This window comes from Marmota monax, unplaced genomic scaffold (genome assembly GCF_021218885.2).
Source record: "Marmota monax isolate L192 unplaced genomic scaffold, Marmota_monax_Labrador192_F-V1.1 WCK01_AAM20220418_F8-fsc00714, whole genome shotgun sequence".
NCBI lineage: Eukaryota > Metazoa > Chordata > Mammalia > Rodentia > Sciuridae > Marmota > Marmota monax.
The window spans coordinates 56,994-129,082 of record NW_026694034.1 but is presented as its reverse complement, the minus strand read 5'-3'; the positions used below and the strand labels follow the sequence as shown (position 1 = coordinate 129,082).

Sequence of the window (72,089 nt, the reverse complement as noted above, 5' to 3'; positions counted from 1 at the left end):
ATTGACAGTATGAAGCTTACTTTTGAGTCGAGCATTGGAACCAATTCTGGGAGCCTCTCTTTCGGAATTAGTTTGTCTTGATGCAGCAAACTGATCTTGAACAGCAAACTGATCCACCTCTGGGGCCGGCTCTCCAGGTGAAACCCTGCCCAAGAATGGAAGCAAACTGTCAGTTAACTTCCGTGGTGAGTCCAACATCTGGGAGCGAGCAGAGGACCCCAGGTCATCAAAGACTCCCGGGTCTGCCGGGGGTGTAAGCGCATGGGGCGATAAGGGTGGGAGTTCAGAGGAGAGCAGAGACCAGGGCTTGATAGGCCCTGGGTGCTCAGCGGTCAGCTGGAGAGGGTCCTGGGGCGACTCCAGAGGCTGAGCTGCCTGGACCAGCAGCCACAATGGTTGCCACGTGAGGAGAAGCCCTGGTGCCCAGAGGCGCAGCAGGGACATGACGTGCGGAGGCTTCGGGGCACAGCGACCCAGGCCAATGGGGCGCGGGGCGCGCCTGTGGGAGCCTAACCGTTATGGCAGCCCCTTGAGGCGCGCGCCTGGGAAACCTCAGTGGCCCCGCCCCACCCTTTATTCATGACACCTTGATTATGACACCTTTATTAGGCTCAACCTTTATTAGGCTCGCTCAGACCGGGAGCCTTTTCCCACAATCAGCCAACCCAAGCTTCCCTTCCCCAAGCAGGGGCCACAATCGACCCCCACAGGCCCCCTCCCCTACATCGAAGCAGGATCTGGGCCCTAGATGTGGGTGGCACCAGGACTCTAGCAGCCCATTGGGTGGGGGGCGGCAGAGATTCCCAAGGAAGTCACAGGACTGAGCCTCTGGGGATATTCAGTAGTGCTAGTCCAGTTCTGGCGGCCTGAATTCTTCCTCTTCCAGGCTGAAATCCCAGAGATATTCTTCCTCCCCTTGGCTATACTGCTTCCAAGAGAAGCAAGTGACCTGTAAAACGAGGGCCAGTTAGGTTAACAGGCAGACTACACATTAAGGTTATTTATTCCAAAATGTTGCCATTTGCTCTAAACTCTCTATCCTATTTCATGTTTGATAATTAATTCATCACTCTGTTAGGCTGGGGCTACCATTGAAATCAGTGATGACTCCGAAATTTCTGTAGGAGGGGTTTTAGGCAGTGGGCAATTCAGTCTGAGAAAGGGGTGTGAATCCGTGTGGACAGCCCTTTACACTGGCATGGGAAAACATCTCCTTCCCACCTTGGCTCAGGTAGGCGTGACAACACCACTTTTTTAAAGGTGACTTTTTTTTTTTTTTTTTTTTTTTTTAAGAGAGAGGAGAGAGGAGAGAGAGTGAGTGAGGAGAGAATTTTTTATTTAATATTTATTTTTTAGTTTTTGGCGGACACAACATCTTTGTTTGTATGTGGTGCTGAGGATCGAACCCGGGCCGCACGCATACCAGGCGAGCGCGCTACCGCTTGAGCCACATCCCCAGCCCCTAAAGGTGACTCTTGTGCACATATCTAGAGAAGGCAGGATGTTAAAGCCTGCAACTTAAATAGTTTTCTTGAAACACTACTAAGACTAGAACCCAAATGACTTTTTTTTCAGAGCCCTTATAGTAATCTGTTTTATTACTTATTACCTGACACAACCCTAGTGCATAAAGATGTGTCATCTTCTTATTCCCAGTGCCTTGCATATGGCTGAGCACATAGTAATGGTTTTCAAAGTCACCTCCTTAAGGGGTGGATCTGCTCTTATAATGGGATTTCTACAGTCAGTGTGGATTTACTTCCTTTCACATTTCACAGGAAGTGAGACTTCTTAAACTTAAGTTTCCTTAACTGGTTTTATTTAAATTGAACTAAAACTTTTACATGGAAATAACTTAAAATACTGTTTCAGAATGCAACCCACTTCCTCTGCCTTTTCAAAATAAAACACCCCACATTTTTGAAGAGAATCATATAATTGAAAATCTCCAAATTAATCCCCCCGCCCCCCGCATAAAACATATTTTTGTGCCTCCCCCAAATATCTTATACATAGTAAATAATGCCTAATCTAGAAATTACTTTGGCAACTTACTCCCTAGTTAAGGGCTTTCATATAATTGATTTACAGAAAGGTTCTTCAGCAAAATATTCTACTTGAGTATAGGGAGATGTTGAGATTTAGGTAACACACCACATTTTGGAGGCATAATAGTTCTCAAAGCTACAACACAATCAAACCTAAGGCTGTAGTTACTCTGTTGCCAAATCTCTGTGATCCTACTTGAGGGAAAATCTAAAAAGACAAGCAGCCCACTTTCTCTAACTCTGGAAAGGGAGCCTAGCTCCTCTTTTGAGTCTGTAACTACAGTAGTCCCTTGAGAGGTCTCAATTCTACTCTCTAAACTTCAAACAATGGGTCAGGAAGTCCATAAATCCCCTATAATCAAAAGCAGTTTTAGAGTTTCATTTTTCTAAGACTGATACATGATGAAATGCTGAAGTCTTTCAATAACACTGGTTTCTTTTCTTTTCTTTATGGTACCAGGGCGCTCAACCACTGAGCCATATTCCCAGCCCTTTTTTTAAAAAAAATATTTTTAGCTGTCAGTGAATCTTTATTTACTTATATGTGGTGCTGAGAAACAAACCCAGTGCCTCACACATGCTAGGAAAGTGGTCTACCACTGAGCTATAACACCAGGCCACCTAGCCCTTTTTTTAAAAAAAATTCTTTTCTTTTGAGACAGCGTCTTGCTGAGTTGCTTAAGGCCTTGCTAAGTTGCTGAGGCTGGTTTTGAAATCGTGATCCTCCTGCCTCAGCCTCCCAAGCTGCTGGGATTACACGCATGAACCCCGCACCCAGCCCACTGGTTGTTTTCAATCATGGCTACACTGACTATGGAACCCCTGAGCTTTCATCTTCACAAGGAAATAGCTAACACTTAGGAGGTATTTACATTCTCGGAGAAGGTTGTTAATGCAGCTGAACCATTATTAATCATTTTAGTGGCCTGTAACATTCATAGAGGTATGTGTAGTCTCACCTCTAATATGGGTTTGTAACTTGGTGAGTGCAGTTCATCTAAACTGCTTTTTAAGTCATATTCTCAAGCAGGAGCTTCATGATGGGTAGACAAATAATTTATTTTTCCATATTTTTATTGGTGCAAAATAAAATTTCTTTGCTCTCGGGCTGGGGATGTGGCTCAAGCGGTAGCGCACTCGCCTGGCATACGTGCGGCCCGGGTTCGATCCTCAGCACCACATACAACCAAAGATGTTGTGCCCGCCGATAACTAAAAAATAAATATTAAAAAAAAATTCTCTCTTTACTGTCTGTCTCTCACTCTCTCTTTAAAAAAAAAAAAATCTTTGGGATAATAAGCATCCCATCACCTCTGGTTCAGTTCTCCCTTTGGTCCTCAGCTTCCTCATTTCTAAAGTGGGAATCACAAACAGTTTTGAATGGAAAACTGGCATGGAAATTTGGATAGAATGAGGTAAGCATGTAAAGTACAACCAACTTTGGCGCTTCAGGATCTGTAGAATCCTTTGACTGGATGGGTAACAGGGCCAGTAAACCAAGCCTCTGCTCAGTAAAGGGATTCCCTGACTCTTAGAACTCTCTAAGGACGTGCCCAGGCTGTGGGTAGGAAGAGAAGTCCTTTGAGTACAGCCTGGTCTCCTCTCTCGTCCCTCCCACCCTGGGACCCAGGCCAAACCTTCACAGTCCACGTGGCAATAGTTTTCTGAGTGACTCTGATAATTGTTGCACCAGTAGTGGCTGTTGATCTGGAAGATGCCATAGTCAGTGCTGCCATCTGCATTTTCATTTATCTTTGAGACGTTGAACTTGCTTTCCACAAAAGCCAGGCAAATCCCTTATGATGGGGAGAAGAGAATCAGGATTTAGGGAGGACCTAGCTGAGTGCGAGAGAGATGGCATAGAAAGGAGGATAAGGATTCAGAGGAAAGGAACAAGATCTGGGAGGCTAGATGGAACTGGAGGGCTGGAAATGATCATGGGCATCTCATCTTATTCTTTGGTCCCTCCAGCCACCAATCAATATAACCAGCCATTCATTACCCTACCATCCACCCATGCTTTCTGATTTCTTGAGTATCTACTGTGTGTCAGGAAATATGCAAAGCCTAACAAGGGAAATTAACTGGGTCAACTATAGATGTTGCTTTCAAGGAAATTTTAGTATAAGAATGATAATATGTACCTTAAAAACCACAAAGCAATGTAAAAAAGAGAAAGTGTTGCAAGACAGTTGCACAAATTCCAGACCAAAAGGGAGATGTCCCTGCCACACAGAGACATGAAACCTTTGCACCAGCCATTTCCTGTGTCTGGAATTGTCTTCCTCTGGCATTTGGTTGATCAGATTTTCCATTTCATTAAGCACTGCTCAATGTCACTTCCTCAGAGAGTCTTTCCTTAAGTTCTCCATCCAGAACAGTCAGTGTCACCTGTCACACACCCTACTACTTTATTCTTCTTCATGCATTTATCGCTACCAGATGTAATACTGTGGTGTGTGTGTGTGTGTGTGTGTGTGTGTGTGTGTGTAGGGAAGCGGATTTGTTTGTATCCCTAGACTCTGAAACAGTTCTTGATATATAATAAGTGTTCAATTAATAATTTTTGCAGGAGTGTGAAATGCTGGGAAAAGCTTCCTGGCTTTGAAAAGAAGAACAGGAGACAAAGAAAGATGGCTAAAAAGCATGGCACTTACAGTCATTCAAGGAGTAACCCTCATATACTGATGTGGATGTTAAATACCCCCTTTACTCTTAGTAGAGCTGGAATTTGAACCATCGTCTCTTTGGTCCTGATTCCACCACATATTGATCCCTCAGCACCAGGAGACCTCCCTGTGCTCCAGTGGGGTAGCCGACATACCCCAGGGTCTGTTACCCACTGGGCCGGCAGGGAGCAGTTGGAGATGGCACTAGGGGGTTGTGATTCTCCAGGTGCCTTTGGCAAGACTCCTCAGTTGACCTGAAACCGACGATTGTGAAGCAGGGCAATTTCCAGGGTCAGATGCTGTTGAGAGCCACAGCCAAAGGGGCCCCAGCAAACTTCCAGCTGCCAGCAAACTTCCAGCTGCTGGCTGATGATTGGCTCACAGCGGCCCCAGCAACATCTAGCCGATTGGCTCCTCTGCGGTGATGCTCATTGGGCTGTTCCCCTGCCCTTTCAGACCACGGAGCTGCTCATTGGGGGACTTTTTTGGCTCCGCCCACGTGACCCAGCCAATCGGCCTCAAGAGCAGGAGGATTGTGGGAGGTGGAGAGAAGCTTGTGTGGGAGAGGGAGGCTTGTGGAAAGCCGGTGGTGGCAGTTGAGGCTCTGAGGGTTTTTCCTGAGAGGCTGTTTTGTTTGGCATGTGTGGTTCTAAAAATAAAGTTAGTTTCTTTTGACAAGTGGCTCCTGATTGTGCCCAGCCAGACTGCAGCATTTGGTGGCTCGCACGGGGAGCGACTGAGGGTAAGTGAAACTGCTCGCCCCTGAGGGCAGGGCGAGAGGATGGGTAGCCATTTTAAGATTCCTCTTTTATTTTGCTTCACTTTTGTTTTAAGTTGCCTGTCCCTGGAGATGAGTGAGACGGAAGAAAAACCGCTCACATCTGAGGAAAAACTATTTACGTCTGAGGAACAGATAAGGAGAAAGGACGGATGCACATGTCAGGAGGATAGAAAGGCTATAATGACTTTTTGTTGTTCCCTTTTTATTTCATTCTGTCTCGGTTTTGTTTGGCGTTATCTTGTTGGGTTGTATTATAGTAGAAATACGGGATCAGAAATTAGTAAAAAACAAACTGAAAGAGTGTTAAGTAAATTGTTAGAGGAAGGAGGCATCTCAGTAAAATCAAGAACAATCAGGGCATACGTTGATACAATACAAAAATGTAGCCCATGGCTTTTTAAGGAGGAGTTGTTAAATATATCACAATGGAACCATCATGGTGAAGATTTAAAAAGAGTAGAAAAGAAAAGCCCAGGGACTCTGCCAGTTGGCACATTGCCATTGTGGACATTCGTATCTTGTTTGCTTAGTCCAAAGCCTTCAGTTCAGACAATGGTAGAGGAAGGAGAAGACATAATGATTCAAGTAAAGGGAAGGTCTCTCAAGTTAGTCAGACAGAGGAAAAGATTCAAGTAAAAGAGAAGGCCTCTCAAGCTAGTCAGACAGAGGAAAAGATTCAAGTAAAAGAGAAGGCCTCTCAAGCTAGTCAGACAGAGAAAGAAAGTGTAAAACAGAAAAAGCCATCAGGGGGAAAGTTACAACAGGAGACTGCTACTAACACCTTTCTATCACCAGAGGGTGTAAGTGTCCAATCAACAGCACCACCTCTACAGGAGACTGCTACTAACACCTTTCTATCAGCAGAGGACGTAAGTGTCCAACTAACAAGGCCACCTCCATATGCTGGGAGGTCCCCAACCCCCGCAGTTGATAGTTGGGATCCTGAGACAAGATCTCAAATATTAACGTGCCCTGTATTTGAGGCAGGAGGGCAGCGAGTTTACCAAGTTTTAAATTTCAAAACAGTGAAGCAGCTAAAAGAGGCTGTAACAACCTATGGTCCTCAAGCACCCTTCACTGTAAGCATGGTCGAATCCATTAACAACTTGAACATGACGCCAGCAGATTGGGCTAATATGTGTAAAGCTGTGCTAAATGGAGGACAATACCTGTTATGGAAGGTTGCCAATGAGGAATTTTGCAAGGAGACGGCTGGGCGAAATGCAGCAGCCGGTTATCCTCAGAGAAATCTAGATATGTTGTTAGGAAAGGGACCTTATGAGGATCAGCAGCAACAAATTGCATATGGTCCGTCCACCAAAAATTCAAATACGAGTAGATCAACTCAAATCACTTAATGACTTTCAAAAGTTATTAGGAGACATAAATTGGATAAGGCCTTATTTAGGTATACCAACAGGAGAGTTGGGACCTTTATTTGATATCCTAAAAGGTCCATCAGATCCAAATTCACCCCGAATGTTAACGCCTGAAGCAAGAAAGGCATTAAAAATCATTGAAACATATATGGAAAATATGCATTTGGATAGAATTGATATAAGTTTGCCTTTATTATTTATTGTACTACCAACAAAAAATATTCCTACAGGAGTATTTTGGCAAGAAGGTCCATTATTATGGATACATTTATCTTATTCTCCTAACACTATTCTTACTAGGTATCCTGAGGCTGTAGGACAATTAATACTCAAAGGAATAAAAGCAGCAAAGGGAGTGTTTGGAATTTCTCCCAATAAAATTATTACTCCATATACTATGAATCAAATTGATGAGTTAGCTAATGAGTTAAATACTTGGGCAATAATCATGTGCAAATCTAATGTTTCATTTGATAACCACTTACCATCTAATCCTTTATTGTCTTTTTGGTCATTGCATCCTGTAATTTTTCCAAAAATGACAAGAAAAACACCTATCATGAATGCTCCAAATATATTCACTGATGGGTCAAATAATGGTACAGCAGCAGTAGTTACCCCTGATCAAACTTTTACATTTTTAGTACCCAAACAATCAGCTCAAAAGGTAGAGCTTAATGCAGTTTTACAAGCTTTTGTGATGTTTAAAGATTCTGTATTTAATTTATTTTCTGATAGTCAGTATGTAGTTAATGCTATAGTATCTCTTGAAGATGCTGGTAGGATTTCCCCTTCTTCTACTGTTTTCTCTTTGCTTTCCACTATACAAAGTCTAATCTGGGACAGAAAAGATCCATTCTTTATAGGACATATCAGGGCACATACAGGATTGCCTGGAGCCCTTAGTTTGGGCAATGATTTAGCAGATAAAACTACACATGACATACATATTTTCTCTACACTAGAAGAAGCTATAAATTTTCATAAAAAGTTCCATGTCAATGCTAATACTTTACAAAAGCGTTTTAAAATAACTAAGGAACAAGCTAGACAAATAATAAAACAATGTCAAAATTGTGTGACCTTTTTACCACAAGTTAATCTTGGAGTCAATCCTAGAGGATTGATACCTAACCATATTTGGCAGATGGACGTCACACACTTGCCAGAATTTGGAAAATTAAAATATTTGCATGTTACAGTTGATACTTCTTCTGGATTTTTGATGGGCTCCCTTCATGCCGGAGAAAAAACTAAAGATGTTATAGCTCATTGCTTACAAAATTTTGCCACTGTGGGTGTTCCAAAACAGTTAAAAACAGATAATGCCCCTGGTTATACTTCTACCTCTTTTAAACAATTTTGCTCAACATTTGGCATTACTCATATAACAGGAATCCCATACAATCCACAGGGACAAGGCATAGTTGAAAGAGCTCATCAAACTATTAAAATGTACTTATTAAAGCAAAAAGAAGGAATTGGGAAGGGGTATATATTCCCCAAAGATAAACTTAAAATAACCCTTTTTACTCTAAACTTTTTAAATTTGGATTCATCAGGACTTAGTGCTGCGGAAAGGCATATGTGTCCAAAAAATGTACATAAGCCCAAGGTACTTTGGAAGGATATTCTAACAGGACAATGGAAAGGTCCTGACCCAGTAATTGTCTGGAGTCGGGGGTCTGTTTGTGTGTTTCCACAGGGAGAACAGCAGCCGATTTGGATTCCAGAGAGATTAACCAAGGTCCTGACCCAGTGATTGTCTGGAGTCGGGGGTCTGATTATGTGTTTCCACAGGGAGAACAGCAGCCGATTTGGATTCCAGAAAGATTAACTAAAGCGATTTCTACAGACCAAAAAGAAGATGATTTGGCTCAAATCCATAACAACTGATATCCAAAACTCCAGTTTGGCTGTTCTTACATCTGCAACAGAACCAGGATGCTTTTTTTCAATATCTATTTTATTATTGCCCTTTGCCATATCATGAAGTTCTATTTTGTTTTTTGAGCTCATACAGACCTAGGTTAATGTTTTGCTGATCAGTTCTATTTTTTGACTATAGAGTTTTTAAACATTGCAATGGAGATTTCACCTGTAAAAAGTTATAAGGCCTTTACTATAATGTTATGTGTTGTATGTATTATATTATGTGTGCACACTTGTGTTTTGTGTTATATGTTTGAATGTACGTATGTCCATATATCATATAAGATGAGCGCTCATGATAAAATGGATCCAAATATTTTTTTTCACGTGATTTATATGGTTTAATTTAAATTGGGTAAACAACTGTTGAGGATTGTTTTAATATGTGAACACAAAAGAAGGTTAACAGATCTGTTTGTTTACTTTCACCTTTCCTTTTCATTATATTTAATCATTCTCTTAAAGACAATGTAAATTGTTAAGAAAATTGTTTTCTTTTAGTGCCTTCTGTAATGTTACATAATTTTTTCTTTAGCCATTATTGCCAGAATTCCTATCTTCATCCCAGTGCCGGTGAAGACAATGTAAATTGTTAAGAAAATTGTTTTCTTTTAGTGCCTTCTGGAATGTTACATAATTTTTTCTTTAGCCATTATTGCCAGAATTCCTATCTTCATCCCAGTGCTGGTGAAGTCAAAGATAAAACCAATCTACAGCTTCTACAATAGCCATCACTGAACTGCTTGCAGAACTTGCCTGGACACATTGTGAGCTCACCTGTATGCATTGTGAACTATCTGTTGGTACAGCGAATTGTGGTAGTGCTGGAGTATTTTTGCTGATGGTGTCACCGGTGGTACAATTTTTCAAAGGAGCCCTCAATTGGCTTAATGTCATGGCATTTTGCATCCTCCTCTACTAGTGATGGTCTAAAATTTGGGGGCCAACAGAGGTGAGGCAAAGAACCTCACCCCCCCACAGGTGCAAAGGCCTATCCACAAGTATGGCTGTATGCTGGACCGGTAGTCAGTGACGGGTATGATCCGATTGCAGTGGTACCAACCTAAGACAGGAGGCTGACGCCTAGAGGTCAGTTCATCCCATGACGGGTAAGGACCATATGTTGAATTGGACTGCCTAACAGGCACGGTCCCTAAGCCACATGCTTGTTGTTTAAACAGAGAGGGGGAGATGTTGAGAGCCACAGCCAAAGGGGCCCCAGCAAACTTCCAGCTGCCAGCAAACTTCCAGCTGCTGGCTGATGATTGGCTCACAGCGGCCCCAGCAACATCTAGCTGATTGGCTCCTCGGCCCCAGCAACATCTAGCCGATTGGCTCCTCTGCGGTGATGCTCATTGGGCTGTTTCCCTGCCCTTTCAGACCACGGAGCTGCTCATTGGGGGACTTTTTTGGCTCTGCCCACGTGACCCAGCCAATCGGCCTCAAGAGCAGGAGGATTGTGGGAGGTGGAGAGAAGCTTGTGTGGGAGAGGGAGGCTTGTGGAAAGCCGGTGGTGGCAGTTGAGGCTCTGAGGGTTTTTCCTGAGAGGCTGTTTTGTTTGGCGTGTGTGGTTCTAAAAATAAAGTTAGTTTCTTTTGACAAGTGGCTCCTGATTGTGCCCTGATTGTGCTGATGCAATGAGTTTGTTGGGATGAACCCAACTACCATGTGTAACAATAAAGCTCTAACAAAATAATTTTATTAAAAAAGATTAAAAAGAGAAAGAATAAATCGAATACATGGCATGGAACTAAAAACTTGAAGAACAAGCATTCATAAGCATAAATATTAACTATTTTGAAAATCATTTTTCTTAAAATCTCTCTCCTACACAAAGAGATAGAATCACTTAAAAGACTTTTACACTTTGGGGGACAGTGAAGACATTTTAAATGATGGGGAAAGCACTATCAGAGACCTAGTACCTTGACCTTCCTCCTGCATGAATCACTGCACTTGGTGCATGGAAATATAGATATCAAGGATTAAACAAGCAACCAGAGTGTCCATAATTCCCTTCTTGATACCAAAAAGGAGGGAGTAAGGGAAATATTAAATAAAAGTAAGCTTTACATGAAATGCTAAAGGAAATTGTAAATAAGGAAACGGTCTGATGGTGGGTATCTTACTTAAACTTCTTGCAAGTCCAGTGAGATTGTGGATCCCAGTCTGAATGAATGCTCAGCACCCCCTAGTGTCTGTGCAATTCATCAAATGATTTTCATCAAAAGCAAGTATTAAGCCTTGTTTTAGAACTGAATGTAGGTAGAATTTACCTCCACCCATGGAAAATTATTTGAGGGTACACCCCCTTGTTACCATACCACTAGAAGACTTCAGCAGAAGTAATGGTGAATAGTGAAGGCAACAAATGTAAGGTCAATGAGATTTAAAGGAGCTTCCTTCAACTCAGAACTTCTGCCAAAGTCCTCTGCTTCTATAAAGATTAAATTTGTACCCATTTTAGCAACTTTGAACACTAGAACCCTAATCACATGTCAACCAATGCAAAAAAAAAGTTACCTAAATAAAAAATCTGATTAAATGAGAACTATGTCTATTTATCTAATCAAACATTGGTGTTGCATTTCCCCTCAAATCATTTACTTGTGAATATTACTCTATTCAGTCATTGACAAATATTTATCAAGCTCTTAGTATGCTCCAGGAATTACTATACCTGTATCAGTAAATGAAACCTTTTTAAATAGTCCCTACTTTCACTGAACTTACATTTTAGAGGACAAGGAAAACAACACACTTAATTAAAATCACATAGTTTGCCAGATCACAGATATACTAAGAAAAAGGGAGATACAAACTGTTATGAGACTTTTATTGTTTTCTTTCTAAAACAAGTTTAAACAATAAAACTAGGAAGAAGAGCAATGAGAAGAGATTTTGAAGAAAAAGTTCAAAAAGCACAGAAATGAGTCATGCATATAATGATGAAAGATCTGTCTGGTCAGAGGCAATGGCAGGTGCAAAGTGGACCTGGGGCCATAGGACAGAGCAAGAAGACCAGTTAGAAATCTGTAACAGTCAGAGATCATAGCAACTTGCACAAGGATGGTCTCAGCAAGATGGTAAAAATGGATCAGATTCCAAATAAATGTGGCTGTGAGAAAAAAAAAAAAAAACGGTTTTGGCCAAAGTAACAAAGAATGGAGCTGCCATTAACTGAGAGTGGGGAGACTGCAAGAGAATCTGTTTTGGGGGGAAACATCAGGAACTCAGTTTTAGCCTTGTTAAGAGTGGAAACGTCTATTGAGATCCCATACTTGAAAACTCCCGTAAAAATAAAAATTACTATTATCTTTATATGTTGCACTTGTGATCCAAGAACAGTGACAGTTAAGGGAACAGGACAGTGCCATGGGGAGGAGGAAATAACTTCCACAAATTTCCAGACAAGTGCCAGGCCCTGATAAGCAGTACTGGTTCAGCACCATGGACAGCACCTCACAAAGCAGTAAGAACTGAATACAGAAAGGGAAAAAAAAAGATGTTGGCAATATCACATCCATGAGTAAGATAGTCAAACATACGCTACATCAATGTTAATGCATACCTCTGGGGTTTTGTAGGTATTTTATTAGTTACATCCATCAAATCATTATTATATCAAACTGAATGAGCTCTGTGAATCTTTTTCTGTGGGCAATCAACATTTCCCCTCTTTTTCTTTCTCAACTCCATCTTCAAACTTATTTTTTTTCCTCTATAAACACATACTTCAGAAAATCTACTTATATATTTTCAAATGTTGCCCTCTTTAGTCATTTTTCATACTTCAATTCAAATGTTCACTTTTACATTTTGCTTGTAAAGAAAAAAGTGCTTCTTGTCAACTAATCTAAAATATCACATCAACCACAATAGACCTAAGAATGGTGCAATAAACTTGCCCATCAGCAGAGTCTGGCTAAGTTCTGAGTGATTACATTTCTCTGACTAATGATTTGATTGGTCCAAATTTCTCAATGACGCACATTCCCAGGACAGTTGAGTTTGGTAATGAAACCAAAGTTTTGAGATGAAACTTGATTCACTTTGTCAGCTGGAGGCCTCTGCAGCCAGGAAGTGTTGCAGCTCTTAATGGTAGGCCATGCCCACCAGTGTTGCAGCAGACCCCAGCAGTTCACTGCCGATTTCTTCTTCTTTCTGGGTTCTTGTCTTGTGAATTGGAAGAATGAAATCCACAGACCAGGATGGATGAGTGTAAGAGTAGAATATGTTGAACAGAAACAGGAACAGAACTCACGCAGTATTACAGGGCACTTGTGAGTGTGCTAGTCTAGGGGTTTATGTAACCCTTGGGTCACTGTGATGGGGCCAAACTTATGCTAATTAGAACCCTGATTCACATTCAGGTTTGCTTTACTTTCATTTTCTCCCTGCTTCATGAAGTGGGAGGTTGAAGTCAGTGAATTGCACAAGCTCAGGGGGTGTCTGGAGCTGCAGTGTGCTTCTGCAGCAGGCATCCCCACTGTGTGCAAGCTGGCCTGCTGCTGGGTGATAGATAGGCTGGCCCGCAGTGCCTCAGGCCTGTCATGCCCACAAGGTATGGCTCTGTGTGGCCATGGGCAGTGCTTGCCACCCACACTCAACCCACCCAGGCCAGAACGCCACTGTTGCCCTGCTCCACAGTTTGGGTACCACTCTTGGCAGGGACCAGTGGGCTGCCTGCGTAGTTTGGCAGCTGGAGAGCCATGTCAGTAATGACTTCTATAATAAATTAATTTTGTACAATTTAAAATTTTAATTAAAAAACAATAGCTGAACAGTATCACTTAAATGTTCTAAGGAAACATCTGAAAATGTCCAGTCCACAGTGCTCTTTTTACAGAGTCAGCTGTGTCTTAGCTATCCTAAAATATCTACTCTGCTCCTTAGATACACCTCAGGCAGCATGGTGCCACTTTGGAAATCCAAATGGACTCTCTGCTCATTGACCTGATCCTCACTTAATATCTTTTATGCTCAGCTTACACATCAAGAATTGAAAATATCTATATTTCAGAGTAGTAGAGGGATCAAATGAGATCAAGTACATTGAGAGTCTAGCATAGCCAGGCCCACAGCAGATCCTCAATAAATATTAGCTCTCCAGATAATTAAAAATGATTGGTTAAGAAGTAGATTGTAGGGCTGGGGTTGTGACTCAGTGGTAGAGCACTTGCCTAGCATGTGTGAGTCACTAGGTTCAATTCTCAGCACCACATATAAAGAAATAAAATAAAGTCCATTGACAACGATAGCAAAGCAAACTACTGATTTTCCTTTCTAAACCAACAATAGCCACCATCTGATTCATTAAGTAAAAGAGGTGAGATTCTGTGTATAAACATGTAGACAGTTGAGACATAGTCCTTCCTATGTTACTAAATGATACCAATGAAATTATTGGGATGATAATCAAGTAAAAGGTCATTTATGATGAGAAGTAAACATGAGAAAACATGTATCTTTTTATGAAAATGTTTTTTTATTTATTTTAATTGGATATATATGACAGAAGAATGCATTTTGATTCATTGTACACAATGACAACACAACTTCACATTTCTCTGGTTGTACACAATGTAGTGTCACACCATATGTGCCATCATACGTGTACATAGGGTAATGATGTCCATCTCATTCCACCATCTTTCCTACAAAACATCTTATAAAAAACATTCACTTTCACATAATTTTTTATTAGAAATCTATGGGTAATTTGTGCAAAAATGCTTTCCTCCTTCTTGATATATTAAAAATTCTTTTGAAAATGAAGATCAATTAAGTATGTTTCAAAATTAAATCAGAACACCCAGTTTTCATATTTCTAATATAACTCCTTTTTCTCTGAATTCATTTTATCTATCAATACTCAAAACAAAATATCTGGCATGGGAGTTTCTATGACAACTTAGTTTTCTGGTTTGTGATGCCATTTATCCTATGAAGTAAACATTGAGAGCTTTGGAACTTCATTGATAAGATCTTCCTCACTAGCTGCCAATGTTGCTTTATGCATCACACATGTAAATGTTTTGGACAGCCTATTCATCCCATCTGTGACAAACTGGCATTACCCAGAGTCACATTTCTGTGGAACACAATACTCTCTAAACCAGCCAATGTGACATTGTACTCTCAGTACAGAAGTCATTTTGCAACAATATGAGGAAAATATTTAGGGGAAAAAAATCTGTAAATACACAAATTTAAATAGAAAGAATGTTTGGCTCGAGTTTTTACATTTTTAAAAATGTTGTGATGCTGATTTTTATTACTTTCTCACATTCCTATTGAATTTCAGCAACTTGGAAAGTTAGGAGGAAATATTTGAAAGCTTCAGTCATTCGATAAACATTTATTACACCCTTACCCTGTCGTACAGGGGTCTCCCTTTTTAAAATGAGGAGTTTGAGACTTCAGGGTATAAGTCACGTGATTAATTGAGTAGTATTAAGTAAAAAATCAGATCTTCCTGCTCCTAATCTAGAACTCTGAACACAGTACACTCTCTTCCAGAGCTTCAAAAACTCTCAATTATGAAAAATAAACTCAGGAATTGCCTCCAGTTAATTTTTATATGGATGCCATTTTTCAATTATGCCTCTGCCTACTCAAGACCCCGAAAAATTCTCAGGCAACATTAAAAGAGATTATCTTCATAAATGATTTTTATAGCATTTTTTATTTTTATTATATAACTGGTTGACTACTGTGTGAAAAATCCAATTATCTTAACTATATGTGAACAATTCTGATACAGTATATGTTTATGTGAACTATAATTGCCTGCCATTTCATCAAATACACACTGTGCATGTATAATAGTTCATTCTCTAAGTAGATTTTGTTGTAGTAACTACCTGTAGATTCATCACAAACTATAGGACATAGCTTTTTCACATTTAAAAGGTAGTTGGAGATTGTAGAGTTTAAGTTATTTAGCAATTTTTTTTAAATTAGTATAAGGAATTTATGAGGGAAAAAGGTAATCTGTTGATTATACAAAAGAACCAGTTTTAAACATCATTTAATGTAAAATTGTTTTAAAATACCTGGCTTGTAATTATATCTAGAGAAAGACTGAAAAACTTTTATCAATTTCCCAAAATTCCATCCTGTATGCAAAAGTGAAAGATAGCAGCAATGCATACTCCAACTATCTTCAATGCAAAGACAAGAGGAATAACAGGAGGTATGGGAAAGGAGAAGGAAATTTAGCATTTAAGTGACATGAGGAGTGACCTTTTTCCTTCAAATGAAATGACAAATATTTTATCCATCTTTTTCTGTCTCTTAATAATCCATTCATAGATGACTTCCTAAATTTGGTACAGAATTTGAGTTGGCTTGCCTTAGAATTTCTCATGTATGTAAGTATTAGGTAAATTAATTTTAAACTATAAAACAAATAATTTGGCTACTCATTTGCCAATAAAGTACAGTTTCAAAATTGGCATTCCTATGCCATTTGGGGGGGGGGGGTACCAGGATTGAACGACCACTGAGCCACAGTCACTGGGTTGCTTAGCATCTCACTTTGCTAAGGCTGGCATTGAACTCGCGACCCTCCCATCTCAGCCTCCCGAGTGGCTGGGATAACAGACATTTGCTACCATGCCCAGCTGGCATTTCTAGACTTTTAAAAAACTGTTTCCATAATACAGGAAGTGACACAGATAACATGGAGCCCAAGTGGAACTGTAGCACGAAGCAATCTCTGCAATATTATCTATTGCCCATAAATACTTTTTTTCAAAAACACACTTGAATGAAAAGATTGAGATTGGATTTCATTAGCAAATGCATTGTCTTAAATAATGCAGAAAGAGAAGGAACTGACAATATAAAGCAATTCAAAATGTAGCAAAATATCTGAAAAAAATAGAACCAAATTAATGGAAATATATCAAATTTTTCAACATCAAAGAAAAGAAGTGTGATACATAACTCCAATTGACTACAAAGGAAGTATGATTAAGACAATAATCCCAAAGATAAGGGGAATATCTATCAACATGTTGACTGGCCCCTTCTGGAAGTTCAGCTTTCCTCCACCACCTGACCTTCTGCCTCACCCTACCAGGTTCTAAGCTATGGCTCATCAGATTTATGACTTATTTTTGTTCCTACTCCTAGTAGCTGGGGTAATGCCAAGATAGTGCTCTCTCTTCTCCATTCTCTTCCCTCATTGTTTTGGACTCCTTTGGAAGAAATTTTCTCTGTCTCACTCTGTGTGCATTCATTTTCTCGAATGTGGTTTTCTCTGACCCATCCTCTCTCACACATGCTACAGTCCAAAAACTGCTATCTCCCTTGAGAAGACCTGAGAAGAGCGACTGCTAAGTGTAAAAGCAAATGTTCTCTATCCCTTGTACACTGATAAGTGTGGCCTGATTCAAACTAAAGTAATTAGATCCAACACTCAGGTTGGGACATTGTGGAAAGAATTGTAGAAAATACTTCCACTTGCTGACGAGCCAAACCAAGCCAGCCTTGCTCAATTCTCTTTGCAATTCAGCCTAGCTGATTTTGCACAGGCAGAAGCAAAAGCCATTACTGGTGACAAAGGAGTCACCATGTTTGCCTTGCTTAAGGTTTAGGTTAAGCTGCTCCAAAGACTAGAGTTGTTTCTTGCTATTTTTGTTTTCCATTGTTTTATTCTTACCATGGAGTAAATAAAATAAGATCCTATTTGGTGAGTGTGGGCCAGGGTAGACGTTGTGGGCAAAAACAAAACTGTGCCAGAAGAGCTCATGGCATTCATGAGGGTGTGGGGGCAATGAGAACTTGGTGCTGGTTGAACTTGTCAATTAATACAGTGTCTTTGGGGAAGAGTAATTTGGGAATATCCATCAAAATTCAAAATATACCTAACTGCTGAGTAATCCATTCCATTTCTAAATGTCAATACTGTAGAAATGTGTATGACAAAGATATATGAATATGGATGTTAGCTAAATCATTGTTCATAACAGTGAAACACTAGGAATGGCTTTGTTTTTCAATATTGGAAGACTTACCTGAACCATCAATACACCTGTGATCTGGAGCACTATACTGCTGTTAAAAAGAACAAGATGGACCTACTTATCTTGACACATATCATTCTCTGGGCAAATTCACTGAAAAATCAATGTGGAAAGCTATATATGCCATTTATATTTATACTTTTTAAACTTCACATGGGAGACCCTGGTGCCATGTCTATTATTATTCTATGATTACCTGAAAGAATCCCAAGAAGGGTATTGGGTAGGGGGAGGGTCAAAGGGATACAGTGAGTCATTTAATTTTTATTCTTCCATTTCATATTGTTGTTGATATTAGATATATATTGTTTGTCTAAAAAAAGTATTAAATGTTTTGAACATACCTATTTAAAAGCTTTCTCTATCCGAAGAGCTGAAAGACAAAGCCTTTTACAATGCTGCAGCTACTGATACCTACTGTTCCAAATGAAGCTCATGCTATATATCACAGTTGTTTTATTAGTTCCTGGAAATTTGCTCCTAAGCTTTGATCACCCATTTGATGGCACATTAAGGTACCATATGGCAACTCATTAGACATGACTGCACTGCACAAACCATTTCTATAAATAAAGCAGTTGACAATTACCTTCAGGGTATCAACACATGAATTTGGGAGCTGATCAGAAATAACAGAAATGTCCCTTCAATTCTGACAACCATCAGCACTTTCTTCAAAAGTGTGCTGGCTGTGGCATAGCCAGATAGCATGCTAGGTAAATCAGTCTTGAGATTATTGACTGTAATAGTGACCCAATAAATCTGATATGAGAAATGATGCTCACTAAGCATGATGCAAATCACTGGACCTTGTGTGTGTGTTTAATGAGAAAGTCAACCCAGCACAATGAGGGTCAGTATGACAAAGCAGAAGGAAGGGACACATCCAACGTGTTATCATCTTCCTTATTGGCATGTGAAGAAATGATGAATACTACAACATTGCATTGCAAACCAGAGATGAACAGGCCCCATGGGACATTTTGGAATTAAAACCGATGATAGTCCATAATCTCAAGTGATAGCTTAAATTTTGCCTGTACACCAGTTCTATTTTGAGGGGGAAATGATTTAGCAGTAGAGAAATAACTGCACAAGTATTATTGACAGCTCGAAAACACTCAATTTCTTTTACCATAGTGAATGAGAGATAAGCTTGCTGACTCAACATTTTTCTCAATTATGAGGCATGTGTTTGCTTTTCCTTGAGATAGTGATGCCATAAATGTATTTCAGCACAGTAAAATAAATGTTTTGTAATCATCCACTGCTCATGCTCTGTCAATTCCCATGTGACATAATAATCATAGCAGGGAGAGGGGGCATTGGTTTTGAAAAAGTGATTTTCTTGGTGGGCTGTTTGAGGTGAACTCGTTTGGCAGTAAAACGAATCATGGAGGAGTAAGATTTTAACAGATTAAAGAATGAATTTCATCATAAATACCAAACAAAGCTGGAAAGAAGGGGTGGGAGAAGCAGGAAGGGGTGGGAAGAGGGGAGTATCAACATTAGAGTTTACAGTGGTCAGAAATTAGGCCAGGGCTGCCCACAGGGAAAGAAGCTGAGGTCTGGGATCAGGAGGGTGATTTTTGAGACCCTACATGCCAGACATCAGAGATGAAAAGATAAGACAAGGCCCCACCTTCTAAGATCTGGCATGAGCTCCAATTTGGGAGCTCCAAGGAGTTCATTCAAGCTGATTCCAGTGTGTATGAGGTGGAGTAGGCAGGAAAGAGAAGGAGAAATAGGGTGAACAGGCCCAAAAAGAAGAGGAACCACTCTAGCTTTTCTTTCTGAAGTCGCCTCACGTCTTGCATGTTTTCACCAGAGACTTTATAAAACATTTTAGATGACAAATTAAAAACTCATAATTCCAAAAATGTGATTGGTGTCTATGTGGTTGCTCTTGAAATCTGTTCTCAGGTTCTTTATGTCAACCTTTATTTCATAAAAATACGATGCAGACAAGCCACAGCCATTAGTTACCACCAAGAATTTCAAAATACATATTTCCAATATATTTTATAATTCTACTACATTATTGTTCGTTCTGAACTGTCACAAGCCATAAAATTTAGTACACCAAAAATATCATTTTTATATCACTGATGAATCTTACTTTAAATCAGAGAAATGTACACACATCTCTGAAAATCGTTCTTTCCTGAAATATGGTTTTCAACTAAATTATAGCATTTAAGCTCGCCAACATTAAATAGTTTTCCCCTTCCCTGTAAATACTGCTAAGACCTATCTGACAGTTAGCATTAAAAAGCTGTCATACTACTAAAGAATAAATAGTCTATGCTGGGTTTTCTACAATTATATTCTAATATTTGAGAATGCTGAGTCCGAAAAAAATACATAGTAGTAAACCTGGGCTATAATTATTCTTCTCTGCTTATGTTATATAATTCATTGAAAATTACTAGGACACCATTTAAAGATCTACTAGACACTTCAATTTACCTAATACCTTCAGTTTTATATTTTGGAGGAATTTAAAACTTTTAAAATATGATAATAAATATGAGCCTAAATATGAGAATGAAAGATACTTAGGGTGATAAATTCTATCATAGATTAACGAGCCCAGGGATTCTGTGTTGGCAATATTGAAATGTGTGGCTGAAAATTCTTCATTGTTGGGAACTGCATTGTAGGAGCTTAGTAGTAGTGTTGGCCTCTGTCCACTAAATGCCAGGAACATTCTCCAAATTGTGATAATCACAAAAAGTCTCCAGACATTGTCAAATGTCCCCTGAGAGAAAGAATCACCACTGGTTGAGAACTACTGGCCTGTAGATTTAGAAGCTAAATCCCAGAGAGATTCAGTAATTTACTCAGTGTCACAAACCTGGAGTAAGGCATCTCTGGGAATAGAACCAGATTCTCTAAATCTTAGACTAATTAATGTCTTTTCACTAATGCTTATTTCTCCTGTATTACCATATTAGGCAACTAAATGGTTGTTTTGATTATTTGTCTAGTGTATAACGATAAAGTTCATCAATCATCAACATTTTAAAGCCTTAAAAAGTTAATTAACTGTATTGGAACTACATGAATACTGCCCCATCTTCACTTTTTAGTTACGAGAGAGTAATCTCAGATTTGTAGGTTTGCTGAAAATTAGCTCAGGATGATTTAAGATGCCCAACCTTAGATGACAATATTTAAGCTCCCTCCACTTATATATCTACTACTTAAGCTGACCCAAATTTTTCAAGGTCTGACATGATGATACTTATATGTAGCCAAGACATAAATCTGTTACTCCTCCAACACATTAAAAATTTTAACATGATCTTTCTTAGTTCCTTGCCAAGTTTCTGCTCTCTAAATCCAACCTTTATAAGGGCCTGTTCTTAGGATAGAATCCTACACCTGAATGGTTGTTTTGAACTTTGCAGAATGCAAACCTCAGCACATGGCTGTTCAGTTAAACAGATGCCTGCTGAGTACCTAGCATGTTCACCTTGCCAAGTCCCGTGTGTGAAGATAAATGAGATGGCTCACCTTGAAAGACTTACAATCCAGGGCATCATACACAGTTAATTTTAAATAACTCTATAAAATGTTATCACTCTAGCAAAAATCAGGGGCAATGAGCCCAAACTGAAGTACCACGGATGGTTTCCTGAAGAAAGCTGCAGTTGAGTGAGTTTTGAGGAATGATACATTAGAGTGACAAGTGGAGAAAACAATGTAACAAGCATTTCAACAAAAGAAAAGCCAAAATCAAAGGCAAGAGAGAACCGTGGGAACTTGCAATTGGTTGCTCAATATTTCAAACTATGAGAAGAATGAAGAGATTGGAAATCTAAGGGGAGAGTTTTGAAAAAAGTATTCACTAATACATTCGTAGGTATAAATTACATGTTAAACATTAGGCTAAATTTTAACACACAGGTATTATGTAAAAGTATTAATTATATTATTGTGAAACCGACATGCAGTTATAAGGAAAGAATTGTGGTTTTGCATGTGAACCATGGCCACATGTTCTGAGTCCTGAGCCACAACACAGCCTCCTGCGAAGGAAACCCGGGAAATCACCCACTGCATTCTAAGGGAATAAACTTTCTTATCATAGTTGCATACAAGCCAATTATTTGCATCATAATCCACAAGGTCTTGATTTATTGTCATTGCCAACCTTCCAGAGGATGAGATATGAGAAACTAGAAATGCCCACCAGATGGTTCAGTGATACTCAAAACACAGAACTGATAGGAACAGGGCTATCGGTTAATATTGCCAAAGTAACTGGAGAGTAGATTACTTACACTGTGCTTATGAGGTCGGAAGCAGGAAGCTGAGACTTGCATTAAAGTGTAGGCAACCAACAAGAAAGAGAACCCTGAGAAGGAGATACAAAGAGATGCCCAATCGGGAATGCAAATTCTCTGTTATTGGAGAACACAAGGCACATGGTGAGACACCAATGCAATTGTAGCAGAGAAAAAGAATCATCCATAATTCTACCAACTAAAAAGAGAAAAGTGAACCCTGCTCAGAGTTAACTGGTAAAGTATTATTATCAGCACTATCTTATGTCCGCAGCTATTCCAAGCAGCATTATAACTCTCATTGAATGCATAAAATTGCAGGCTAATGAGCTTGAAACCAGCACAAGAAAAAAAAAGTAGCTTGTCACGGGACCTCCACTTAAGCTACAGTCCTCATTCCCTCCATAAAGCACAGAGATGCCCATAGCTCACAAATTCTCAGCTTAAGTTGGTCTGTTCCTTATTCTTAAAGCTTTCTGGTTTTTAAGAATTAGTCATGATTATTTTCAAACTTTTTAGGGGCTGGGGTTGTAGCTCAGTGGTAGATCACTTGCCTAGCATGTGTGAGGCACTGGGTTTGATTCTCAGCACCACATATGAATAAATAAAATAAAGGTACAACTAAAAAAATATTTTAAAAAACTTTTTAGACCATTTTTACTTATTATTTTAATTATGCAATATTAGTTAAATACCATGCAAACCAATGAAATGTGAGAATGAAAAGAAAGCTGACTTCCCTGTGAAAAATAAGTTGAAAGCTTTGGAAACACTTGAAAAGCCTGAGTCACACACACAGAAACAGTGCTGAAGGACAACCCTAGTCCTCAAGAGGGAACTTCTAAAGCCCCGGGATGAAGTCATGAAAAGCGAGATGACTTCTGCACTTGGGTTGTTTTCACAAGTGACTAAATCCTCACAGGTAAGGAACTACAGGCATGGCTCAGGCAGGAAAGAGAATGAAAAACACAAATGAATGGATCCTTACTTAAAAGCACAGTGATAAAAGATTAACCAGTCAGTTTAATTTGTGTTTCAGGTCAAAATAAGATGTTCAAGGAGTATACATATCATATTTTTTAAAGTATTCTCTTTTCCATTGACCAACAAAAGTGGTCCTCAGCTTTTAGAGTAGAAAGGCTTTAATTCTTCTGGCCACATTAGGACAGTTTGCAGTACCAAAATCAATGACCACTTCAGCAGACACAGATTATAGAATCCAACAATTGAACAACAAAGTTTCTTTTTGTCTCTCCTGGCTATAAAGTTTACCTATCCTTTAATAAGGAGATCTGGTAATTAAATTACAGCAAAACCCTCATTTCACATATACTTTAATTGGTTACATACATGGCTAATGTAGCTATTTAATAAACCTACTTATATCTTTATTATAATACTGTTTTGAGTGTTAGTTTCATTATAATACTATCTTGATTCTTCTCAAATCACGTCGAGATCTAGGCTCTAACTAGACTATTCTCAGGGATTATCCTCAATTGTGCCTGTTCAAACCAATTACATTCCTCATATACCACAGTTACAGCTAGAATGCCAACAATGTATCTGCCTATTTTAACATTATCAAGTAGGCAAGTTTTACAAGTGTACCCCAGATCCAAATAATAAAGTGCTTTTTACTTTTTAAAGCATATTTTAAAGGCCTTTATAGCATATTCATAAGAAACCACATTAATAACCAATCAAGCTACTCATCGGATATTTCCTAAGATTCACATAAAATAATAACCTAAAGGTAAATTGATAAGTAATTACTTACAAAGCTTTGCATTCAAGAACACTGTTCCTAAGTTATTTCCCACAAAGTAAATATCCAAGAATTTTTTTTTTGTCTCTGAAATCAGAAGTTCTAATCTCTAGATTTAAAGACTAAAATTTACTTGACACTGAGTTTCGAGGGCTAAGAACTGTGAATATATACCAAGGGAAGAAGTGATAATCCTCAATTCTAATAAGTTTACAATTGAAAGACTTAGGAAAGGTGAGCAGCATAATCTAAAAAAAGCCCCTAAAACTTGAAAATATATTTGCAAACTTCCTCACCATAGAAGATAATGATAATAGTTTAATGTGCTATATTCCCAATTCACCCCCTTTTACCAATAGCCAGAGTTTAGTAATACCTCTTTTCCTTTCTACCCAGTTTTTATACTTGACTCAACTACTAAATCTAACTTCTACTTGTTTCTAAAAATTCATTTAACTTAGGACTTTATTGCCACTAACCTATTTTAAATCTAGTCTAAAGACCTCATCTCTCAACCGAGTTACTCCCAGACCTCCTGACCAAGCCACCCATCTCCACTTCCTGCCTCCTACTGACACATTTCACCTTCCTTCAACCTCAGGGCCTTGGTGTATGCTGCTCCAATTGTCTGAAACACTGTGTTACCTACTCTGGACTAACGAATGCCAATTTATATTTCAGATCTTCATATAAATCCCGTTTGTCAGAGAGAGAGATTTTTCCTGACACTAAATTAAATCATTCTCTTATGCTACTTGCCTCTTATTATTAACAGCAATGATTATAGTTTGACATTCCTGTGTTTGCTTCATGTGTCTATCCCACTGCATACAGGTTCCATAACATCAGAGCTTATGCCATATTTATTCACTACTGCATGTCCACTAGTTAACAGTTTTCCTGGCATAGAATAGGCATGCTATATATTTTTAAATTTTTTTGTACTGGGAAATGAACCCAGGGGCACTTAACCACTGAGCCACATCCCAGCTCTTCCTATTTCTTATTTTGAGACAGAATCTCACTAAGTTACTTAGAGCCTTGCTATGTTTCTGAGACTGGATTCAAATTTGCAATCCTCCTACTTCAACCTCCCGAGTCTCTGGGAATACAGGTGTGAGCTACCACATTCAGCTTCAGTATATTTTTAGATAAATTAAGAATGAGCAAAATAATATTAAGCCATGTGATCAGTATTATATATTTTAAATACATAGTACTAAAGGAAAAAATATTAAAGAGGTTTTAAAATAAAATTTATTCTCATCAAAATCTCATAAAACTGTCCTGTTAACATCCATGGATACCATCTGCTCACCTGCAAGAGGTATTTCTGTGCACACATTGCATAAACAGATAAAAGTATCATTGCTTATTGAAGTCTATTTATTTATGTCAACTTTTCTATTTGTTCACAGTTTTGTGGGAGTAAATATTTAATTTGAAAAGATTTTCATGTTGACTGGTAAAAATACATACAAATTCACACACACAATGTTATTTGCTAAATAAAAAGCCTTATTTATTAACAACAATGCCTACAGTATTCTTTTTTTTTAAACTGGTAAATCTGAATTTTAGTCAGAATTATCACTGATACTCATTTTAATTACACTTTCAAAGTACATATCTGAGAACAGTAATATTAAAGTTTGTGACATATACAACCCAAATAAGAAAGTAAGTCACTGTAAAGTAAGTGAAATCCCATAGGTTTTGTGAAATATTGAAGGTTATATGCTAAATGCTGCGGTACCAGATCACTAGTTAAATCATCAATATTAATTGGCTACATAGTATTCCTATATTCATCTATTCATCAACTAATGTCAAAGATCAAAAATACTTTAAATGAAAATTCCAAGACTTTTCAAAGTCAGCGACTGTGCTTCTACAACAAATACTGTCCATTAAAAACTCGGAAAGCCCTGGGAAGTAACTTGCTACAAGGGTCATGGAGAGATTTATAATCAGCCTTGTTAGATGCCAAAGCTCTCTATATAACAGTATTTCCCCAATGGCCAAACTACAAATGGGTCACTTTTTTGTGTGATCTTTAAAAATTACATTCCTATGTATCCAGAAGAGCTAAAATAGAACTGGTAATCATTTACCTAATCTTCCTTCCATCTTCCTTCCTATTTTTCTCTATTTCTATCTTTATCTCTATCTCTCAACTTCATCCTCTCCAGTTATCTAGGCAGACTTTTGGGTGTTGTTGGATGCAACCCTTTTATTAAATGATCCCAGAGTATCCTCTTGATCCATTAAAAATCCTCACACAGCCCTCCCAGGCTAACCAGTAGCCACCTCTTTGCAGCCTTCTCTCTTTGCTCTCAGAAGCAGCTGCAGTTGGTCTCACACATTCAAGGTGTGGACATATATATACAAGTCAGCCTCTGCACACACAGGTTCCAGATCTGCAGATCAAACAACCTTGAATTTTTAAAAATATCTTTTTAAAAATTGTCTAAATTAAACATACACAGACTTTTTCATCGTTATTTCCTAAACAACACAATTATTTATGTATTAGTTACCCTGTATTAGGTATTACAAGTAATTCAGAGATTATTTTTTAAAAGTACAGGAGGCTATGTATAGGTTATATGCAAACACTATATCATTTTACTAAGGTACTCATCTCAGGCATCATCTGATTTTGGAATCTTCCAGGAGTCCTGGAACCAATCCCCAATGCACATCTATGGATGACTGTATATGATACTCCAGAACCTCAAGTCCCCCAATTCCAGAAAGCAGTGCATCCCAAACTCAATGAGGGGTCCTCTCACTTGGTTTAGAGTGAAGGATGAGCACCCTCCTCCAGCCCTACATGTACATCAGGATGCCAACTTCAACCTCAGACATGGGATGGGCAATAATTAATTCTGGAAAAAATTCATACCGTATTCTGAATGAGTATCTGATAATGGGGGAACTTATTATACCATTCTTGATGTTTAGGACCTCAGTCAAAACCAAGTAGACTGAATCCCATTTCAACACTGTTTTACATTTATAAAAATAAAAATGTATGAAGGACTAGAGAGGAATACCACCAGGATGCTTCTTTTTAAAGTAAAAAATATCATTCATACTTTGGTAAAATGATACAGTCTGGCTCTGCCCCTTCTTCTTTCCTCTGTCATTGCTGTTCTCTGTGCATTTTGTCATATGAGTTTAGAGCCCCTTAAAAATCAGAAAAACACAAGAATATTGATGTAAATTGGCAAGATAAATCGTACAGGGGTGATGAAAATGCTCCAAAATTAATTGGAATGATGACTTCACAATTTGGTAAATTTACTAAAAATTAACAAATAGTACACTTGAAATGGGCAAATTTTATGTAAAATATGCATGGATTTTTTTTTTGGAAGTTTGTCTTTCTATATTACATAATGTGCCACAAAAAAATCCTAGGAAATACTGAATATATTTTGTAAAGTTTTCTATTTTTTGACTGTGGAGTTTTTAAACATTGCAATGCAGATTTCACCCAGGTAAAGCTACAAGGCCTTTACTATTTTCTTATGTGTTGTACGTTTGTGTACACTCTTGTGTTTTGTGTTGTATGTCTGTATGTGCGTATGTCCATATTTCTTATATGAGGAGCGCTCATGAAAAAATGGATCCGAATTATTATTTTTTTTTATTCACGTGATTTAAATGGTTTAATTTAAATTAGGTAAACAGCTGTTAAGGATTGTTTTTAAAGGTGGTTAACAGATCTGTTTGTTTACTAATTTAAATTAGGTAAAAAGCTGTTAAGGATTGTTTCTAAAGTAGGTTAACAGATCTGTTTGTTTACTTTCACCTTTCCTTTTCATTATATTTAATAATTCTTTTCAGGATAATGTCTCTTTAGCATCATTGCCAGAATTCCTATCTCCATCCCAGTGCCGGTGAAGAACTCAACAAGTAATGCTCAATCAAAGAGTCAACTTACTTTGGGAGGAAACGATTTTGGGGAGGAAATGGACATATTGATAGATTCCTCTGCTTTGAACTGCTTGCAGAACTTGCCTGGACTATGTAACTATCGTTTGGTGCAGCGAATTGTGGTAATGCTGGCATATCTTTGCTGATGGTGTCACTAGTGATGCAATTTTTCCCAAGGAGCCGTCAATTGGCTTGGTGTCATGGCATTTCTGTATCCTCCTCCCTTCTGCTAGTGATGGTCTAAAATTTGGGGGCCAATGGCTTATGCTGGACCGGTAGTCAGTGACGGGTATGATCCAATTGCAGTGGTATCAACCTAAGACAGGAGGCTGACGCCTAAAGGTCAGTTTTCCGATGACGGGTAAGAACCATATGTTGAATTGGACAACCTACCAGGCACGGTCCATAAGCCACATTAACCTCACTCCCCCACTGGCACCAAGGCCAAATTTGGGGGCCAACAGAGGTGAGGCAAAGAACCTCACCCCCCACTGGTGCATAGACCTATCCACAAGTATGGCTGTATGCTGGACCGGTAGTCAGTGACGGGTATGATTCAATTGCAGTGGTATCAACCTAAGACAGGAGGCTGACGCCTAAAGGTCAGTTTTCCGATGACGGGTAAGAACCATATGTTGAATTGGACAACCTACCAGGCACGGTCCTTAAGCCACATTGCTTGTTGTTTAATTAATCAGAAGGGGGGAGATGCTGGGAGCCATTAGCCAAGTAGGTATGACAATTTCCTTGTCAGCGTACCCCATGTTGCAGTGACATTGAATGTACGTGACCTTGCTCAAGGACCAAGGCAGATTAGGGTGTTCCTGGTTTTAAGATAATCGCTCCTTCCTTGCAGTTGCTGGGACCAGCACCCTTGGACCTTCTTTAAGTTCTCTTTCAAACCTGACCCATCCAGATCCCACTGGTCCCATCTTCAAGATGTATTCAACATCCAAGTGTGTCCCCTAGTCAACAGCTGGTACCCCCATCCCACACATTTACTCCCTCATATCTCCCAGGGCCTTATTCAAATGTCCTCTCCTAATGAGACTTTCTCTGTCCATCCCACTTAAACTCACCCACTTTCTAAGTCACCATGCACTTTGCTTGAGTTTTCCTGGCTTGTTGCCTCCCATGGAACACTGGGAAGGCAACGGCAGGGATGTCTGTGGTCTTCACTATTCTCTCGAGCTCCCCATAATATACCCTGCACATAGTAATAGCTCAGTGAACACTGATTTCACGAATGAACCCCTTATCATGTCAATGCAAAGAAAAACATAGGTTCCTCTTAGCCTTATATGTTATGCCTAGCTGCTCTGTCACCTTGGGGGAGGTCTCTGAGCTTCTGAGACCTTCCAGTCACAGATCCATGACAACTCAAAGGCCACTGAGCCCTCTCTAGGGCTGGGCTGGCAAGTGCCCCTGATGGTCAACTGTTTGCAAAACTCAGCAATCTGCCGATGGCCCTGCTTCTGTCTCTTCACCTGAGTCACAAGGAAGCCAGGATCTATCAGAGGTCCACTCATGGAAAACCCTAAAACTTCCTTCATCTCTTAAACCAGAATCTTTTCCTCTTCCAGTTTGGAAAAAACCCAGAGGTGTTCAAAGCGAACATCTTGACCCAATTTCCTCCGGGCACGCTCTCCCCGGGATTCCTCCCTCCAGCACACCAGCTCCCCTGCCAGATCACGGAGGAGCCAGACTTCTCAGGAACCTGGTCCAATGCAGAACTCCAACAGCGAGCCCGGAACCCAACCCCAGGCTGCACCATCCTGCACATCTGGCTCCGTGCCTGTCACCCAGAGTCAGCCACAACAGTTCCTCACAGCAGATCCTCCGGGAGCAAATGAGGAACGCACCAATTGAGCAGGAAACCGGCTTTCCTTGAAGCGTCTCCAAAGTCTGTCAAGAAAAGAGGAATCTATAGTGCTTGAGTAATGGGAAACAAAGGCCACCTGCAGCTTTCACAGAACTTTTTCCAGACTTGAGAATTCTAAGAGGTTAAGGGGGGAGGTGGGGGGAGTCTCCAAAATGAACCAAGTCCAACTACATAAGGATTCATTTCCCATCTCCTTAAATAAGCACTGCCACATGGTTCTTATCTGCTGTAAAAAAAAAAAAACTAGACAGCCCCTGCAAGGGAGGGGGAAGCCACTGAGAACATTGGTTCCAAGCAGTGCTGGAACCTCTCTCTAGCCGGCTGTGCGTCCTGAGCTGGTAATTTAACCTCTCTGAGCCTTAAGTTTCTTCATCTGAGATATGAAATCCACCTTGCGGGCTGTTGAGAAGATTAAATGAGAATCCTATGACCAAGCCCTCTGTCATCATTACTGGATGAAATAAATGAAGTTGCTGTCACCACATACAGTCAAAGCGACTTGTGAACTCAGAAATCCAGGGGGGGCACCCTGAGCAAGCGTGTATGGAGAAATAAAAGTGGCTTGTCATCTTTGCCTTCAAGAGGCTTCACCTTGGGCTGGGGCAGCAGCAGGCACAGGGCTGCAGGAGACAGAACATTCACAAACCAATGTCCAAGAAAAGCACACACCTCTCCATCGGGAGCTCGCCCCTGCGTGTCCCTGTGGGTTTGATTCTGATATCTAAGTATCCATCATTCTGGTGACCTCCTGGGCCACAAAAGGCCTCAATGCTGTCTGTAAACTAAGACCCTAAATCAAACTGGATGGGAAGGCACCATCAGGGCCCTCCTGCACCCTCTTCGGGTCCAGCCACTGCTGGCTTCACCCTGTCACCCACCACCTAGTGTGGCTGACCACTGTCCTCTGCAGCTCATCCTGCCCTTTCGGAGGATGCATCCCATGACACGTCACCAGGTTCACCTCCAGCCTGGCATTAGCCCAGAATGTTCCACCATGTCCCCAGGCCCGCTGAAGAAAGAAGAAAGGGCAGTTCAAACGCAGTGACTGGCAACAGCAGAGAAGAGGAAGCGGGGAACCAGAAAGGGAGGGGAATCAAAGGGAAAAGGAGGAACAAAAACAGCTCTCCTCTGACATCGGACTTTCCCCGCTTACGTAGGAAGGACTGGACCTCGCACGCTGGGTTGGGCGCCTCGCAGGACCATCTGCAGGGCTGTCAGGAAGGCGCATGCGCACTAGGAAACGCGCGCCAACCGGGCTGCCTGAAATCTCACGGCTGGAGCTGCATGAGGCCGTCTGGCCGCCTTCTCAACTCTCCAGAGCTCCTTCCAGTGACAGCAAGGCAGGCCTTCAACACAAGACAGATGAGGGATAAAAAGAGCATGCAAAGCCGGGTGCCTGGCGCTCGCCTGTAACCCCCAGAGGCTCGGGAGGCTGAGGCAGGAGGATCGGGAGTTCATAGCCAGCCTCAGCAACTTAGTGAGGCCCTAAGCAACTCAGGGAGACTCTGTCTCTAGATAAAATATATATTTTTTAAAGGGCTGGTGGTGTGGCTTGGTGGTTACACACTCCTGGGTTCAATCCCTGGTACAAAAATAAAAACCCAAAAAACTAAGAGCAGTGCACAGTGATACTCAAAGGAGCCAGAACACAGTCACAACCCCAGAATCCAATGGACAGATAACCCAGCGAGGCAGATCCGTGACAATGGGACATCACTCGACCCAACCGTAACAAGAATCAAAGTCCTGATGCCTACTTCTATGTGAGGAACCTTGGAGACATCATATTAAAAGGAAGCCAGATACAAAAGACCAAGATGGTGGGTGACTCCGTTTCTATGGGGAGGCCAGAATAGGCAGATCCACAGAGACAGGAAACAGATCAGTGGCTGCCAATGGCCGAGAAGCAGGCAGAGAGGAGAGTGGGGAGTGACTGCTTCACCGGCTTGGGGTTTATTTGGGGGATGAGGAGAATCTTCTGGAACTGAGTAGTGGTCACGGTGGCAGAACAGTGAGGATATAACAAATGTCCCTGAATTGTATGCTTTAAAAATGGTGCATGGTATGGTGTGAACGGTGTGTGACTTTCACCTCAATTTTTTTTTTAAAGAGAGAGTGAGAGAGGAAGAGAGAGAGAGAGAGAGAATTTTTAATATTTATTTTTTAGTTTTCAGCAGACACAACATCTTTGTTTGTATGTGGTGCTGAGGGTCAAACCCGGGCTGCACGCATACCAGGCGAGTGCGCTACCACTTGAGCCACATCCCCAGCCCTCACCTCAATTTTTAAAAAAAAATACGTGTAGATGGGGGGGGGTAGAGAAAATTGGTCCTGGAGGGGGCAGAGAAATTGTGGGGTGGTCACCAATGATTCCCAGGCAAGTCATGAGTTTCCTAAAACCAGGGACCCCGGGGGCGCTTTGAGGTATAAAAGGAGACCCTCTCTCCTCTCAGTGAGAAGGTAACAGCATGACAGCTTCACCCTCATCAGGGGCTATAAAGAAGAACCAGCATCCACAGCCTAAAAAGAAAAATGGGGCAATGGGTACAGAGGCAGCTGGAAGGAGGACCGGCCACCCTCACAGGAGCACTGAGAAAGGCTCAGCATCCACCCACCTGTCCTTGATATGGACTTCGCCACTCATTCCCCAAATACCACTAAGTGCCCAGCTCTAGGTCAGCACTGCCATAGGTGTGAGGGGACGCTGCAGCCATCTGATCCCTGGCCTCATTAAGTGAACCCTTTGGGGACCACAGCGTTCCCACATATTGCCTGGTACGATTTGGTTTTAATAGAATGCGTGGCGCAGTTCACCAAGTGCAAACAAAAACTAATAATGCCACTCTTCCTCTCTGGTTTTTAACACATGTTGATCACATTCAGTGCCTGGAGGGGGATGAGGGAGGTACACGGGACACAGTCAATGGTAAGTCAGTTCTGAGCAGAGACCTGATGTGCAAAACCAGCTGTTTCAATTAAAAAGTCTGCAGGTAAGCCCAGAGTGAGGAATGGTGCAGGCCCTTGTTGCAGACAGAATTCACCCAAAAGGTGTGTTCCCAGTGCCTTTAAGGGACTTCACCTGGGCTGCATGCTGGGGACCCTGTGATGGATATGTGGACATGGCTCTGCCTTCAGGGAGCTTGTGGTCCAAACAGGGAGAAAAATGACAAGGTGAAGACCCGGAATATTAAAAAAAAAAAAAATTAAATTAAATTAAAAAAAAAAAAGACCCAGAATATGAGGCCTGTGAGCTAGGAATGGGTGTTAGGAAAAAAAAATTAGGGGTCAACAGAGTAGCCTTGTTTTGTTGCACTTTTTCCAAGTTTTCATCCCAAGCAGAACCACGTACATTAAGTCACCATCCCAAATCCCGATGAAGGGCGGAAATTAGCTAAGGCAGCATCCACCAACTGGGCGGCTCTCATAAGAGAAATGCATTTCTCACAGTTCAGGAAGTCATAAGTCCAAGAACAAGGTGTACTGAGGGCTGATTTCTACTGACACCTCTGATTGGCTTACAGGGGGCTCTCTTCTTCCTGTATCTGTCTTCTTTCTCAGAGTCCTAACTTCTCCTTTTAAGGATGCCAGTCACCCTGGATCAAGAGCTACCCCAATGCTGGGTGCGCGGTGGCACATACCTGTAATCCCAGCAGCTCGGGAGGCTGAGGCAGGAGGATCGCGAGTTCAAAGCCAGCCTCAGCAATGGCAAGGCTCTAAGCAACTCAGTGAGACCCTGTGTATAAATAAAATACAAAATAGGGCTGGGGATATGGTTCAGTGGTTGAAGGTCCCTGAGTTCAATCTTTGGTACCAAAAAAAAAAGAGCCATCCTAATACCTGCATTTTAACTCACCTCTCTAAGGGGCCACATCTTCAAAGCACAGTCATGTGTCGGGGTCCTGGGGATTAAGACTTCCACATAAAAATTGGAGTGGACACAGCTCAGTCCCTCACAGGCCCTGAGTGCTCCCAAGGGCTTGGATGCCTCTCACGCCCCTCACTGTGCTGGCTCTGATCACCCACGCCACTCCCCATGGACCACGTGCCTTTTCCCTGAGTCTGGTTGACTCTGACTCATTCTCAGTTGAACCCACCTGGAGCCTTGGAGGGGCTCAACGTAAGGTTGCAGGCAAGGGAGGTGGGAGCTCATTTGAACCAAGCACTTCGACAGCTTTCCCGATCGCCTAGGCAGAGGACAGGGAGGTCTCAGGAAGAGGCCTCAAAAGCAACCAGAGGGATGGGAGGTTAAGCCAAGGTCACCTAAAAGCAGGGTCAGTGGGGGCCATGAGCCCCAGACTCCCTCCACCCCCTGCACAGCCTCTCTTAATGGCACTTGTGCTCACTGTCATCTGGCCCATGAACTTCAAATCAAGTTCACGTCCCCTGCCACCTTAAAGCTCCTTCAGGTCATCCTGAGGGGCAGATCTTCAATCCATTTTGCAAAATCAATGGACCAATGACTATATGTGTGGAGGGGCCAGAGCGTCCTTTAGTTGAACCCAGAGTCCCGGGTACAGTCCCTGCAGCCCCCCACTGAGGAGCAGAGGTGAGGAGTGAGGACTTCCCCCGACATCTCCTGCTCAACTGTCACCCGCACTCCTGGGTCTCCTGGCCTGTGATCAAAGGTCCTCCTCCTCCAGGACCCAGTGGCCTTTCCTTGATGTCCAGTACTCTGAGCTGACCCAGATACTCCCCTTCCAATCTCAGCCTTCCACGACCCTGAGCTTCCACTCACCCCAAGGCCATTCACACCTTTGCAGAGCAAGCCTGATTCAGCCATGAGCCAAAATCAGACGAGGTGTGCCCCATTCTTAAAGGCAAGCTCCCCTCTATCCTTCTTCATTCGCCCGGCCAGTCCATCCACCCAGCCGGCCACCAAATACTTCTTGATCCAGGTGTCCTGGATGCCAGGCACCATAACCCACCTGAGCAGTTACAAAGGTTTACGAAGCACTTTCCTGGCCCAAGGAGCTCGGAGTGTAGTGAGTGGGTCCAATGGTCAAGTAAATGTCACTGCAGTCCAGTGTGGTAGCTGTATTCACCGTGGGAGGCCCTAGGGAAGCTAGAAGAAATGACCTCCTGTGGAGGCATGGAAGGCCACAGGGTGAGTTGTACCTAGCTGAGTCTTGATGAAGATTCAGGCTCCCAGCACATTAGTTCATTTTCGGTTACTATAATGAAATATCTGAGACTAGGTAATTTTATAAAGAAAAGATTGATGATTTAGCTCATAGTTCTGGACATTCAAGGGCATAGTTCCAGCCACAGCTTAGCTCTAGGGGCAGAGACTAATGTGAGAGGGAGATAGAAAGCCAGAGAAAGAAGAGAGGCCATTCTTAATTTTTTTATAATAACCCTCACATGAGAATTAACTCAGGGGTCTCATACAAACTACATCAATCCCTTCAAAGAGCAGCACCCCCAATGACCTAAAGACCCCTCACTAAGCTCCACTTTGTAAAAATCCCCCCATTTCAACACCGCCACACTGGGGACCGCATTTCTAGCACATGAACCCTTGGGGGACACATTTAAAACATATCCAAACAATAGTGCCTAGGCAGGGGTGCCAAGGCAGAGTGCTTAGCCAGTCCCCAAATCTGGGGACCCAGGCAGAAGTAGTAGCTATCAGAAAGACACAAAAGTGTCAAGGTCAAGGTGCCTCTCTCCCCAGCCAAGGGAAGGGAAGTCAGGTGTAGCGGGAGGCAGGTCATGTGCTGTTGGTACAGGGTTTCTTTGTCCAGACAAGGAAGACCTAGACACTTGGGGACATGGGGAGCCAATAGGGAATTCAGAGGTGGAATGAGGTTTGGGGAGGACACTGTTGATGGTCAAGTACATCCTGGAGGCTCTGGCCCAGTGGACATGCAAGTGATGTTTACTAAGGAGCAAGTTAATGCAGAACTTGTCCACTCCCGAGTGACGTAACTAGAGTAGTGAAACAGAGTCAGAAAAAAAGAATGGTGCAGAGAAATAAAATCTTCTACTTCAGGAGGCTCCTACTTAGAAAAAACTTTTGGATATAACCATTGTTGTGGTAGTTTACTTAACACTACTATGTACACAGTGAACAAACTTAGGTCCTATTTGAAACATCTAGTCTTTCTAGATGTTTAGAAGTACACAAAGAATGTTAAAAGTAAAAGTAGTAAATAGAACATTTTGTAGATTAAAAAAAGAAAGGAAGGAAGGAAGGAAACAGAATGGAGGTTGCCAGGGGATGGAAAGGAGTTATCATTTAATGGGTATGAAGTTTCACTTTGGGAAAATGAAAAAGTTCTGGACATGGATATTGGTTATAGTTGTATAATTATATACATTTAATGCCACTATATGCCTAAAAGGCGGAAAGATCACAAGCTCAAGACCAGCCAAAGCAACTTAAAGAGGCCCATAAGCAACTTAGCAAGATCCTGTCTCAAAATAAAAAATAAAAAGGTAAAGTACCCCTGAGTTCAATTCCACTACAGAAAAAAAAAAAGGCTAAAATAGTAAATTTATATCTTGTATATTTTACAGTAATATATGGAGTGTCCGAGTATACTTAAGGGAACTCTTCTTGCATGTATGGCATTTTCCCACTGTTACTTTATTCTGCATGATCAACATTCCCAAAAGCCTACACACAAACTTAGAAAATAATATGGCAGATTTGATTCTAAAGAGCTTCCTTCTTGAGGAGATAAATATATTTCTTTCTTTCTTTCTTTCTTTTTTTTTTTTTTTTTTTTGGTGTGTGTGTGTGTGGGGGGGTGCTGGGGATTAAACCCAGGGCCTTGTACATACAAGGCACTCTACCAAATGAGCTATATCCCCAGCCCTTGAGGATTTATATTTTAACACCACTACTCATTCTCTGATAGTATTAATGCCTAAATAGAATTTTGGGATTTTAGTAGGGCATGGTGAAATGTACTTGGAAATTGCCAGACACTTGGAAGGCTGAGGCAGGAGGATCAGGAATTCAAGGCAAGCCCGGGCAATTTAGTCAGACTCTGTCTCAAAATACAATTAAAAAGGGCTGTAAATGTAGTTCAGTGGTAGAGTGCTAAGGAAGCCCTAGGTTCCATCCCCAGTACTCGTCCCCCCTCCAAAATAGTCAAATTATATAACAAGATTTCCCATGAATACCTATCAGGGCATAAACCTGACCAGGAGTAAGCAGCCAATAGAGCAAATGATCCTATGACCAAAACCCTATGGTTCCACACTTTGGTTCATTCAGGAGTATCTTTTTAAAAGCAAACAGAAACATTGATGGGAAGGTGAATCCCTCTGCAGCCCTTAGTCACCAAGTACTCCAAGAAAGATAAATGTGCCCAAAGTTTAAGAAAGGAATAGTTGGAACTAGAAAGAACCACGTCTCTGGATTAGAGAAACAGGGTATCAGTACTGTAAATGGTCAAACAAAATATTATAAGAGTGTTTAGCCATGGCTAACATACTTATGAAGCAGATTCTACACAAATTCCATTCACCTAATTGTAGTCAGGACCAAGTGAAACCTATCACCAGAAGGAACCTGACAATTTGACATCCACAGAGAAGAAAAGGATCAACTAAGCCAAATCATTCCTAGACTCATGTTTTGAAATAGTAACTGACTATCTAATTTGTTTTATTTCCCAGGACTTTAAAAAAAAAGTTAAGAAATCTTTCAATTTAATTTTATTTAACTAAAAGTAAATGGAAAACAAGAGATAAAACAAATGACTGCAAATACCAGGAACAGTGTCAACGACAATGCCAACCATATGGGAAGGAAAGAAACAGATAAGAAGTAAAAATCACACGAGTGAAAAATAGATATGGATTTTCTACCTACTGTATCAAAGGAATTCATACTCACTTTGTGACTTACATAATGTTACTGACGGTAAAAAAGCAAAATAAAGCCAGCCATGGTACTGCGTGCCTCCCAGAAACTCAGGAGGCTGAGGCATGAAGATCACAAATTCAAGGACAGCCTCAGCAACTTAGTGAATCTTCATCTCAAAAGAAAAAAATAAAGGCTGGGCACAGTGGCACATGCCTGTAATCCCAGCAGCTCGGGAGGCTGAGACAGGAGGATTGCAATTCAAAGCCAGCCTCAGCAATGGTGAGACGCTAAACAACTCACTCAGTGAGACCCTGTCTCTAAATAAAATACAAAATAGGGCTGTGGATGTGACTCAGTGGTTGAGTGCCCGAGTTCAATCACCAATATCACACACACACAAAAAAAAAAAAGATAAAAAGGGCTGGGACAGCAAGGAGCGGTGATGCATTCCTGTAATCCCAGCAGCTCAGGAGGCTGAGGCAGGAGGAGGATGAGTTCTAAAGCGCCCCTGGGTTAAATTCCTGAAATCCTAGCAACTGCCCCCCCCCCCAAAAAAAAATTACTGCACCAAAATCCCTAAGGCAAGAACTCAGAGACATAAGCCTACAACTCAAAACAAAAAGACACCCAAAACACTATTATGTCAATTTGAGGGGTTTTGCTGATTTAATTCTAAAGGAAAAGCTTTGAAACTGAGTTGAATTTAGGATGTGTAGGGGTGTAGGAAGAGAAATAAGCCAAAACCTAAAACCTGCCTCAAAAGAATGTGAAGAAGCCAGCCTATACTTTATTTAATAGTTTAATTAATTAATTACTTTTGGTAGTGGTGTGGTGGTGCAGGCCTGTAATCCCAGCAGCTGGGGAGGCTGAGGCAGGAGAATCTTGAGTTCAAAGTCAGCCTCAGCAACAGAGAGGTACTAAGCAGCTCAGTGAGACCCTATCTCTAAATTTAAAAATACAAAAAAGGGCTGGGGATGTGGCTCAGTGGTTGAGTGCCCCTGAGTTCAATCCCTGGTACAAAAGGAAAAAAAAAAAAAAAGAAAAGAAAATGAGAGCTAAAGCTATAGTTCAGAGATAGTCATATGTCTTATACATGCCAGGCAAGTGCTCTATGTATTATTGTGGTTAAAATTATAAAAACAATAAAAGTTTGAGTCTTCCATCTCTACCTAGAATGATTCTAAGTGCTTTATGTTCATTTAAGAAAAAAATCAAGTTCCATGATGTTCCCAGAAATATAAAATTTATGTCCACTTTACAGATTTGGAAAGTGAGACCAATGAAGCCTAGGAAGAACAACAGGAATGTCCATACCCTAACTCCTCCAGGTTTCCACTGCATGCTCCATGTCAACCCACCCCACACCTACCAAGGGATTAGTAGTTTGTAGAAGACGGTTCATATTTCAGGCCTTCATTTTGTTTGATTCATGTCTATCCTGATAAAATAACTTACTGCCCCTACACTTCACTCCTCATCTCAAGTCACAGTGGCTGTATCCTTGTCCCAGCCCTGCCACTATGAAACAAAACCTGTGACTCTCTCAGTTATGTCCCTTCTCCAGGTCTCCCCTCCTGATACTCTATGGCTCTAATTCTCTGTCTCATGAAAGAAGTTCTTCTTAAAACTGAAGTTCTCTCTAGGTCCCCCCAAACTCCTTTCCTCAGAACTCCTTGAATTAGAAATCTGATCAGATTTTGGTATCTTTCATTGACTGAAAAATAATGTAGTTTTACAGATTAGGTTTTATTTTAGTATTGACTCAAACAAAGAGAATCATTTATCTTGCCTGTTAAGTGTAAGCTGCTTTCCTAGGTGTTATGAGAAATATAAAACAGAATGCTCAAGGAATCTTAAAACTTTGAGATAAGAAATGCCAGAAATGTACAAAAGATGATAACCTGGATGCAACTGGTTGCAGAGTAATGGACAATTGAGTGGAAAGAGGGCAGGGTTGATGTGCAGTGTCTGTGATCAAGGTTGGATGTGGAGAAAGTGTAGTCTGTTTCATGCATGCTTAATGAACACCCCACATATAAATGGGTGGAGGCATGATTGTCATCTTTCTGACTGAACTCTGAGCTCTTTGGGGGTAAGATTCATGGTTTCTCCACATCTATGTTTTTCAGAACTCTTAACAGTTATTTGTACTTAGTAGACACTCATTTGCTGGAAAGATACCTACATGAATTGCTTTAGACTGTTTTTAGCAATAGAATTCTTTGCCATTTGGATTGTTCATTGATTTGAAACCTTTCCAGTTACTCTATCCTTTCCCACCCGTTTTTCTTCTTTCTAAATGTGACATCAATTTATGTTCCTAGCTGAGCTTTCTACAGAGTTTCCTTTGAATAATTTCAATGAATGTGTTCTATGGGTATAAGGATGCAGGACTCTCTGCTGTCTCTATTTGCCAAAGGCTTTTTGAAAAAAAAAAAAAAAAAAAGGTTCGCAGACTGCATGACCCCATTCTTAATACCCACGTTCTCAGGCCCTCAATAAACCTGAATATAATTATTTTCCTTCTGAGAAACATTACACACACATGAAGTCCCAGGAGATGCTCTCATTCTACTTAAGTGAAATGTTTGACATTTTGAGTATTTCTGCTATGTCTCATTCACCCTTCGTGATGGTTTTTCTCATCCCAAAGTTTTCAAGGTTTCTTTGTTATCAAATTAAAGTTACAGAGATTTTAAGACCCTCTGGAAGCAGCCCATTCTTGAATTTGTGTCTTAGTGATGTCTAATTTATTATTAAGTATTTTTGTAGATAATACTTAGCTTTGGATTCTTAGCCGATTCATCTTCCTAACAAATCTCAGATTTTCAATCCAAAGATAGGCATCTTCTTATCCATTTCATACTCCACATGTCTCTGATTTTCTTTATCTTACCAGTATTCTGCATTTGGGAGGGTGGTATTCTCTCTCTTTCCAGATATCTCAATCCCTCCCACCCCACCCTACAGCATCCAAATTCAGTCTTAGCATGTGGTGACATGTCATTCTTCTAAGGAAAAGGAATTCTGCAGAGCAGTCACTGAGGGTTTAAAGAAAAGAGTACCCCAAGTCTGGGACTATCTCTAACAAGCTGAGTTGACATATTTCATGAAACACAAGGCTAAGGCTTTCTCCTCTGTAAAACAAGAGAGGAAAACAAAAGCAAGTCTAGATTACTTTCTAATGCTGAAATTACCACAGTCAGTTAACATTTACTATTTCCTTACATACTGCAGGCATCAGGCTGAAGATTGGATGGGATCATGGGATTACACCAACTCTATTGAAAGTAGGCACCATTGTTATCTGCATTATATCGTGGGTGCTCACAGAGGTAACTAATGTGGGTCTGAGAATGGAACTCAGACAGCATGTCCCTTGAGTTACATATTATACATCACATTCTCTTATCAATTCATCTCCTACATTTTTATACAGGTTGGGCATGTGACTTCTGTAAGTAACAAAATTATACAAAGACATTAAAGTAACACCCATTGCTGTGGTTTGGGTGTGATCTGTTCCCTAAAGCTTCCTGTGTTAGAATCAGGGTCTCCAACAGAGTTAGACTGAGGTGTGGTGGGACATTAAAGAGGTGGGGCTCAGTGGGAGGTGATTAGCTCATGGAGGGCACCATCCTCTTGAATGAATAAATAGTTTTTTTTTTTTTTTCCCCCCAAGAGAATAGGTTAATTCTCTGGAAACTGGATTAGATCTTTCAGGTCTCACAGGATTGGATAAGTTTCCACCAGAGTGGGTTGTTATAAAGTGAGCCTGGAACCTCTCTGTTGATTCCCTGCACACATGCTCCTTTCACACGTGATTGCTTCCTACCCTTCACTTCTCTGCCATGGTATGTTATAGCACCAGGCCCTCACCAGAGGCTGACTCCTTGTCATATCATGTTCCTGGACTTCCAGAACTGTTAGTAAAATTAATCTCTTACACATCACTAGCCTCTGGTGTTTTGTGTAGGAACAGAAAAAAGACTGGGACACCCATATTGTCAATTTTTTTTTTCTCTCCCTAAATGACTTGATAGGGAACCAAGAAGCTCTAGCCTAAAACACAACCATATTGCATAAGTGTGCACATTTCATATACATAATTTTAACCAATATCAAAATCCAGAGACATATAATCTCACTGTGTAATATAACCATTATGTTATTATATTATCTTGCCAGAAGAGCTGCCTATGCATTGTACCCTTTATGAAACAAGGCTCCAACCTAACAAGGGCAGATGTAGCTCTAATGGCCAACCTACTCCCCACTCACACAAACTGGACCCCACAGAAGTATCTCCTCTGTTGCTGAATAGAGACCTTTCCTCTTTCAATCCCGCCCAATGTGTGGATTTAGCAACATCTGCTGCTGCTATTCTCAGTGACACTCCAGTCACCCCTGCCCAACACTGAGACATCAGTCTTCAACCTGGGAGCCTCTCCCTCTCGGGCAATTCTCCTGGCAGCAGCCTTCTTGTCTCAAAGCCAGCACATTGGTTTCTTCTCCACTTAAAGCCCACTAATAGCTCTGCATTGCCCTAGAAATAAAACCCAAGCACACTTCTACTATCTCAGAGGCCCACTGCTCAGCTCTTCACACTTGTAATATGACAACTGTTTTTCGTTTTTTTTTTTTTTTTTTTTTTTTAACCATCTGTCAGACTAAGCTCTTTCTCACGTGGGACCATTGCACACACGGGCCCCTTGATTTTGGAATTCTCTCCCCACCTTCCTTCTACAGTTGGCCTTCTCATTTCTCAATCCTGAACTATAACACTCTTCCACAGAGTTCTCCTCATCCTCATACTTAACTTGCTCTGATCCAGTTTCGTCTCTTCATGCTTCATTAACTTCCTTCACAATACTAATAATCGGTATTATTTCATTTTATTAATCTCTGTGTGTATGGGGAGGGTGAACTATCTTCCCTCAGTATAACCTAACATGCAGGAAGGTAGAAGAAGCTTGGCCTTGTCAAAGATCTACCTCCAGCACAGAACTCAGTCCAGCTCAGGTTAGTCAATAATTACATGTTAAATGAATAAAAACATGACCGCAGATCTTGTCAATGCCACAGTCTGGCTGGGCACAAATGCCGCAGTGTGTCTGGCTGGGCACACAATCACGAGCCACCACACAGCTTGTAGATTCAAACAGCAACTCTTTATTCCCGAACTCACACCAGCCGTCTACAATCACGTTCTGGGGAAATCCACGTTCTCTGCCCAAATCCACACCCACTGGGCTTCTGTCTCCCAAAATATATTGTCTGAATCCCGTGAGAACTCAAGGGGAACTCAGGCAGCAGGATACGCCCTATCCCCAGGAGGAATAATCTTAAACCTTAAACCTGGAACCTAAACTGGGAACGCCCTAAACACGAACACCCTAATCCGCCCTGGTCCTTGAGCAAGGTCACCTACATTCAATGTCACTGCAACATGGGGTACGCTGGCAAGGAAATTGTCATACCTACTTACTTGGCTAATGGCTCCCAGCATCTCCCCCCTTCTGATTAATTAAACAACAAGCAATGTGGCTTAAGGACCGTGCCTGGTAGGTTGTCCAATTCAACATATGGTTCTTACCCGTCATCGGAAAACTGACCTTTAGGCGTCAGCCTCCTGTCTTAGGTTGATACCACTGCAATTGGATCATACCCGTCACTGACTACCGGTCCAGCATACAGCCATACTTGTGGATAGGTCTATGCACCAGTAGGGGGGTGAGGTTCTTTGCCTCACCTCTGTTGGCCCCCAAATTTGGCCTTGGTGCCAGTGGGGGAGTGAGGTTAATGTGGCTTAAGGACCGTGCCTGGTAGGTTGTCCAATTCAACATATGGTTCTTACCCGTCATCGGAAAACTGACCTTTAGGCGTCAGCCTCCTGTCTTAGGTTGATACCACTGCAATTGGATCATACCCGTCACTGACTACCGGTCCAGCATACAGCCATACTTGTGGATAGGTCTATGCACCAGTAGGGGGGTGAGGTTCTTTGCCTCACCTCTGTTGGCCCCCAAATTTGGCCTTGGTGCCAGTGGGGGAGTGAGGTTAATGTGGCTTAAGGACCGTGCCTGGTAGGTTGTCCAATTCAACATATGGTTCTTACCCGTCATCGGAAAACTGACCTTTAGGCGTCAGCCTCCTGTCTTAGGTTGATACCACTGCAATTGGATCATACCCGTCACTGACTACCGGTCCAGCATATAGCCATTGGCCCCCAAATTTTAGACCATCACTAGCAGAAGGGAGGAGGATACAGAAATGCCACGACACCAAGCCAATTGACGGCTCCTTGTCACTTTAAGAAAAAGTAATCTACTGGGAAAGAGGACAAAGATTAAAATATAAGTAAAAGTTAATGGCTTAGACAAACATGATTGTGGGTCCTTGATTGATATTAAAAGAATGGAGCCTGGAGATAGCCTTCTGAAAGGATTGATATGACACCCCTACTTGGAAGGTACTTCAAAAGTTGTGTCTGAGCCCACTAGCTACCAAGTGAGTGAAATCTTCTGTGTGACTAACAAGGGCTAGCTAATTGTTAAAGAGTTTTCTCTGAGGCCTGTTGGTGGCTGGAGATCTTTGAGCATTTCCCCGACACTCTGCCTTCCTTTCTACCTGTTTATATTCACACCAATTTTTACAGATCTGTATTCAATACCTAAGGTACATGAGGTGAAACCCTGGAAATGATCAACAATAACAGAGTAGACAGAAAATTCAAAACAGATCAAATTCCTACTGGTAAATCCACCGTTGAACACCTTTATTACATCTGAGTGACATTTAAAAGAGCTTCACACTTTAAGTTGCTCCCGATTAGGTTACTTGAGATAAATGAGGTTCTCAAATAATAACTAAAGGTATTAATATACAAACATCTACCTGGTAGAGATTTAAAAAATAAGATGACTTTGTATATATTGAGATATTAAAAACATATGACAGATGTAACAGAAGAGATCTAAGGTGGATTGATATTAAAAGGCCTAGTGGAAATCTGGTGTCTCTTATTGGGATGGAACATGTGTTACGGCTGTTGAAACATGTGAACTCCCCTGTGGTGAGCTGGTGAGTGAAGGTGTAAGAAGCAGTGTTGTCTGAGGAGGGCACAGCCCAGCACGTGAATCTTAGCATCCAATGTGCACAGCCAAAGGACCCCCTTATTTCTCAAGGTTTCTGTCCTGCTCTCACTCACAATGTCCCAGCATCCCTTGCTGATGAAATACTGGAAGATGAGTAAAAAGAAGCAAATATCTTTATAATCCTTGGGGCCAGATCCCTGTCAGGACTTCTGCCTAAGAAAGTGAAGTAGGGAATGAGAGAGAGGGGGTTTAAGGGCAGAGCTATGGTCTAGCATCTGAAGCTTCCTGTCTACTGGCATGAGTAATGAGGAAATAAAACACAGAGCTGTACCTGAAGTGGGAAGACTCATTTGGTTTCTATTCTGCTCCCCAGTCTGGAAGATGGTGTTCTCAGAGGGGCTAGGGAAGAGGCAGAGTCACTGAGCTGCCTGTGTAGCAGCCAAGGCAGTAGAAAAACAAGTTCCCACACTGGGCAGAGTCCTCCTGATGTTAACCTCCAATGCAGCTACCCCTGGTCTGTTTTTTTTTTTTTTTTCATCTTAAAAAAGCATGTCAAATGACCTAAATCCAAAAATAGGGCACTTCACGCTCAAGACTATTTTAAATAGCATCTTTTTTTAAAAAAAAGAAAAAAACCCTACATTTCCATTTCTGTGACTCTCCCCCCCACCATCCCTTGAAAACAGAAAATACCATAGCTGGTTGTCATTCAATCTAAAATCAGACACCATGCCAGCTGGAATCCTAGGTCTATTTATTATGTGCACAGTTCTTACATTAACTGTTTGTTAAAGACTGATTTCACCACCACTGAGATACAATAAAACTCAAGGTTCTTTCATTTTTTGCCAGAAAGATTGATTTAAGTGTGACCCATCTGAAAAATGCTATTCAAAGACAGGAACAGAAGTACTATTCAATAACTGATCCAACTGTATTTCTGAAGGAATCAAGTTTAAATCTAAGTTAGTATCTAATGGATTGGGAACAAGATAGAAGTAAATATCTATGACTTCTGCTCTATTTGCATATCAGGTCATTTATAAATTCCCAACGTTCTACAGTCTGTAGCATATTTAGTCAGTTAGGTGCACAGACACCTGGAAAAGGTAATCCAGTAGGAGCAGTAACTTTTCCTCCACTTGGGAAAATTGCTCACCTTGGCTGTGTATGACAGTTTCACACGTAGTACAGGTTGCAATTCACCCAGAGAGTTTTAGAAAAAGTAGAGAATCAGAGTTTCCAGCTCACATGCCTTTATAAAAGTTCACAAATTTGTCCTTACACAGCTCATAGATGGCATACAATGCCAACACGATACGTGTGTTGACAGGTATACATGCGATTGGGCCTCTTCCAGATCTACAGACATGATAGTTTTCTCTTCTACAAGATAGGTTCTGCTGGATTGGTTTTTTCCAGCCAGCCCCGCAGGCTCCTCTCTTCTCCAAACATAGGGTATCTATCACTTATTTCAAGGTCTTAAATGTAGGTCAGCTGCGTCTTGATGCATTTAGTTTGGGTCCTTCGTCACCATGTCCCTGGAACACAGCAGGGTTTATGCCTTCCCATCAGCTGTGTAACTGGGGCATTTCCCCAGCACATCTCCAACTCCAACCTGAAGCCCACCTTGTCGGAGTCTCAAAGGCAAAGAATGGGCCTTTGATTAATATGGGATGGAGTGGAGTAGATGAGAAGGAGAAGGAAAGGAAGGGTATGATGGGTGAGAAGAAAAGAGAGGCCAGGGGATGGCAAAGCATTGAAGGAAAGGGGAAGCTACTGAGGAACAAAATGGCTATCTGGGAACACAACACAAAAAGGACCTCAAATAAGAAAAAGAGGGGAATGAGGAGTCAGCCAAAAGACAAAAGTAGATGGAAAATCGAGTCATGGAGACAAAAGGTGAAATATTTTCAAGAGAGATAGATCGATCCCAAAGAGGGGACCCACTGAGGAAGTCTTCCCCTTACCAATAAAAGGCACAAACAAATGAATTGAGCACCTAGGGCTGAGTTGATCAGGGATAACATCCTCAAAAGCTTTCAGAGAGCTAAGTGCGGTGGTGCACACCTTTAATCCCAGCAACTCAGGGGGCTGAGGCAGGAAGATTTCAATTTTGAGGCTAACCTCAGGAACTTAGCAAGACCTTAAGCAACTCAGTGAGAACCTGTCTCAAAATGTTTTTTTTTTTTTAAATGGGGGCTGCAGGGCTGGAATGTAGTTCAGTGGTGAAGCAATCCTAGGTTCAATGCTCCATACCAAAAATAAAGAAAGGAAGGAAGGAAGGAAGGGAGGGAGGGAGGGAGGGAGGGAGGGGAAGGAAGGAAGGAAAGAAAGGAGGGGGAGGGAGGGGGGAAATTCTGAAGAGGAGGCAACTTCCTAAAATGCTGAGGAGACTACAGGAACAGAACTCTTGAGCTGTGGATAGTGAAGCAGAAAGTATCTGACTATAGAGTAAAAAGAGGGTAAACGTGAGATACTTGTACCTTTTCTTCAGTGTACTCCACCACATGCATTATAAATAATAATAAAAAAACTAAATTACATTTTTGTTTAAGGATGGCTTTTTAAGTGGGCCAAGTGTAATTTCAGCAGATTTATGCCCAAAATAATTTCTCTCCTTTTTCTTACCAAGAACTGAAATTCCTAACATAAGGAACAATCTCTCATTTCACAATTAAAAGGAAAACTCAAAATGCAAATACCAAGGTTCTCGAAACAACATACGGTGGTTACGTTTCTATTAGTATGGATGAACAATATCATATATCCTCCCTAGACAGAGAAAAAAAGAAGTTAAAGACAAAAAGTCATAGCTCCAAGAAATGCAGACATATTTCAACCTAGAGAAGAGGAAGAAAAAATAGAGTTGGAGACACCAGTGACAAACTATCAGCTTTACCATCTTGTCCAAAAGCAACTCTATCCAGTTTCAAGTCTGCATAGATATCTAGGATCAATGCATGCTCGGATACTGCACCTGAAAGGACCTCTGATCATGAGGCATGCATGACATTTATTAAAACCAGGGCCAGTGAGAGTCCCATAAGATTGAAGGGCACATAAAAATAAGCTCAACAAAGAAAAACATTCTTTAAATTTTTACCTTAAAATTCCATTTAGTTCATTTATACATAGAAAATGTCAGCCTATACTAAAACAGACCTGCTATAATAACAGATTCCACCCATACCACTGTTATTTGCATTTCTGGACGGCCTTTAAAACCACAAATCCAAGTCTAATTAAATATCCATCAGTGAAAGATCATGGTAAAGAATGTAAGATCTAGAGACAGACAATCTGGTGTGAATTCTGGCTTGGCTACTAACTTATTAGTTGTCTTACTCTGTGTATACCCTATAACCACTATTAAGTGTTAATTCCCTCCTCTGTATACAAGGGATAGTATCTGGTTTACAGAATAAAGTGGGTTACATGAGAAAATGTACATAAAGCCCTTAACACAATTTTTGGCACAACAAATGTTAAATAAACATTAGTAATGAAAGTTCTTGTTATTCATGCTATTCTTCTGCTTAGAGCACCTTGGTGGTATCAATGTGATAGAATGTAACAATCCATCCCAATATAGACTGTGGGGTCTTCATTCTTGAAAAAAATTTTCAATTAACTAGCCAATTAATTAATTTAAAAAGCCTAACATCTTATAACTCTATAAATATTCACTTATTTATCTACGTTTTAAGACCAGAAAATTCTACTTAGCTCCACATTTAACCAAAATGATCAATATGGGAAATATTGATAATATCTGTGAAAGACACAAAAAAGTTTGATAGCTTTTGAATATGGAAGTTGGAGAATTCCAAAGCAATAGAACCTATTGAATTAATTCAGACATATATCATGAGTTCACCATTGTATTCCCTAGGACTTAGAGTAAAAACCTGATGAAAAGGGATTAATCTCCATAACTGGTATTACCAGCACCTGGAAAAGCCAGTTGCATAAAAGGATTAACAGAGCAGTTATGCATGGGGCTAATTGCTGTGATTTATTTTAATGACTATGCTGGGACTAAGGACAATCCTGACAAAGTTAGGAACCTCCAGAAATCCAAGCAAAAGGAACCCTCAGGAAGTTGGGGCAGAGTCTAGGCTGGGTACAGGCAAGACCTACATGCCTAACCTCTTCAAGGGCAGGAAATCTAGTCTCATTAGTTCTTTTTCTTTTTATATTAGAGTGTTTTTAATCACAAAACAATGATAATAAAGAAAGCTTGTCCACTCTGAAAAGGGAAATAAAATCCCTTATGTACTTAATAATTTTCTAAGTCACAATGCTGGAAAATACAATATCAGGTTACTTCGAAAGAGTCATTGTACTAAATAAAGCAAAGGCTCAGAAGATATACCTGTGTTCAAATCCCAGTGGAGCCCCTTTATAGAATAATTTGGGGCAAATCACTTACTTTAATAACTGTTTTAAAAAGCTACCTCATAAAGCTGATATCAGGATTTAATGAGAAAAATGCAGGTAAATGCTTAGCACAGGCCCTGGATCATAAAAAAGTCTGAATAGCTCTATAAACTCAATCTTAGAACTAACTTTGCAATGTTATCTGCAAATTTGTGTAATCCAAAAAAATTAAATGGTCTTTGGGCATTATCAACCATCAGCCCTGAGGAGCCAAAAAGATTATGATAAATTTCCCCTTTACCATATGTTACATTTAAATAATGATTTAAATCTTTTCCTCTGCAATTCCAACCTCTCCCAAAGTGATTCAAAGAAGGAGTTTCATTTGTTATGAAGCATTTTTTAAAATCTCTAAACAATAAAATTAAGACATTAATTTAACTTCATAAGACTTTTCCCTTAAATGTATATATATATATCTCACATATATTCACTTAAAGTCATCAGAGTAGGGGATTATTACTTTCTCTATGAACTTTAACCTCAGTGTGCACCATTTCTAATCTAAAATTTTCTCCATTCTATTTAGATTGGCCCAAACTCCCTAGCTAAAACTTAACAAGAAGTTATATCCAAACGTGCCAATGGTCCACACGCAGCCATCCGTGAAATTATTGATTTGGATGAAAAACACAACTGGACCTAAAGGAATTTTTTTAAATTTATGAGGCAGGAGAAATAGCCACTGAATTTTTGACAATGTTTAATTTCAATATTTAACACTGGGGTCTGTAGAGTTTGATTGGTTGGTTGGTTTAGTACTTTCAGTTTTTACTATCTTATATGAAAACTAAAAAGAGTATTATATTTCTGCTTTCTATTCTATATCAATAACTTCTCCTAATGCAGGTTATTTGTATTGAGAAATTGTCTTTCACAGAATGAACTTAACCAAAAACAGAAACCTATGACAGGTCAACGAAGTTTAAAAGTTAAGTCGTGTTATATTTAATCCTTAAATTACATCATACTTATAGGCTAGCTAACCAGAAACCCAACCGGAACTTTCTATTCTCCTAATATATGAAAATCAAATTTTAGATTAGAACCACAGATTTTAATGGTTTACTAGCCTCAAGATCATCTCAGTAACTTCATGGCCAAAAAAATAACCATTAATGAAGAAGAAAAAGTGAAAGTCAAAATGTTTTCTTTACGAAACATTACATATATAAAGTACATTTATTCTAGGTATATATTTTATATTCTTTAAGCTATCTCAAAATTCCTATGTAGAATCTTAGATTTCTTAGCATTTTTACACAATATCCTCAATTCTAAAAGCATCATTTCTTTCAAAGCAAAATTAAGTTAGTTGTCTCCAACCAGTCTTTGTTTAAATTTTTGGCAATAGCAAAATATATAGGACAAAAGTTGAGAGAACAAAATAAAGGTGAAGAAAAAAGTGGGAAAAGGCATAAAGTGATATGAAAATATTCAGAAAACACTGAGTACCCAGCAGTACAGGAAGACTATAAGGCACCCTCCCTTCTATGGAAGAAGTTAAGTACCATGTTGCATTAGGAACAATAATGAAGCCAGAGTATTATAACATATTATAAAATAATCAGATGTACAACACAGGAAATGGGAAGAAAGAGATGGCCATGAAGTAGACTAATGGTGAGAAATCTCATGAAGGAGATGACATTTAAGCTTGAGTTTGAAGCTCAGGTAGAATGATTTGAATAAGCCAGCGAAAGGTAAAAAAGGCACTCCTCACCAAGAGCAACAAAGGTCCTAAATGGAACAAAGCATAATGTCTTGGTCCAGAGCGAAAAGAAAGGTCTGCTTATAATTAAAGGGTTTTTTTTAAGGAAATGCTAACATTTTCCCTTGGATCACAGATTATAATTATTTATTATCATCATATATATTTTAATATTTAATATTAGTATTATCCATATTTTATGGGACAATAAACTGAGACACAGAAAGGCTGAGTGTCTTGCTCAAGGCCACATAATCACCTCCTGAGGAGAATGCAGCACTCCTTCCACTCTACCACCCTTACCGCAGGGGCATGAGGTTGGACGAGCAAGCAACATTATAGAAAAGACTTAATCCATCCACAGAGGCTTGAGAATGCTGGTGAAGTGATGACAATACTTTTTTAAGAACATTACTAATCATGCCACAGTGAACAGGATAGAACTTAACTGACATAGTGATGAGCCAAAAAAAAAAAAAAAAAAATACTTCAGAAGCTGGTGAAGTAATCCTGAGAGAAGTGGTGAAAGCCGGATTAGGGGTTTGCAGTGATATTAGAGAAAGAAAGAAATACATCAGATATGGCCAAAGCAACAAAAAATGGTGACTTGGTGGGTGCAGGAAAAAAAGAATGAAGTCAGAAATTAAAGTATCATCCAGTGAAAAACGGATGGTGTAGTTCATTACATAGCAGTCAGACTCAACAGCTTCCCCTGGCCCTTACTCTCCTGCAAAGCCATGTTTTCCTCCTCACTGGCCATTTTCCAACTTCCAACTCTATCCTTTCATTCATTCATATTTTGCAGGCTGACTGTGGATTGGACAGTGGTCAGACTCTAAGAAACAGAGATTACAGTAAAAGTAATAATGAGAACAAAACCATTTATTAAGCTCTTATTCTATGTATGACAACCACTGTTTTAAATGTTTTATATTAATTAAACTCATTTGATCCCCAGTATAACTCTATAGGCTAAGCAAAAGTTATTATTCCTACTTTGGAGAGAAGGAGGACATAGAATCCATCAAGTGTACACCTCCTTTCCCTGCCTGTCTCCTTTCACCAGATTGATGGAATGCCATTCTGCATTCCCTCAGCCCCCTACCCATGCCTCAGATGTAGCCTAGATGACTCTGTATTATTATCCCTGATTCATATGTATGTTTGTTTGCCTCTCCAGGTTGACTATGAACTCCTCAAGGAGCAAGAACTATATCTTAGTCACCTATGTAAACCCAGGTCAAATTGCATGTGCTCAATAAAACCTGTTGAAGGAATGAATACATGACGAATATGAACAATCTGTTCCAGCCAAACTGGTCCATTTGGAGTCTCTACCAGCTTGGCATATTCACAGTCCCCACTTCCCAGAACAGTTCTCTCAATTATGTTGCACACATTGAAAAACCCCACTTATCCTTCCCAACGCTCAGCTTAAATTCCACCTGCACCATGTACCAACAAGTTGGAGGAGTTGCAATTTGTTGGGTAGTAATCTCCACTCTAACAATCAACTCTTCATTAATGCTCTCAACCACATTCCCTTTCCCTGCAGAAACTATTTCTTTAGATCATAAACTTGAAGATACAGCTATAAATTTAATTTAAAAAGGCAATTCTCAATATAATAATGAGTGCCAAATCCCTATTCTTTCAATATCTTCAAGCTTCTCAAGTTATTCCTGTTTTATTTTGTTTCCATGGGGAGAAGTTCATGGTAAGAATTAGAGACATTCAGTTCTATCAGACCAAATACACCACAACTGAGAATACATATACACATTGATATACTAAGAAAGTCAAAGTCAAGGAACCAAACTTATAATCAGTTCAACCATCTATTACATGCCTTTAGGAAAAAAATCATCACCTCTCTCAGCTTTAGCTTCCTGAGATACAAATTACAGATGATAACCACCATCTCTATCCTCAGCAGTTTGTTCCAGAGTATTTTACATTATAGTATCACAAAAAGCATTACAAAATTTCATATCATGCATTAATAAAGTTTCAATTAAATACTTCACTAGACAAACTGTTATACCAGATTCTGTAAACAGTACACCTAAGAAAATGTTTTGTTTATTAAGAAACATACAACTATAGTTCATAACTTTTTAAGCAAGTACTCTTTACCATGGATATATATTTTTGCAAGCAAATATTTACTTGTAAACTACCGTATCTAAATTCTCTTTTTCTGGTCAATCAAAACTTATTGTAAGGTACTAGAAATTAGTATTGAGATTAGATTTTTTGGTTCTTGTGCTAAGAATTTCTGTATGCTAGTCTTCATTAAAAAAATTTAATTATGAGGAATTTAGAAACAAAATAACCCAGGATTATGTCATATTTCAGATTTTTTTTGGCTATCATACTCGTGGTTATAGTTTATTGTAAGGCAAGGACACGGAGGGTTCCAAATGTCTCAGGATATGGTACCTTCTCAGTGTTGATATATATGACTATATAGAGAGAGTATTGCCAACCAAGCAAGTTGACCCAAGTCTCCATGTGCAGAAATTTTATTAGGGCTGCATTAGATAAGCATGACTGATTGATTGCCTACCTAGTAGAAACTCAGCCCCAGGTTGGCAGATACATGATACAAATTTCCCACTCTAAAATCACTTGATTGGCATTTCTGGTGTGACCAGTTTCTACCCTACATATTTCAGATTTTTTAATGTTAAAAACAATGAAATCATTAAATTTTAAATTTCTCAATCAATATTTACTTCCAATATTTTAGACAAAATATTAATATATGGGCTGGGGTTGTGGCTCAGTGGTAGAGTGCTCGCCTAGCACATGCAAGGCCCTGGGTTTGATTCTCAGCACCACATACAAATAAATAAAGTAAAGGTATTATATCCATGTACAATTAAAAAAATTTAAAAATATATATTAATATATTTTCACTCTCCAAATAAAAGATTCCCTAACACACACACATACATATAGTTTCCTAAATTGTGCTTTTTAGGCTTTTACTTCTTATATGCAGCAACTCTTGGATGCTAATTAAATTATTTCCATATGTTTTTATTTTCTTTTGGTTGGTTAAAGGTTTTTACAAGATATTCTTACTATAGCATGATTCTGGTAGTCTTCATGCTACTTGTTGTTCCAATTAATTAAAACAGTTTAAAGCATAAATTATTTAAATCTTATTTTAACCATAATTTTGTAGCTAAATTTTTTTCCCCAAAACTTTGCAAACATTCTGTGCAAACTTAATTAATGCTGAGGAAAAAGGATTTTAATAGTTGCCCAATGTTCTTCAAAAGACAAAAAGAATAATGAAACATGCTCATCTGAACTCCACCCATTTTTCAATTTCAACATAGTAAATCTCCTGTTTTTTCTTAGGGCATATTCAAAAGCATACATATTGGTATTGGTTATTACTGAAGATAATTTATGCAATCATGAGTCAAAGATGCTAAGTTGACAAAAAGAAAACCATGCAAGTAAGCAAACCCTAACATCTGAGAGGCACACCCTCTCACTATATAAAGGCTTGCCACTGTCCTTGGTAGCAGGCACTCCCTGAGCTCAACAGCATCAACATGTCTGTTCGATACAGCTCAAGCAAGCAGTACTCTTCCTCCCGCAGTGGAGGGGAGGAGGTGGAGGAGGATCATCCCTCAGAATTTCAAGCAGCAAAGGCTCCCTTGGTGGAGGATATAGCTCAGGGGGCTTCAATGGTGGCTCTTTTAGCCGTGGGAGCTCTGGTGGAGGCTGTTTTGGGGGCTCTTCAGATGGCTTTGGAGGAATAGGAGGAGGTTATGGTGGAGGTAGCTTTGGTGGAGGCTTCGGAAGCAGCAGCTTTGGTGGGGGCTATGGAAGTGGGGGCTATGGAAGTGGGGGCTATGGAGGAGGCAGCTTTGGAGGTGGCAGTTTCAGTGGGGGCAGCTTTGGTGGAGGTGGCTATGGAGGAGGCTTTGGTGGTGGATTTGGAGGAGATGGTGGCCTTCTCTCTGGAAATGAAAAAGTAACCATGCAGAATCTGAATGACCGGCTGGCTTCCTACCTTGACAAAGTTCGGGCTCTGGAAGAATCAAACTGAGCTGGAAGGTAAAATCAAGGAGTGGTATGAAAAGCATGGCAACTCAAGCCAGTGGGAGCCTCGGGACTACAGCAAATACTACCAAACCATTGAAGAACTGAAAAATCAGGTAAGGAGCATTTTAAAATCCAACTTTAAATTTAATTCTATCCCTGTAATATGGGTAGATGAATCTTAAATTAGTATAATATAGCTGTTCACTGTGATTTTCTTGCTTCCAAATAAATCCAGTCTCATCAAGGATAAATTGAATGAAGGTATGGTCATGGCAATCTTCATCCAGCATGTGTTTTGTCTGTCTTACATGATGCAGATTAACAAGAAATTTTAGATTTTAATGAACATATAATGAGCCCACAGTTAAATATGCCAGATCATTTAAAAATGTAAGAGCTGAAAAATATTAAATGAATAAGAACAAAAATATTATTAAGACTGATAACAAATAAGCCATATTCAATAGCAACATTGCAAAATCCATGAAGTCTCCTTTATGGAATTGGGATATTGCTTAACTCCAGGGAATCTGTGAATTGTACCTACCAGTTCAGAGTATATCTATTTAGAAATATTTATAGCAAATGGAACAAATACAGGGGTGAGCCAGTCAAAAGTTGGTTGAAACACATAAAAATCACTAAGTATAAAAGAGGCTAATACATTAATAGGATTACATATAGTTAGTTTTCAGAAAGGGATGACACAGAAATAGAATAGTGTAGAAACTTCAAGATAGGTTTTTAAATTTAAGTTTGTGGGTAAGCTTAAAATATTTTATATTTAAAAATAATCCACACAAAAAGTTTTTGGAAGAGAACAACATAAAAATGCAGCTTATCTATGCCACTATAAAAGCCATATTTGCATCTGACCTTTTCTTAAATGACTGTTCCTCCTGATCCTCAACCTAACAACGGACAACGCCAACGTCCTGCTTCAGATTGACAATGCCAGGCTGGCAGCTGATGACTTCAGAATGAAGTAAGCTAATTGAATGTGCAATACTATCAATACAAATACATCAATTGTTTATAATAGTGACTTTAGATGCCATAGTAGCATTTACATTTTCCTGAATTCATTCAAAGTGACAGAACTGGAATTATCTGAGAAAGTTTCAATTTCAGAATTACCTTCCTGGTAAGCTTTAAAGGAAGAAAATGCATTTAAAGTAATTGCTAATCTTCCTATGTGAGTTAGTATATGGTAAATATTACAAGGACATGAAATCAACTCTAAATTTTTTAAAGTCTTTTTCCACATACAACTCCTTCTTAAGAATTGTATCCAATATATGCATCATGCTTGTTGCAGGTATGAGAATGAGGTAACCCTGCGACAAAGCGTGGAGGCCGACATCAACGGCCTGCACAGGGTGCTGGACGAGCTGACCCTCACCAAGGCTGATCTGGAGATGCAGATCGAGAGCCTGACTGAAGAGCTGCAGTACCTGAAGAAGAACCATGAAGAGGTGATACAAAATTATATTTCCCCCAATATTTTCAAAAGGTTCATTGTGGTCATGGTGCAGTCATTAAATCTTTTTTTGTTCCTCAAACAGGAAATGAGAGACCTTCAGAACGTATCTACTGGTGACGTGAATGTGGAAATGAATGCTGCCCCAGGTGTTGATCTGACTGAACTTCTGAATAACATGAGAAGCCAATATGAGCAACTTGCTGAAAAGAACAGAAAGGATGCTGAAGCCTGGTTCAATGAAAAGGTAAGTCAACCACCCTTCACAGTGAAGCCCATGTAAGTTCTGTTGTCATGTCCGAGGTTTCTCATATTTTCCCATTTTTACAATTCCAGAGCAAGGAACTGACTACAGAAATCGATAACAACATTGAACAAATGTCCAGCCACAAATCCGAAATTACTGAATTGAGACGCACGGTTCAAGGTCTAGAGATTGAACTACAGTCCCAACTGGCCCTGGTATGTTAAGTCTTGAGACATGACTTCCATTTTATCATAGAAACACAGAGCTGAGGATAAGAAAGCAGAAATAAAACTGGAACTCTATGCTAATGGAGGAAAAGAACTATTAGTATCAGTATGAAGTGCTGAGATTGAAATGTTGCCATTACATAAAACACTAATTTTATTCATTTCCCTTTTTCTCCAGTAGTATCTTATTAAATAATTTGATAAGCTTCAGTATGCCAATTGAACAACGAGGTCATTAAGCAACAACAAAATCCTCTTTTCAGAAACAATCCCTGGAAGCCTCCTTGGCAGAAACGGAAGGTCGCTACTGTGTGCAGCTCTCACAGATTCAGGGCCAGATCACCTCCCTGAAGGAACAGCTGCAACAGATTAGAGCTGAAACCGAGTGCCAGAACGCTGAATACCAACAACTCCTGGATATTAAGATCCGACTGGAGAATGAAATTCAAACCTACCGCAGCCTGCTAGAAGGAGAGGGAAGGTAATTGGAAAACTGGGGAAAAAAAAAAAATCCCAATTGTTTTCATTCAATATTATGAATAGCAAGGCTTATCCAAACTCCCAAGGAAATGCCAGAGGATGGGAAGAAGGGAGGTGTAAGGAGGAGGCAGGGTACCGAAAAAGGAGTGAATGAATCTCAGGGCTGTGTGTAGTTAAGTTTGTTTTAAACAGTGGGTTTTAAAACACGTGCTTGGCAGTACTGTATTCTCTCAAAACCTTGGCTTATCTACTAAAATAACAATCACCAGAGAGGGAGCCACCGTTTTCCACTGTTACAAGATCACTGCTTAGGACCCTCACCCCTCTTAGTTCCAGAGGCGGATCCTACGGCGGCGGCAGCTACGGGGGCAGTTCCGGCGGCGGCCACGGCGGTAGCTTCGGTGGCGGCAGCTCCGGTGGAGGTGGTCACGGCGGCAGTTCCGGCGGCGGCGGCGGCGGCCTCTGCGGCAGCTTTGGCGGTGGCAGCTCCGGCGGAGGCCAGAGCGGAAGCGGAGGCTTCAAATCCTCCTCTTCCGGGTCCGCTGGAGAGGTCTCATCTAAGGGACCAAGGTCAGCAGAAAATCTCTGGGGTAATCAGAATTAGTTTTAACTCTACGTGATGGTTTTAGTGCTTCTTCAGCTCTAGGGCTGTTTTTAAAAATGAAAATCTTAGGGTTTTCATTTGCATTTTTTAACAAAACGCACTTTTGAGTAAACATTGATTGGATTATTTTTAATGTGAAAATTTGAATTTTCCTTTCTTAAAAAGTGCAATATCGTTTTTCCTTTTGAATATTTGCATGTTTATTAGCAAGGATACCTACAAATTGCTTAACCTAAATTCTAATTTATTTATTATTATTCACAGATACTAACAAAACCAGAGTAATCAAGACAATTATTGAAGAAGTGACACCTGATGGTAGAGTTCTTTCATCTATGGTTGAATCAGAAACCAAGAAGCACTACTAATAAGTAGCATCAAGACGAAAGAGTCTCCCTTCGCACAGGCCATTATATAACAGATGCATGGCAAAATGTTCAACACTTCTGTCTTAATGGTCTGTGGAAACAGGTTCACTCCTTGAAAATAAGGTGTCTAAAAGGTGTTTTGTGATTTCTGTAGTTCTTCTTTTCACTTTGCCAGAAAGTGTTTTTTCATGGAAAAAGAAAAAAGAAAAACTTTCTGTTCTCATTTACTAATGAATTTCAATAAACTTTCTTACTGATGCAAACTATCTGAATTTGTCAGAGTTTTTCTTTACTTAATCTTGTGGGTATGCTCAGACCAAATTAATCAATCTCACTGAATAAAAAGGTTCAGAAATCCCCAGTCTTATACTTTCTTAAAGATATGCAATATGTAGTAAGCTCCCATCTCTCTTGGCTTTAAACTATTTCAGTCCTGGAAGTTTAAAATATTTCAAATAAGACCCAAAAAAATAAAAATGGAAATTCCACATTTTCTGATTGTCTACTCACATTTGCCTGCCCTTATTCCTATATTACTTCATTCCAATTGCTATATTGCTTAAAAGATACTTTCCAAACTTAACCAGCCCAGTAAAATATCAAGGCCGGCAAAATTACTTGGTGTCTATCAGATGATGCCAGTGTGATCAAAGGGGCAACTCTAGGTCTCTGCTTTCCACAATCCTCCCCAGGGATCAGTACTAAAGACCTGGTATTTTCAGGGTTAGCCCAGTGCCATCCCTTAGCCAATAATAACCCAGCCGGCTTTACTTAGTACTCTGCTAGGTAATACTATAAGGGGAAAAAAAGAGGCTAGAGTTAATATGTCCCCCTAAAACTACTTGTGTTCCCTGGTGGTCTCCTGGATTACCCATGCCCACCAAATAGCAACCTTCCTCAATACCTTTGAGTTGAGCTCCAGTTTCTCCCAGGATTGGAACCCTGGTTAGCATGACATTTGGGATTCCCTCTACATTATACACTACCCTCAAATCAATTACAAGAGCCATATTTCAATATGAATGGACTTCTTTACAGTCCAGGCTCCATAACCAACTGGATACCAAGTGTTACCACATCTGAGAAGCTCTCCACTGTAGTTCACTACCTCTTTATATGTGGACATTTGTACCAGCTTCTCTTATTAGAAGATAGTCCCCCATTGAAGACCCAACATGCCTCATTGTGAAGCCCTGAAACAGGTATTGCTGGGTGAGGACTGAGTTCCTACTGTGTGTAATAGTGCTGGAGTGGCTGCTGTTCAGAAACACGATCTTTGAAATTATTGTCTAATAAAGTTAACCAAATCCCTGGGATGGATTGCATTGTTCATAATGTGAGATGAGCATTGTCCTTATCCTGCAGAAATAAAAGTTTTCATATCCAATAACATTGATTCAAGACAAGTTATCATGAGACAGTTGTCCTTGGTATTAAGCTTTGTCTCTGTCCATTCTTCCCTCCTTACTCCAGCCAGGATCTTGGCTGGTTAGAATTCTTTATCTAGTTGAGTGGCAACCCAAACCTTCATTCCTGAAAAGCCTCAATACATAGTGATCTTCATACCTTTTCAATCCTCCAATACCTCATTAAACATTTATATTAAATTATCTCAGATACAGTAAGTACCTGATAAAGAATTACTCTCTTGACTGATACTGTGGTACAATGGTTGAATAAATATAATCTGTCAAAAATAATTTTGACAAGAACATTGGTATTTGTGAAAAATAAATTTTTTAAATTATTAAATAGCACATAACACTATTTTTACCACATAGCTTTGTCTTGTAGCTATTTTTTGAAAGTCCTGTACATATTCTTACAGATACTAAAATTGTTGTAGAATCCTGCTAAGCAGTTCACAGTGAAACTGGCAGAGTCAACTTGTCACCCATGTGAAATTATACTGCATAGTAAAAAGCTTGTTTCTCCCAAATATTCTCTAATGCTGCTAAAGACCTTAACATTTTGCACACTGGCCTTGATATTTATGATGACTTGATATTTTGCTTGATAATGGAGAACATCTTTGTTAGTATCGCCTTTATCAGGGAGGTAAGCTTGATTAAGATTAAATAAAGGTACATCCAGTATATCCCATCTGGAGTGCATCTTGACAGTAGAAATTGGGGAAAGTGCCTTCTCATGGTTATAAACACGAATTTTCAAGTCAGTGATCCCTGGGTTTCATATCCTGGCATTACATTTACATATTATGTTAACATAGAGAAGTTACTTCTGAACCTTAGTTTTTTTTTTTTTTTTTTTTTTTAATCTGTACAATAAAAACAAAACAATAGCCTCCTCCCCACGCTTATCCAAGGGAAGTACATTGCAAGACTTTCAGTGAATGCCTGCTAGTACAGAACTCCATACTGTGTTTTTTTTCTATACACACATACCTATAATAAATTTTCACCTTTACAACTTCTCTTCAGTGTATCCAAATTTCCAGCATCACTAGTATTGCACTTTGGGGCCATTATTAAGTAACATAAGGATTTGAGGAACACAACCCCTGCAATACCACAACAGTCAATTTGATAAGTGAGCTTCTAAGTGACTAATGGATGGGTTGTGTATACTGCAATTCTCACCCCAGAAGGAATAGCACAAGATTTCATCACACTACTCAGAACATTACACAATTTAAAAGTTGTAAATTATTTATTTCTGACATTTACCATTTAATATTTTTGGACCTCACTTCACTGTGAGTAACTGAAACCATGCAAAGCAAAACCACATATGATGAGAAACTACTGTAAACCACAAGCTGAAAATTCAAAAGCATTAAGCTAAGTCAAAGGAGCCAGACTCAAAGGCTAATGTGCTGCATCTCGTTTATATGATATTCTTAAATAAGTCAAGCTGGAAAATTAGGAAACAGACCAGAGGTTGCCAGAGGTTGTTCACCACAAAGGGGTACAAGGGAACTTCTCAAAATTATGGAAATGTTCTCCACCTTGTTTCTGGTAGCTACAATACAACTGAATGTGTCGAAGTTAATTGAGTTATACGTTTGCTATAAAGTTCACAGGGGTTTTAAACCTCAATAACCTTTCCTTTTTAAAAAGTGAAAATAAACAAATTGTGACTGAACATTTCATTTTTCAGTGTGTTAAATGTTGTCGATTTCTACTCTATTTTTAGCTCCAAAAACAAAGCTTATACTCTGACAACTGGAAAGTATGGAATGTCCTTATAACAAGGAATGGCACAAATAAATAATTTCCATTATAATACATTTTAATGACCATGCTTTCTGAGTCATACTCTTATTAATCTAAAGAGCCTAGGAATTAAGTAAAGCTGAACCATAGACTGTCTATAATCACATCAGCTTATACCTGCAAGGCTGGTATGAGAAAGAAAAGATGAGAGTCATAACATGCATACAATCTTTAAAATTCTTCCCCCTGCTTCTTCTGGTATCTTGTTATCAAAGTCAGTTTGGGGGTGTGGATGAGTCATATTTGGATAACTAGGTTGTTTCTGTTGGGAAGAGATACAGGGAGCTGGTAGGTAATTGCTACTTGATAGGCAGCCAAGAGAAACAGGCTCACAGCAACGTCTCCTCTCTGATGTATCCTCGCCCTTCCAAGCTCCATGTCACCTCCCTCTTGAGGTCTTTTTTTTCTTCTATAAGAAGTTTATCTTCCAAATTGCCTTTTTAGAAAAGAATGAAATAACGTTCTCCCTGCTGCCCATCACTCATTCCTTTTCACCTCCTTCTCCCCAAACCTGTCCATTGTCTTTCTGCCTTCTTAAAATAACTCCAGTTATTGATCTAAAGGAACCTAATGTCTACCCCAGACTTTAGCTCACAGTGCACACCATTTATTGGTTGGTTGAGCATTCATTTAGCAGCATCAGGCACTGTGCCAGGTAATGGGGATAAAATAGTGACCTCAAAGAGCCCATAAATAGCGGAAATAGCCACTCAGAGGACAGAACGCACTACACAGAATTAATCCCAGGTTGCTATGGTAGCTTTAAAATGCAATATTTCCTATACAATTGAAATCATCCCTAGCAACCTATGCCCTCTGAAATGTCCACAGGGGGTCTACATTCAGATTCAAACCAAACTTTCAATCTTCTCATTTCTGGTGGGAAGAGATTCAGGGAGCTAGTAGGTAATTGCTCTTTTTTCCTTTTCATCTACTGTCTTAGTAGAACTGATTATCTTCTCCAAAATTGGTGACAAAGACCAAGATGTCCCATCTTGGTAGGGACAAAATGCATGACATTTATTTATTTGTGGAAACTATGTTGAGATGGAAGAAATGAAATAATCACAATGGAATTTCTACTTCATTCTAATTAAGGGAAAGGTATTCACATAGCTACAAGACTCTAATGATCATAAATACTGTTTAGAATCATTTATATGTATATGATTATTCTTTATGTGTAGGATACTGTATTATATGATGAGGACACACCAAAGTAAGGAAGTCTTTGCTTCTGTTATCAAATGATACAGAGAACAATGACACTCTGTATGTACAGGTAGATGTTTACAATTATCAAAGTGCTTATCTCTGTATGTAGAAATCATCTTCAGCACCACCTTGGGACCTATGCAGAGCTCAGAAATACTAAATGACTTGCACAAAGCTTCACACACAGCAAATGGCAGACTTACATCCTGAACCCAGGATCTCTGATTTTTGAGCCTAGAGCTCCTTCTTATAGAGCACAGATTTCTAGACATTTTCTATTACAGACTCCTAGTCAATAAAAATATTCTGATGTGCCCAATGAGTATATTACTTACCTTAAACGATACATAAACGCATGCCTTCATATATGTGCTGTACTGTAGCTCGATGTACAACATATATTAGTGCAAACACAGTGAAAATTTTGGTCACAGCCATGCAGACAGAATTCCTTGCAATTTGGCGTTATAAACTGGAACTAGTTTCCAGACAGATCATTATAAATAAGATTTTCACTTCAATGAATGTCCCATGGGAGATTCAAAAGTCATGTGGAACACAGGACAAGTCCTTGTGTCAGACTGTATAGTGAATTTCTGGATAGCTGGCATTCTTGCCCCCTGCCCAACCACATGCCAGGAATGATCCTATCACTGTGATGACCACACACACACACACACACACACACACACACAATGTTCCCTAGAGGACTGTCTCCCTTCACTGAGACTGAGAACTAAGCTTTCATTCCTTGCACATGAAGAGTACCTGTAGGAAAAAAAACTTGTCAGCATATGTTCCCCAGGAACTCTTTGGGAAGTCCTTCTATAAACTAGACTGTAATCCCAGTGAAATGGGGACCATGTCTGCCTTATCCATCACTATAAACCCAAGCCCAGCACAGTTATCATCACACAAATAGCAAAGGCGCAATAAATATTGGTTAAGTGAGTAACAAAATGAGTGAGTTAATGCCTACACACCTCCCAAGGCAAATCCAGAAAGGCTGAGTTTAAAAAAGAAAAAGAGCAGCCATGTCATCCAGGGTCTCCCATGTGTTAGGAACTTTTCTAGCTCTCCACACTCACTACTTCATTTATGGAAAATATCTAAACTCAGTTAATGGTGGTCCCAACCTTCTACAAGAGTCCTCTCACCTCCAGTAATAGCAGCTCCCTCCCTCCCAGCAGGTGATTTTAGAACCTAAGACACTGGTTCAGAGCCAGTGAGGATACTTCTAAATGTGAATGCAGGCAGAGAGGGTCCCTCCAGTGCTTTCCGATTCATTCACTGTTTCCATGTTTCTCTGGGACTGAGGTAAGAGAAGGCAAGTACTGAAATGGAAGCTCAGGAAAAGCTGCCAACACCAATGGTGTTTTGCACCAATGCAAAAAGAACCCTTCCTTCCATGAATAAAGCAGAAGAAAAGTGCAGCAGAAACAGCTGTGCCAGAGAAAGATCAAGCCTTCTGGACAATGTCAAGGGTGTGGTGCACTGTGGAACTCCAGCAGGGAAGCCTTTTCAGAACTCTGCCAGGAAGAGGGAAGGGTTTGGAGCCCCTGAAAGTTTAACCCAATAGATCAAGTTCACTCATTTATTCAGAAAACACAATTGAACACCAAATGTCAGGCCATGTGCTGGGTCCTGCAAATAAAAAGCTAAATGAGTCAAAACTGTCCCCCATGATACATGCCACAATAGAAGTATGTGTCAGGGGCTGGAGATCATGGGCAAGCCAATGTTGGAATACGAATTATAATGGCTTATCAGGGAAGATTCACTGAAAGATGTGGCTCTTGGACTGAACCATGGAGAGCAGCACAAATTGAACGATTAAAAGGTGGGAAGTAAACTCTAAAACAAATATGGGCATAGCTACCAGTACTGCACAGAGGTACCCAGCTTCACAACTGTGATTCGTATAAAAAATCTCTATAGGGTACAGAATAGAGGACACAGAAACCAATCCACAAAACTACAACTATCTTATATTTGATAAAGGGGCTAAAAGCATGCAATGGAGGAAGGATAGCATCTTCAACAAATGGTGCTGGGAAAACTGGAAATGCATATGCAACAAAATGAAACTGAATCCCTTTCTCTCACCATGCACAAAAGTTAATTCAAAATGGATCAAGGAGCTTGATATCAAATCAGAGACACGCCGTCTGATAGAAGAAAAAGTTGGCTACGATCTACATTCGGTGGGGTCGGGCTCCAAATTCCTCAATAGGACACCCATAGCACAAAAGTTAATAACTAGAATCAACAAATGGGACTTACTCAAACTAAAAAGTTTTTTCTCAGCAAAAGAAACAATCAGAGAGGTAAATAGAGAGCCTACATCCTGGGAACAAATGTTTACTCCTCACACTTCAGATAGAGCCCTAATATCCAGAGTATACAAAGAACTCAAAAAATTAGACAATAAGAGAACAAACAACCCAATCAACAAATGGGCCAAGGACCTGAACAGACACTTCTCAGAGGAGGACATACAATCAATCAACAAGTACATGAAAAAATGCTCACCATCTCTAGCAGTCAGAGAAATGCAAATCAAAACCACCCTAAGATACCATCTCACTCCAGTTAGATTGGCAGCCATTATGAAGTCAAACAACAACAAGTGCTGGCGAGGATGTGGGGAAAAGGGTACACTTGTACACTGCTGGTGGGACTGCAGATTGGTGCAGCCAATTTGGAAAGCAGTATGGAGATTTCTTGGAAAGCTGGGAATGGAGCCACCATTTGACCCAGCTATTCCCCTTCTCGGTCTATTCCCTAAAGACCTAAAAAGAGCATGCTACAGGGACACTGCTACATCCATGTTCGTAGCAGCACAATTCACAATAGCAAGACTGTGGAACCAACCTAGATGCCCTTCAATAGACGAATGGATAAAAAAAATGTGGCATTTATACACAATGGAGTATTACTCTGCATTAAAAAATGACAAAATCATAGAATTTGCAGGGAAATGGATGGCATTAGAGCAGATTATGCTAAGTGAAGCTAGCCAATCCCTAAAACACAAATAAGTAAATAAAATAGAGGTATTTCGTGCAGAGCAGCACACCCCAGCAACTCACCCTCAACGTCGTTTTCTTTTAAAGGTCTTCTCCCACAAACGCGAAGAATGGAATCCTCAAGCCAGATGGAGCAAGTATTTGTTGAAAATCAGCGTAGAAGACTCGCAGTTCAACACACTGAGGATGGGTGGTCTTCTGCTCCGCCAGCGCCAGCTCCGGATCGGCCGGCGGCGGCTCCGGCGGCGGCTCCGGCGGCGGCGCCGGCTGCTCCGGCGGCGGCTCCGGCTGCTCCGGCGGCTGCTCCGGCGCCGCCGGCTGCTCCAGCGCCGGCTCCTCCGGCGGTGGCTCCGGCGGCTTCGGCTTCTGCTCCGCCGGCTTCGGCTTCTGCTCCGCCGGCTTCTTCTGCTCCGCCGGCTTCTTCTGCTCCGCCGGCTTCTTCTGCTCCGCTGGCTTCAGTTATCTTCTGCGAAGAGTGGCTGGCAAGAGGTCTTATATAGCCCTTGGGTCACTGTGATTGGCTCAAAGTTATGCTAATTAGGGTTTGAAAAATGTACCAATGCTATTGGTCCAGACTTTGTCCAATCAGGTTTGGAAATGATCTAATGCTATTGGTCAATTCTATATTCCCACCATTCATTCATGTCTGCCCCACTTCCATTTTCTCAATGGAGGTTGAGTAGTGGGAAATTGAGGTTGTGGGGGGCTGGGGATTTGGCTCAAGCTGTAGCGAGCTTGCCTGGCATGCGTGCGGCCTGGGTTCGATCCTCAGCACCACATACAAACAAAGATGTTGTGTCTGCCAAAAACTGAAAAATAAATATTGAAATTTAAAAAAATAAATAAATAAATAGAAACGTTCTTTAAAAAAAAAAAAGAAATTGAGGTTGTGGACCCAGCTGCAGTGATGCATGGCATGGGCTTCTGCAGCAGGCCTCCCTGCTGTGCCAAGGCCTGGCTGCTGCAGATGACAGGTCTGACAGGTCAGGGAGCCTTGACTCCCTAGGCACTGGCTCCAGGCAGCGGCAGGGCCGCTGGAACTCTCACCCACCCAGGCCAACACCCCACCTCTCTTGCTTCTTGGCAGGGATTAGTAGACAGGCTGTCCTTGCTTTTTAAATTCTCCTCCCCTCTCCCACCTTTCTTCCTCTCCTCTCCTTTCTAATAAATAAATAAATACATAAATAAATAAATAAATAAATAAATAAATAAATGGAAGATATTTTAAAAAAAGAAAGGAAGAAAGAAAATACTTATCCGTTTATTACCAATGGGCTATTTTGTTTGAAGGAGGCTTCCCCTGTCATTCATATATATATATATATATATATATATATATATATATATATATATTTCAGTTATAGGTGGAAACAATACCTTTATGTTATTTTTATGTGGTGCTGAGGATTGAACCCTAGTGCCTCTTGCATGCTCGGCAAGCACTCTACCTCTGAGCCACAACCCCAGCCTTTTCCCTGTCATCTTTACCATTTTTATTTTTGATGGCTGAGAGGTCCAGATTATTTTTCTAATTTTTTTCATTCTCCTTTCTAAATATTTTGGATCAAGTCATCTCGCTGTTCTAGGAAATTATAATTGAGACAAATGATCAGGCGATCTCTGTATCACCTTCAAAGTGATTCATCATAAGTCCAAAGAGGATGCTCAGTTTGAACAGCAGAAGGGCCCACAAGGTATAAAGTGTTAGGAAAATATAAATCATCCTCCAAACCTTAGCAAACTGAGGTCTCTGTTAGAGTTTGAGTCAAAATTATTGTGATATCTCTCCAGATTACCTCAAGGCCTGAGTTTGAATCCCTCTCTATATTTATCAGGGTCATCAGCAAATCTTCCTAAATCCTGTTGGGCCTGTTTTAGATCTTGCATAGAAAAAGGTACCTGCATTCTTACCAGTCAATATTCTCCATTTTCCTCTTGTAATGTGTATAAACTGGTAGTAGGCTAAATAGGGACAGACTCATGATGAGGGAAATAGGGTTGCAGGAATGGGAGCAGGTAATGGTGGGTACAGAGGACAGTGGGAGAATTTGATATTGGAAGATGAGTGTTAGGTACATTGTTGAGAGGAAGGAAGGTGTGGTTTGGGGGTCCCTAGGCTAGTAATGTTTTGACTCATTGAACTAGAAAGGCCTCATCAGAGTAGGATGGGCATGATATTGAAAAGTGGGGGAGGGGACCAAGAGTTTTTGTGTCACTCTATTGGAAACATAGATAGTCCAAAAATAACAACAGGATTACTGACACAGAAAAGAGCAAGAATCATTGTATTCCTTGGCTTTCCTTTGGAATAATAAATGTGAGGGGACATTGGGTCCATGCAAAGGCACTATAGAATAAGGACCATAAATACCACTTTGGTGAAGAAAAGATACCAACTGAGAATATATTTCTTAGCTATGAGGGATCTTCAACTAGTGCCCCATGAGAAGATTTGTAAGTAGATAAAGGTGGTTAACTCATTGCCCTCCAGATTCTGGAAGTAACCTATAAAAATGGTGGTGTGATGCCCATTACTGAAGAGAGACAGGGGGACACCATAAGGCAACAGCCATAACAGTGGAGCCTCATTGCCTCTCTGATGGCCTTGCTCAAAAGAATGCCACAAAAAGCAAGAGAAAGTGTACATCTATATGTCAGCAGGAAAAAAAAATGTCACTGTTATTAAGAGGAAAAAAAAGATGAACAGTGACAACATAACTGACATTAGATAAAGCATGGGTGTGACATATGGAAGAGATTTCAGCAGAGGAAAGTGTAGGCAGAGAAACTAAAGCAAACTGTAAGATATCAGAGGCTAAGTTAGACATAATCTCAACCAAAGCTGGGAGAGGAATAAGGTGAAGTTTAAATTCCTTCCTGTAGATGGCTGTCAATCGGATTCAAGGCACTTGATTAGATGTCACTGGAGAGTGGGGAGTTGAAACTCCAAACCTCAGGTCTTGTGTTCCAAAGAAAGAAAATTTGAAGTCAGAAACCAAAGATAATGCAAGATAACTTTTTTCTTAAAGTAAAAATAAAGTAAGGCTCAAACAAAGAGCATTCTTCAAACAGTGGTTCACTCCCAGCAGAGAACAATGAAGGAAAAAGTCCTGTCTCCAAATTCATTGGTATTTTATGGTTGCCCTGAGAACTGGGTCCACATTCACCACTTTTTGACAATCAGGTGTTCAACTCCTTCATGTCAAGGGGTAGAGTTTTTACTTAGTTGTTCTTCTCCAGAACTGTCATATTGGCCATCATATTAAGTGGGGGTCTTAATTTACAAGTAAATACTATGTTACTGTGAGTATTGGGGTCAATGACCAGAAAGAACTTAACTTTTTTCTCCTGTAATGCTAAGAAAATGTCTCTTCTGAAATTTATTGAGACACTTATGACCATAAATTCTAGCTTCACAATGACCCCAAATGACCCTGACAAGAGTTAGTAATAGCCCCATTAATCTTTCTTGGTGTAATTCTTAATTGACTCTCTTTTTTCTGATTATTTGTGTACCTGTTGTTTTTCTGCATTATCTGCCTACCCACTTGCCTTAAAAGTAATTTAAAGAAAGCCTTAAGAGCAACATAAAGAAAACCCATGACATTGGCTGTTATTTGTTTGCATTTCAGTGCTCACTACTAACTTCGATCTAACATCTCTCACCCACTGAGAGAACTGACAATGGCCTTCTTTGGTTTGGCAGGTAGAGGTCAGAGGAGGGTCCCTTTGCCTTGGAGCTGGAAGGCTGCATGGCAGATGAACAAAATCCTCCTGCCTTCCACAAAGACCATGAAGGAAAGCAGGTAAGAGGGTGGGGGTCAGTCACAGAGCTACCTTTGTCAGGATGTCCCTCCTCACACTGTACAGCAACCAGGCTTCCTAAAACTTGGTGAAGTTCTTCACTGATCTTGCACAGCCCCGTGGGCAGATTGGACACAAATCCTCACAGAGAAGAAATTCAAGCAGAGCACAGCTGTCCAAGTGGCCCAAACATAAGCACTAAGCGGGTTGGAATTCAGGTCCCACCACCCTCGTTCAGGGCTCATATCTTTTAGGTGGCAAAGAGCCAGGCACACATAGAGATGTGGTTTCACCAGACTGAGGTTCTGATGGAGTTGGTGTCTGGTGCAAAACTTTAATTCAACTGTTAGCTCTAAAAACAGGAAAGCATATGTTCTAATCAATAAAATTTTCCCTGTTTTTTTAAATTTTTTATTGTTGGTTGTTCAAAACATTACATATTTCTTGATATATCATATTTCACACTTTGATTCAAGTGGGTTATGAACTCCCATTTTTTACCCCATATACAGATTGCAGAATCACATCAGTTACACATCCATTGATTTACATATTGCCATACTAGTGTCTGTTGTGTTCTGCTGCCTTTCCTATCCTCTACTATCCCCCCTCCCCTCCCCTCCCCTCCCCTCTTCTCTTCTCTCTCTACCCACTCTACTGTCATTCATTTGTCCCCCTTGTATTATTTTCCCTTTCCCCTCACTTCCTCTTGTATGTACTTTTGTATAACCCTGAGGGTCTCCTTCCATTTCCATGCAATTTCCCTTCTCTCTCCCTTTCCCTCCCACCTCTCATCCCTGTTAAATGTTAATCTTCTTCTCCTGCTCTTCGTCCCTACTCTGTTCTTAGTTACTCTCCTTATATCAAAGAAGACATTTGGCATTTGTTCTTTAGGGATTGGCTAGCTTCACTTAGCATAATCTGCTCTAATGCCATCCATTTCCCTGCAAATGCTATGATTTTGTCATTTTTTAATGCAGAGTAATACTCCATTGTGTATAAATGCCACATTTTTTTTATCCATTCGTCTATTGAAGGGCATCTAGGTTGGTTCCACAGTCTTGCTATTGTGAACTGTGCTGCTATGAACATGGATGTAGCAGTGTCCCTGTAGCATGCTCTTTTTAGGTCTTCAGGGAATAGACCGAGAAGGGGAATAGCTGGGTCAAATGGTGGCTCCATTCCCAGCTTTCCAAGAAATCTCCATACTGCTTTCCAAATTGGCCGCACCAATTTGCAGTCCCACCAGCAATGTACAAGTGTACCCTTTTCCCCACATCCTCGCCAGCACTTGTTGTTGTTTGACTTCATAATGGCTGCCAATCTTACTGGAGTGAGATGGTATCTTAGGGTGGTTTTGATTTGCATTTCTCTGACAGCTAGAGATGGTGAGCATTTTTTCATGTACTTGTTGATTGACTGTATGTCCTCCTCTGAGAAGTGTCTGTTCAGGTCCTTGGCCCATTTGTTGATTGGGTTGTTTGTTATCTTATTGTCTAATTTTTTGAGATCTTTGTATACTCTGGATATTAGGGCTCTATCTGAAGTGTGAGGAGTAAACATTTGTTCCCAGGATGTAGGCTCCCTATTTACCTCTCTTATTGTTTTTTTTGCTGAGAAAAAACTTTTTAGTTTGAGTAAGTCCCATTTGTTGATTCTAGTTATTAACTTTTGTGCTATGGGTGTCCTATTGAGGAATTTGGAGCCCGACCCTACCGTATGTAGATCGTAGCCAACTTTTTCTTCTATCAGACGGCGTGTCTCTGATTTGATATCAAGCTCCTTGATCCATTTTGAATTAACTTTTGTGCATGGTGAGAGAAAGGGATTCAGTGTCATTTTGTTGCATATGGATTTCCAGTTTTCCCAGCACCATTTGTTGAAGATGCTATCCTTCCTCCATTGCATGCTTTTAGCCCCTTTATCAAATATAAGATAGTTGTAGTTTTGTGGATTGGTTTCTGTGTCCTCTATTCTGTACCATTGGTCCACCCGCCTGTTTTGGTACCAGTACCATGCTGTTTTTGTTACTATTGCTCTGTAGTATAGTTTGAAGTCTGGTATCGCTATACCGACTGATTCAAAATTTTCCCTGTTTGACAACATTATGGTACAAATCTCTGATGTTTTTTTCAGATTTAAAAATGTAATAATAAAATATAATATTATTACAGCATAATATTTAAAACAACACAAAATGCAAGCATGGCTTTAGATTTCTCACAAAACATATTTTCCCCCAGATTAAATTTTTTTTTCACATATATCATTTATATATCTTTATGGGGTATATTATTGCAACTCAATAGATGTATACAAGTTTTACCATGCAACTTTGATATTACATCCAGGAAGTCCCTATAATAAAACCTGAATTTAGTTTCATTGTGATGAATTACTTTTCCTAGAATTCATACTGTGACAGAGTCTGAGAGACTGTCTCTTCAGGCCCTTCAAGAATTAGGACATTCTAGCATTTCAAGCAGGAAAGATGAGTCTGGACACCTGAGGAATTTGGAGGAAGCAGATT

The 72,089-nt window shown here is 40.2% G+C and overlaps 1 protein-coding gene, 3 long non-coding RNA genes and 1 pseudogene across 5 annotated transcripts in view; 3 read left to right on the top strand and 2 right to left on the bottom strand.

The window, feature by feature from the left end:
- Window positions 1-6,045, bottom strand: part of LOC124106468 (leucine-rich repeat-containing protein 37A) — a 19,738-nt gene extending 13,693 nt beyond the window's left edge. The window contains exons 1-3 of one of the 2 annotated variants that reach the window (XM_058585483.1): window positions 3,686-6,045; window positions 725-949; window positions 1-145 (exon numbers count right to left, since the gene is read on the bottom strand). The exon at window positions 1-145 is cut by the window's left edge and continues 3,305 nt beyond it. In XM_058585483.1, coding sequence (XP_058441466.1) covers window positions 1-145; window positions 725-726 — 147 coding nt within the window. In that variant the 5' untranslated portion in view covers window positions 727-949; window positions 3,686-6,045. Of the gene's footprint in view, window positions 529-724; window positions 950-3,685 lie in introns of those variants that run through there. The other variant, XM_058585482.1, reaches the window with a different exon arrangement.
- Window positions 943-2,024, top strand: LOC124106471 (uncharacterized). Its single transcript, XR_006856079.2, has 2 exons — window positions 943-1,260; window positions 1,469-2,024. It is a non-coding gene; the product is annotated as an uncharacterized LOC124106471 (long non-coding RNA).
- A 25,905-nt stretch (window positions 6,046-31,950) lies between the features above and the next one.
- On the bottom strand, window positions 31,951-36,448 carry LOC124106470 (uncharacterized). Its single transcript, XR_006856078.2, has 3 exons — window positions 34,657-36,448; window positions 33,826-33,915; window positions 31,951-33,464 (listed from the first exon to the last, which is right to left on the bottom strand). It is a non-coding gene; the product is annotated as an uncharacterized LOC124106470 (long non-coding RNA).
- Window positions 36,449-54,358: 17,910 nt separating this feature from the next.
- On the top strand, window positions 54,359-58,541 carry LOC124106467 (keratin, type I cytoskeletal 10-like; annotated as a pseudogene).
- An 8,624-nt stretch (window positions 58,542-67,165) lies between these two features.
- On the top strand, window positions 67,166-69,920 carry LOC131424933 (uncharacterized). Its single transcript, XR_009228592.1, has 3 exons — window positions 67,166-67,449; window positions 67,547-67,650; window positions 69,462-69,920. It is a non-coding gene; the product is annotated as an uncharacterized LOC131424933 (long non-coding RNA).
- Window positions 69,921-72,089: the final 2,169 nt, after the last annotated feature.